Raw genomic sequence first — 72,089 nt, forward strand, 5'->3', positions numbered from 1 at the left:
AATCAGCATGACAGAGAGATCTCTGGCCTTGTCCTCGTCAACACTCACACCTGTGTTAATGAGAGAATCACTGACATGATGTCAGCTGGTCCTTTTGTGGCAGGGCTGAAATGCAGTGGAAATGTGGGGCATTCAGTTCATTTGCATGGCAAAGAGGGACTTTGCAATTCATTGCAATTCATCTAATCACTCTTCATAACATTCTGGAGTATATGCAAATTGCCATCATACAAACTGAGGCAGCAGACTTTGTCACGGCTGTCGAAAGTAGCGGACCAAAGTGCAGCGTGTGTTTCGTTCCACATATTTATTTAATCCGTGAAATGATGCAATGCATCAAATAACTGAAAATTACAAAACAACAAACCGTGACGCAGAGGAGAAACAAACACTACTCACAAATATTAATCACCCACAAAAACAGGTGGGACAAACATCAACTTAAATATGACCTCCAATTAGAGACAAAGACAACCGGCTGCCTCTAATTGGAGATCATACCAAACAAAACCAACATAGAAATACAAAACTAGAAACTGAACATAGAAAAACAAAACATAGACAAACACCCCCTGTCACGCCCTGACCTACTCTACCATAGAAAATAACAACTTACTATGGTCAGGACGTGACAGACTTTGTGAAAATTAATATTGGTGTCATTCTCAAAACTTTTGGCCACGACTGTACATGCTAAAACCGCCACTGGCAGAGCAAACTAAAACCCCCCTGTTCAATATTAGAAAAAAAAGAAAAACGGAAATTACAATAGCTTCAAACTGAATGATTTATTTTTGCGGGAAATGATTATATAATGAGATAATAAGCATTGAAAAGGATTCCCTCCATCTCTATGAATGACCGCTGAAGCACAGCAAAACCCATGTGGCTTGTGAGCAAGATCATTAAGATCAGTGAATACTATTGACAGAGATAAAGTACTGAAAAGTATAGTTAGAGTAGTAGGTTTTAGAATGAAGGATTCTTATGAACTAATGTTGAGCATTCACAAGCAGAAGGCTGTTCCAGAAAGAGAGATCAATGGGTTAGCAAGTGAACTTTAGACAATTCCCGAACAGCCATCAGATGCAGAGGAGAGGCTAACGTGTGCACACCATGGTGCCGCCAGACTTGGAGACGACCCAAAGACGGCTCAGGTCATAGGTCACATGGCCCATGCGCATGCCCAATTGGATATTGCTCCATCCAGTGCCCTCTGGTTTACTGGTGGTGATGCCATCTCTGTGATGAAGAAAGGGATGAGGTTCACATGTTTTAAAGCTTATGCATTTTTTAAGTACATCCAATTTTGGACTTTATTAATTGTATATAGCCATTGATTGTTGAACAATATAACTTATAAATGCTTATTGAGATTAATACAACTGCATCAGAAGCCAAAATGTAAGCTTTTACTCAATTGTTTGTTTGTTTGTTTATAATAACATTGTTTACAATGTATAGCTTTGATAAACATGTTCCCCAAAAAAACATGTGGGGTCTGTCTTTGCATTCATAGCTCTATGTATGAATTTGAGAGTGGTTACATTTGTCTCGCTACATACCTCAGCTGTTTACCAAAACAAGTGGTGGGATGTCTGTGTACTACAAACTGTAGCTTTAAAGGACATCCAACATTTACATATTTTACCTTACACTGTCTACACATTTCTTTATAAGTCTATTATATGTTTAGATCTGATTTCACTTTCCGGAATTGATTAATGTATCTATTTAAGTGTTTCTATAAAGAGCTTCACAAAGCATGTACAGTAAGGATAAGATTTATACATAAAGAATAATAAGTATAAGTTATTACTACAACTTGAGGGAAAAAAGGGTGGAACTATACACATAGTTCAGTAGCAACCTTACCTGGTATAAACACTACCCGCAGAGCTGACCCCAAAGACACTACCATCAGTTGCCACCTCAATCATGGAAAGCTTGCCTTCAATGTGACTCCACCCCTTGTTTTGGCAGTCTTGATTCAACTGGAAAAACAGATTCAATCAGGGTTTTAGGACAATTTCAACAGTTATAATATGAAACAGTTTTAAAATAACTGAGACTCTCCATCCTCTACTACTCTACTCCAGCTCTCACACTCTTTCCCAGATCTTACACTCATTAAGTAGATATCATCATTCTTGTTGACTGCCCAGCACCCAAACGGTCCACAGCTGTAGTACTTCACAGCTCCTGGCAATCCTGTCCATGGAAGGGGTGAGCCTGGACCCTTGTAACCAACTGTGGCACTACTTGTCAGACAGAATGGAGTATCGTCCATGTTAGCCCCCACAACAAACTGGTCACCTCCAGCATCCAACTGTTTCAGAAGGCCTGAAGACCACAAAGACAGACAGACACACAGACAATCAAACAAGTAGCACTTATGTGTGAGTACTAAAAAATGACTTGCAATAACAATGTTAAACTTGTGAAACATGAATAATTTTTCCAAGAACACCCTGATGGTATCAGGAAAACTAAGAAGCATGTGTCCTCCGGATAAATATTGAGTAATGCTCTCCACTTACCTGCAGCTTGCACTCAGTTACCGGCCACATACTTGTAGATTGAGTTGGCCTTGTTGATTAAACAACATCATCATTACACAGGTGCTGGGGAGAATAAAAGGTCAGTTTTGTCACACAACACAATGTCACAGATATCTCATGTTTTGAGGTAGCGTGCACTTGGCAAGCTGACTGACATTTTATGTTAATTTCTCTACCATAAGCCGCCTCCAAAGTCTTTTTAGAGAATTTGTCAGTATGTCAATCTGGCCTAATGCAGTCCATCTGTATGGCATTATGTGGGCGAGCGGTTTGCAGTGAAACGAGTGCAGGTAGGGTTATAGTATGCGCAGGCATAAGCTACAGACAGCGAACACAAGTACATTTTATCAATGGCAATTTCAATGTAAAGAAATACCATGATGACATCCTGAGGCCCATTGTGAGGCCCACTTTTTTTATGGCATCTGTGACCAACAGATTCATATCTGTATTCCCAGTCATGTGAAATTCATAGATTAGGACCTAATGATTTCCTAAAATGAACTGTAACTCAGTAAAATCTTTGAAATTGTTGCATGTTTTTGTTCAGTATAGATAGCTACAATAGTTGTCTTGGTAACCAAACAGAGACTTACCAGTTTAGCTAACCAAACCATCAGTCGTGGCCTGCTATTATGATAATCAAATTCAACAATGCCAATAATGTTTTGAATTGAACTTTTGTAGGTTCAAAAGCAGCTCAAATGTAGAACAAGTAAGAATGAACTTGCCATTGAATTGTAATGTTTTGATATACCGTTCGTTAGAGAGAAATAATGCACGCTCTAGAATGCCCTTCAAGACAATTAAAAACGAGTATTCGAAGATGCCATGTTAAAAGTGATTTTAAAGCTTCCGTTGTTTTCCTTTGTGACCCACCTACTGTACTTGGTAGGTGGTATATTTGTAGAGTTGTTTGATAAGGTTGCTAAGCACCAAAGTGTTATAGTCTGGCACATGAGGAATTGAAAAGTTGCATGGTTGAGAGGGATGAGGCAAAAGAGATGGCAAATAGGTCTGGCTGTACAACCGATTGGCAAACATACCATAAATAGAGAAATCATGTGACTAAACTGAATAGAAAGAAGAAGAAACTACACTATGAAACAAAGATAAATAGCATAAAGAATTATAGTAAAATGTTTTGGAGTACATTAAATGAAAGTTTGGGCAAAAAAGCAAACTCCTCTCCATCATTCATTGAATCAGATTGCTCGTTCATCACAAAACCCAATGGTATTGCCAACTACTTTAATGCATTTTTCATTGGCAAGAATAGCAAACTTAGGCATGACATGCCAGAAACAATTTTTTTTTTTTTTATTGTCTATCAACAATGACAAGTCACCGAGGTCTGACAACTTGGATAGAAAATTACTTAGGATAATAGCGGACGATATTGCTACTCCTATTTGCCGTATCTTCATTAGAAAGTGTGCGCCCTCAGGCTTGGAGGGAAGAAAAAGTTATTCCCCTAACTAAAAATAGTAAAGACAATTAGCTAACGTTAGACATTTAGCCAGAATGTGTAACATATTGTACGCCTTGCACATTTTTAACATATACTACCAATTGTAATTCGTAACATATCATACGAAATGGTAATGGACATCCACAAAGGAATACATCCCATATGAAATGTAACATGTCATACTAAATTGAGTGTCTCGGATTTACGTACAGAATAATACTAAATACTCTGAGACCAGGTTGCCAGGCTCCGCTGAAAGCTAGGTGTAGTGGTGGTAAGGATTCTCTCCATGGTGCTGAAAGGAAGCTCTGCTGTTGGGATAGCTTTATGTAGGGCCTAACAGTTTGTGGGCAGTTTGTGTTGTGCAGTGGCTTTGCTGGCATGTATCTAAAAAAAAAAATGGTTGAGTTTGCCCCACCAAGATTTCGATGCAAAATCACCACTGGCAGAGCAACCTAAAATCCCTCTGTTCAATATCATTAAAAAAAACAATAACACAGAAATTACAATAGTTTCAAAATGAATGCTTTATTTTTGCAGGAAATGATTATATAATGAGATAATAAACAATGACAAGGATTCCATCCAATCCTATTGATGACCTCTGAAGCACAGCAAAACCCATGTGGATTGTGAGCAACATGACCGTGCCCTAGTATACACTACACTTAAATAGCCTCCATGGCAAAGATCTATTGAAGAATTAATCAAGGAGTGGTCAAGAAAATATAAAATCTTCATTGATATTTTTTTTAAATGTCAATAAGATCATTGAAGAACTGAAAATAATAGGTAGAGCAATAGGTTTTAAAATGAAGGATTTTTATGAACTAATGAACTAAAGGCTTTTCCTGAAAGAGAGATCAATGAGTTAGCAAGTGAACTTTAGACAGATCCCGAACGGCCTTCAGCTGCAGAGAAGAGGCTAATGTGTGCACACCATGGTGATGGCAGACTTGGAGACGACCCAAAGACGGCCCAGGTCGTAGGTCACGTGGCCCATGAGCATGCCCATTGGGATATTGCTCCATCCGGTGCCCTCTGGTTTACTGGCTGTGATGCCGTCTCTGTGTTGAAGAAAGGGTTGGGGTTCATGTTTTAAAGCTTATCCATTTTTGTAAGTACATCAATTTTTGGACTTTAATAATTAAATATAGCCATAGATTTTTGAAGAATATAACTTCTGCCTCTTGAGCTTTATTCAACCACATTAGAAGCCAAAATATAAGCTTTTACTCAATTGTTTGTAAACAATGTTATTGTAAACAAACAATGTATTGCTTTAAAAAACATGTTAAAAATAAAAAATAGAAAAATTGTTGTGTCTTTGCATCCGTAGCTCCATGTATGAATGTGAGAGTGGTTACATTTCTCTAACTACATTCCTCAGCTGTTTACCAGAACAAGTGGTGGTGTGTCTGGGAAGTTGTTGTTTTTTATCCCAAACTGTAGCTTTACAGGACATCCAACTTTTACATATTTTATCATACACTGGCTACACATTTCTTAATAAGTCCTATAAGTTTAGATCTGATTATATTTAACTGATTTTATTTATGTACCTACAATATTTTTGTTTTTGTGTAAAGAGATTCACATGGCATGTACTGTAAGGATAAGAGTTATAATTAAAGGTATACCATCATTATTCTAAGTTATTATTACAAGTCATTTTCAAGTTAATACTGTTGGGGGGAGAGGTGGACCATACACATAGTTCAGTAGCAACCTTACCTGGTATAAACACTACCCGCAGAGTTGACCCCAAAGACACTACCATCAGTTGCCACCTCAATCATGGAAAGCTTGCCGTCAATGTGACTCCACCCCTTGTTTTGGCAGTCTTGATTCAGCTGGAAACAAACAGATACAATCAGGGTTTTAGGACAATTTCAACAGTTATAATATGAAACAGTTTTAAAATAACTGAGACTCTCCATCCTCTACTACTCTACTCCAGCTCTCACACTCTTTCCCAGATCTTACACTCATTAAGTAGATATCATCATTCTTGTTGACTGCCCAGCACCCAAAGGGTCCACAGCTGTAGTACTTCACAGCTCCTGGCAATCCTGTCCATGGAAGGGGTGAGCCTGGACCCTTGTAGCCAACTGTGGCACTACTTGTCAGACAGTATGGAGTATCGTCCATGTTAGCCCCCACAACAAACTGGTCACCTCCAGCATCCAACTGTTTCAGAAGGCCTGAAGACCACAAAGACAGACAGACGGACGGACAAGCAAACAAGGAGCACATATCTGTGAGTACTGCCAAATTACCTACAAGTTACAATTTAAAATATCAATCGTTTTTTCAACAGCCTGATGGTATCAGGAAAGCTAAGAAGCATGTGTCCTCTGGATAGATATTGAGTAATGCTCTCCACTTACCTGCAGCTTGCACCCAGTTACCGGCCACATACTTGTAGATTGCATAGTCCTTGTTGACACCCCAGATCCCTGCTGGTCCTACAGTGATATGCTTCAGGTAACCAGGCATGCGGATCCATTTATCACCTACGAGGTAGTAGGGGATTTGACTTGTGTCCGTTGCAACCACTTGCCCCAGTCCTGCATCGATCTGCATCAGATTCTTGATGTTTACTATCTCCCGACAGTCCCATGCTATGGAGACAAAAACATATGAGTAGAGTACACCAAGAAAAACTTCAACTCCAAGTTGATCAAGCATGTTTCAGATGATGGTAACTTACCATGACTGACGGCCAGGAGACAGAGGACCAATAGGACGGCTGCAGTGGCTCTCATGATGTCTCTGTAGATCTACAGTATAAGTTTGGTTGTACACCAGACTTCAATTGTCCCTTGGAAGACTTTGCGCTTTTATAGCCCTGCACACAGCTGTCAGCAATGATGACTCCTGTTCCACCTGTTTAGCGAAGACTTGATGGTGTCCAGTGTCTGGGAGAGAGGAGAGAGGAGAGTTCCTTTGTTCTTCTCACGTCTTCTCTGTTTACATTTTGAAATACAGTGCCTATAGAAAGTCCACACCCACCTTGGATTTCTTCAAATTGTATTCACAAAGTGGGATCAAAACGGATATAATAGCAATATAATAGCAATTTTATTGTCAACCATCTACACAAAATACTCTGTAGTGTCAAAGTGAAAGAAAACTGATATACTTTTAAATTAATGCAAAATAAAACACAAATGTACCTCGATTATATAAGTTTTCACCCCCCTGAGATGGAGATGGAAGTGTTATTTTTACTGTACTTTTTGGTACCTTTTTGAATAATGTATTGTATGGTTGTATTTTACATGTCTGCTGGACTTACCAACAAACAGGAGCAGAGCTTTCGTAAGCTTTTCAAATAAACTTTTGTCCAGGTTCTAAACGTGTCCAGGTTCTAAAACACTGGACCAGTGGGTATCTGGATGTCGTGGCGGTCCACAGTGGTTCTTCCTGTTCACCTTACAGTGAAATGCTTACTTACAAGCCCTTAACCAACAAACTAGTTGAAATAAATAAGTAATAAGTAAAAAATAGATAAGTAAAAAATAAAAATAACTAATAATTAAAGAGCAGCAGTAAAATAACAGTAGTGAGGCTATATAGAGGGGGGTACCGGTACATAGTCAATATGTAGCACAGGTTAGTCGAGGTAATTGAGGTGGCAGTCTGACGGATGAATCTGGGGTTGGCGGATGCCAGGAGAGCGCTACCTGCCCGAATGCATATTGCCAACTGTAAAGTTTGGTGGAGGAGAAATAATGGTCTGGGGGTGGTTTTCGTGGTTTGGGTTAGGCCCCACTAGGTCATATAATGTATGTAAAGGTGTTGTGGATCATGGCTAGACTGCAATTTGCAAGTGTTGCCATAGATTTTCAAGCAGACTTAACTCAAAACTGTAACTTGGCCACTCAGGAACATTCACTGTCTTCTTGGTAACCAACCAATGTAGATGTCTCTTAGTGTTGTCTTAGTGCCGCCCCCGGCAAGATGCCTCCCTGGGCGGCTGCCCATGTCGCCTATACCTAAATCCGCCACTGTATGTATGGGGGACAGAGGAAGGGTCAACCCCTATTATTTCACACAGAGTGAGTCCATATAACTTATGTGATTTGTTAAGCCACATTTTACTTTTGAACTACTTACGCAACAACTATATTTCAGTTCATTAATTGTTATTTTATTGTAAAACATTTCAGATTAGTCTTTTTTACTTTGACATTATGGAGTATTCATGGAGTATTTTGTGTAGATAAATGACAAAAACAATACAATTACATATTTTTCAATCCCACTTTGTAACACAACAAAATGGAGGTGTAGACTTTCTTTAGGCCTGTACGTTTGCTGTGTCAACCTACACAATTGAAGTGTAGAGTATTCACATGCATAAAGATGGCAGCCTCCTCTGCTGAGAAAAACAGCCTAGACCAGGACGAGACTGTTGACGATGCTGGTGACCAGCCTTCGCTGTGTTTCCGTGGTCTCTTTGCTGTGTTTTTGTGATGACCATACTTCAGTGTGTTTTTGATGGTGACCAAAATAAGCCAGTCACCAGAATCAAGTCACGTCATGCTAGCTTGAAAAGGGATGTTTAATTCCTATCAGAATCCAGCCAGAGTGGGGATATCAACAATTTGGAACTTTTCTTCTCACACAATATGCATCCAGAATGACTGCCAGGGTTAGAAATAATACTAAATACGACTACCCAAACTGTTGGACGTGGTCAGACCAGCTTGACCAGCTTCGTCACCAGTATAACAGCATCACCATTGTAAGCTTGTCTGTGTCCAAAATCCAGTGAAGGTTTGTCACCTGTGTCGAAAACACAGTGAATGAAGTCTTGTCACCATTGTCCAAAATACACTGAAGGCCTGTCACTAGCAAAACCAGCTACACCATGCTAGTCAGACCAGCTAGAATAAGAATAAACTGTCGCATGAATGTACAAAATCATCATCATTTTTAACTGCATGAAGGACTATTACTGAGTCGTCCACAAACAGGTTGAGTTGGTTCTCGTACACTCTTAGGGAAAAAAAAGGTGAGATCTAGATCCGAAAAGGGTTCTTCAGCTGTCCCCATAGGAAAATCCTTTGAAGAACCCTTTTTGGTTCCAGGAGAACCCTTTTGGGAGGTCCAACATGGAGCCCAAAAGAGTTCTATCTGCAACCAAAAAGGGTTCTACTTTGAATCAAAAATAGTTATTCTATGGGGACAGCCAAACAACCCTTTTGGAACCCTTTTTTCTAAGACTGTAGTGGCTACGACAGAATATACAGTATATATCGGAGTGGCGAGAGGAAGTCCCAGAGGTGAGCCTGTTGATGATGCCAGCTCCCCTGACAGGCACCCATTTACCCTCAACCTCTGGCTTCTGATGGTAAAAAAGTCAAGTATCCAGCCCACTAGATGAGTCCACACCTACAAGTGAAAGTCACCCAGTAAAATAGTCTTTGAGTAATAAACTAAATATACTATCAAACTTAAAAGTTCAAATCATTTTGCATTCCTTATATTATGCAAAGCAGATGGCACAAAACGACACAGGCACACACAATACCCCATAAAGAGAAAGCAAGATTTTTTTCTTCAAATTTGTTGAATATAAAAAATATAAATACCTTAATTACGCAAGTTTTCAGACCCTTTGATACGAGACTCGTTTTGAGCTCAGGTGCATCCTGTTTCCATTGATCATCCACCTGTTGTAAATTCAATTGATTGGACATGATTTGGAAAAGTACAAACCTGTCTATATCAGGTCCCACAGTTGACAGTGCATGTCAGAGCAAAAACCAATTCATGATATCAAAGGAATTGTCTGTAGAGCTCTGAGACAGGATTGTGGCGAGGCACAGATCTAGGGAAGGATACCAACACATTTCTGCAGCATTGAAGGTCCCAAAGAACACAGTGTGATTACATTTATTGGACATTGATTGGACTAAATCGTTTTTGGTATATTTTGGTATATTAGTTGTCACTGTATTAGACTAAGCATAGGGGATTGGATGTTAAAATGTTGAAGATTAAATGGTGCTGGAATAGTGAAGGCTGCTCCTGATTATTTTTTTATACTTGCGGGTAACGTGGTTCTAAATCAATAGTTGTTTAGAACCTGTTGGGGCTAGGGGGCAGTATTGAGAAATTTTGAAAAAAATATGTGCCCATTTTTAACTGCCTCCTACACCAACTCAGAAGCTAGGATATGCATATTATGAACACATTCGGATAGAAAACACTCTGAATTTTCTAAAACAGTTTGAATGGTGTCTGTAAGTATAACAAAACTCATATTGCAGGCAAAAACCTGTGAAAAATAGATTAAAAAAAATATGTGAATTTTGTGACTGTACTATTTAGTGTCATTGTTTTATAGATACCACAGTGAGAAAGGATTCATTTCACAACTCCTACGGCTTCCACTAGATGTCAACGATCTTTATAAAGTTGTTTGAAGCGTCTATGACTAACAGGGAGCAAATTAGAATGCAGGGAAGTTGACATGTCGTCACTTCATTTTTTCACGCCTGCGCATAAATCTGAGAAGAGTGATTTTGTCATAATCGTTTTTCTAGACAAAGGATAGGTCATGTGAAAATATTACTGATGTTTACTGATGTTTCACATTAAAAATGGACCAAAGATTGATGCTAAACAACGTTTGACATGTTTGAACGAACGTAAATAGATTATTTACTAGTTTTTTTAGCTTTTCGGCGTGATTTTACACCCCCCCACGTTTTGTGGGAGCCTACTGAACGCTAACTACTTGGTGTTATTTGGACATAAATTATGAACTTTGTCAAAAGAAACCACATTTGTTCTGGACCTGGGATTCCTGGCAGTGCCTTCTGATGGAGATAATCAAAGGTAAGGGGATATTTACAATGTTATTATGATATTAGATGCTGCTAACCTGTATAGCCTAGCCTATTGTTCTTAGCATAGTACCCCGTTTATTGCAAAATGTGATTTCCCAGTAAAGTTATTTTGAGATCTGGCCATTCGGTAGCAATTACGAGATGATAATATATTATTCTTTGAATGACAATATTATAATTTACCAATGTTTTCGAATAGTAATTCCGTGATTTGTAACGCTGGATTCACTGGGAGCATTCGAGCCGAAAAAAATTCTGAATTTCACCGCGACTGTAAATGCTGTTTTTGGATATAAATATGAACTTGATGGAACTAAAAATGCATGTATTGTATAACATAATGTCCTATGAGTGTCATCTGATGCAGATTGTCAAAGGTAAGTGCATAATTCTAGCTGGTTTTCTGTCTCAGTTGATGCCCTTCTTTATATTGGCTAAACATTACACACAGCTATTGTCAATGTACTCTCCTAACATAACATAACTTTATGCATTCTCCGTAAAGCCTCTTTGAAAATCGGACAACGTGGTTAGATTTAGGAGATGTGTATCTTTCAAATGGAGGAAAATAGTTGATTATTTGAGTATTTGAAATGATTAGACTCTTGCAGTTTTGAATTCCCCGCCATGGTCACATGACAATGAATCCCAATACCGGGATAAGATCCCCAACAGGCTTAGTGGTCTGAAAATGATGAAACAAAGGTGTGGTTGAATTTATTCTGTCACGGTGTATTCTTATTGCCTCGGCCTTAGACATACATGTCAAGGTGTCAAGGCATTAGAACTAACATGTAATAGAGCAAACAACTCAACTATCACAACACATAGGTTGTAATATGGCTAAATAAACTTCAGTTAGTGCTAAATACGGCTGCTAGATTCCTGACTAGAACCAAAAAATTTGATCATATTACTCCAGTGCTAGCCTCCCTACACTGGCTTCCTGTTAAGGCAAGGTCTGATTAAGGTTTTACTGCTAACCTACAAAGCATTACATGGGCTTGCTCCTACCTATCTTTCCGATTTGGTCCTGCCGTACATACCTACATGTACGCTACGGTCACAAGACGCAGGCCTCCTAATCGTTCCTAGAATTTCTAAGCAAACAGCTGGAGGCAGGGCTTTCTCCTATAGAGCTCCATTTTTATGGAATGGTCTGCCTACCCATGTGAGACGCAGACTCAGTCTCAACCTTTAAGTCTTTACTGAAGACTAATCTCTTCAGTAGGTCCTATGAATGAGTGTAGTCTGGCCCAGGAGTGTGAGGTGAACGGAAACGCTCTGGAGCAACGGACCGCCCTTGCTGTCTCTGCCTGGCCAGTTCCCCTCTCTCCACTGGGATTTTCTGCGTCTAACCCTATTACAGGGGCTGAGTCACTGGCTTATTGGTGTTCTTCCATGCCGTCCCTAGGAGGGGTGCGTCACTTGAGTGGGTTGAGTCACTAACGTGGTCTTCCTGTCTGGGTTGGCGCCCCCCTTTGGGTTGTGCCGTGCCAGAGATCTTTGTGGGCTATACTCGGCCTTTTCTCAAGATGGTACGTTGGTGGTTGAAGTTATCCCTCTAGTGGTGTGGGGGCTGTGCTTTGGCAAAGTGGGTAGGGTTATATCCTGCCTGTTTGGCCCTGTCCGGGGGTATCATCGGATGGGGCCACAGTGTCTCCTGACCCCTCCTGTCTCAGCCTCCAGTATTTATGCTGCAGTAGTTTGTGTGTCGCGGGGCTAGGGCCAGTCTGTTTTATCTGGAGTATTTCTCCTGTCTTATCCGGTGTCCTGTGTGAATTTAAGTATGCTCTCTCTAATTCTCTCTCTCGGAGGACCTGAGCCCTGGGACCATGCCTCAGGACTACCTGGCATGATGACTCCTTGCTGTCCCCGTCCACCTGGCCGTGCTGCTGCTCCAGTTTCAACTGTTCTGCCTGCGGCTATGGAACCCTGACCTGTTCACCGGACGTGCTACCTGTCCCAGACCTGATTTTTTTCAACTCTCTAGAGACAGCAGGAGCGGTAGAGATACTCTCAATGATCGGCTATGAAAAGCCAACTGACATTTACTCTTGAGGTGCTGACTTGTTGCACCCTCGACAACTACTGTGATTATTATTATTTGACCATGCTGGTCAATTATGAACATTTGAACATCTTGGCCTTGTTCTGTTATAATCTCCACCCGGCACAGCCAGAAGAGAACTGGCCACCCCTCATAGCCTGGTTCCTCTCTAGGTTTCTTCCTAGGTTTTGGCCTTTCTAGGGAGTTTTTCCTAGCCACCGTGCTTCTACACCTGCATTGCTTGCTGTTTGGGGTTTTAGGCTGGGTTTCTGTACAGCACTTTGAGATATCAGCTGATGTAAGAAGGGCTATATAAATACATTTGATTTTGATTTGATTTACAGCTAAAGGCTATCAAATCTGGTGGTCTAGTGCATTGGGGACAGAGAATAAAAGGAGCAGATTTCTGGGCGTGGTAGAAAAGATTCAGGGCATAATGTACAGACAGGGGTTTGGTAGGGTGCAGGTACAGTGGAGGTAAACCTAGGCATTGAGTATGTATAAGAGAGGATGCATCTCTAAAGGCGCTAGTTATGCTATTTGTGGGAGGTGGGGCAAAAGCAGTATCTGAGTCATGTTGAGTGGGGCTAGGGGCTCCGCAGTAAAATAAAACAATGATAACTACCCTAAACAGTATACATGGCATATTGACATTAGAGAGAGACATAAAGCAATCACAGGTGTTGATTGGGAGAGCTAGCTAAGACAACAACGAGTAAGACAGCAACAGCTAATCAGCAAAGACAACAACAACAGGTAAAATGGCGATGAATGGGCAGAGAGGGTCAGTTAACTACACACAGGGCCTGAGTTCGAAGTCTGGGGCCGACAGATAAACAAAATGGAGTACCGTAATTAATGAACAGTCCAGCAGGCATCAGCTATGAAGCCAGATATCATAGGGTCCAGTGAACAGCAATAAATGATACAGGGAAGTCGTTACTACGCTAACAGGCGGGAGACACAGCGTTCATAAAGATTAGCAGGCCGGTGCTAGCAGAAGCGTCTTCACCGACATCCGACAAAGGGCGGTTGAGGGAACATCGGACTGAATTACGTCGGCAGACCAGACGAGATGGATCGGCAGGGCTCCGTGTCGACAAAGGATCCAGGTCAATTGGCAAAAGAGGTATTGTAGCTGGAGTAATTTTGTTTACTAGCTGGGAGATGCGCATGGCTCGGGGCTAACTTGTGCTAGCTTCGGGACAAGGGCATTAGCCACAATAGCCACTCGGTAGCAGCTAGCTAGTTGCGATGATCCGATGCAAAGGTCCAGAGCTTACGGCAGGAATCCGGCAATGTAGTGGCTTCTAGTCGTGCTAGTGAAGAGTCCGGGGGGCATCAGCTGTGTAGCCGAGTGATCATAGGGTCCACTGAGCAGGCCGGGAGATGGGCCTGTGGTGATCTGGAGTAATGGTCCCGTAATGGAGTAATGGTGGAGAAAAGCAGTCCAATATTCTCAGGGTTGATATTGCACTGAGCAGACTGGCGGGTATTATCCAGGGTAAAAGCGGCTGGTCTCTGAGCTAGATGTAAAGGCCGCTAGCAGTGGCTAACAATGACTAAATAGCTAGTAGATAATTAGCTGGCTAGCATCTGATGGCTATCTTCTGATGGAGGTTCTAGCTGTAAGGTCTAACAAAAATTGCGGATCCGTATCACATTGGGTGAGGCGGGTTGCCGGAAGGTATATTTATTTAAAAATGGAAAAAGAGATTGAAATATATACAAAAGACGACGAAAAAAGACAATTTACACAGGACAAACACGTCTGCACTGCTACGCCATCTTGGATCACTATGTGATACTACTTTGAAGAATCTAAAATATATTTTGATTTGTTTAACACTTTTTGGTAACTACACGATACCATATGTTACTTCACAGTTTTGATGTCTTCACTATTATTCTACAATGTAGAAAATAGTAAAACTAAAGAAAAACCCTTGAATGAGTAGTTGTGTCCTAACTTTTGACTGGTACTGTAGGTGTATGGAAAATTGTTGACTGAGACATGGGAATGAAGAAAGTTTACATTCTGTCAAACATGTTATTGTTGAATCTCATGTATCCTAAGGGGGGAGGCACAGGGCAAATTTCTGGTTTCAGTCACAGATAAGGGAGGACAGGTGTGGATTAAGGAGGAGAGAGGAATTCGGCCCAGGTCACAGGTCAGATGGAGTGAGAAGGAACAGACCAAAGGTTTAGCGTCAGGCGGGGCCATGACTACACCAGTGAGTGGAACCAAACAAGTTCTTGATAAGCAACAGAGATGTATTGGCTGTCTAGATGTGCAAGGAGTTGATTCCGGCTAGTGGGAGGACAAAAATATATGTGTATGTGCAATCATGTTTTTGTATTTTGCAGTTGTTTAACCCAGTGGGTGAATGAACTTAGTTTGAGCTTTTCGTGAGTTTTTACTCTGTTTGTTCAGAACCTAACACAACCTTACTGGTATAAACATCAGCCAAAAAGTTGACCCCCCTACCATCAGTTGCCACCACAATCATATAAAGCTTGTCGTCAATGGGACTCCACCCGTTGTTTAGGCAGTCTTGATTCAGCTGGAAACAAACAGATTCAATCAGGGTTTTAGGACAATTTCAACAGTTATAATATGAAACAGTTTTAAAATAACTGAGACTCTCCATCCTCTACTACTCTACTCCAGCTCTCACACTCTTTCCCAGATCTTACACTCATTAAGTAGATATCATCATTCTTGTTGACTGCCCAGCACCCAAAGGGTCCACAACTGTAGTACTTCCTGGCACTCTTGTCCTTGGAAGGGGTGTCTGGTCCCTTGTGCGTGTCCGACAGTATGGAGTATCGTCCAACAACAAACTGAACACCTCCAGCATCCACCTGCTTCAGAAGGCCTGAAGACAACAAAGACAGACGGACAGACAAGCAAACGGGAGCACGTATCTGTGAATTCTGCCAAATGACTTACATGTTAAAATTGTAAAACATTCATCATTTTTTCAACACCCTGATGGTATCAGGAAAGCTAAGAAGCAGGTGTCCTCTGGATAAATATTGAGCAGTGCTCTCCACTTACCTGCATGCAGCTTGCACCCGGTTACCGGCCACACACTTGTGAATTGAGTCTGCCTTGTTGATACCCCAGATCCATGCTGGTACTACAGTGATATGATTCAGGGAACCAGACAGGCACACCCATTTATCACCTACCGGGTAGTAGGAAATTTTACTTGTGTCCGTTGCAACCACTTGCCCAGTCCTACATCAATCTGCATCAGATTCTTGATGTCCACTAGCTCCTGACAGTCCCATGCTATAGAGACAAAGACATATGAGTAGATTGCACCAATAAAATCTTGATCAATTCCAAGTTGATCAAGCATGTTTCAGATGATGGTAACTTACCGTGATTGATGGTCAGGAGACAGAGGACCAATAGGACGGCTGCAGTGGCTCTCATGATGTCTCTGTAGATCTACAGTATAAATTGAGATTTTACACCAGACTTCAATCGTCCCATTGCAGGGCTTTGCGCTTTAATCGCCCTGCTCATAGCTTTAACAGCAATGATGGCTTCCTGTTCCACCTGTATATCAAAGAGTTGATGGGAGGCTGGACCGAGACAGGCTTTTCTGGTTCTCTAATGGTTAGGGTAAATACAGACAATTTATGGATAAGTGAAAGACCCCGCTACATAACTGCTACTGCAGCCCCGCTACCTAACTGCTTCAGCCCCGCTACCTAACTGCTACTGCCCTGCTACCTAACTGATACTGTCCCGCTACCTAACTGCTACTGCCCTGCTACCTAACTGCTACTGCCCTGCTACCTAACTGCTACTGCTGCAACTTAAAGGGAAACACAACGCTGTTTTGTCAATCTCTCAGATCAGTATCATGTTGAAATGGAATGGAATGTTTGTAATGGAAATGATATGATTAAAGGTTTGACTAAATGATTTCACTCAGAAACCCTATAACCTGTTGAAATGTATTCGAAATAAGGCTATAATAATGGGTTAAAAACGATATTCCAAAACTGTGTGTGAATAAGTCACAGTTAAGAAACGCTCACATAAGCACAGGTAAACAGTGGGTACAATGCTTACCCATAGTGTTAATGACCATAAGGATTACCCCTGATAGAGATGGATTATCTCCATTTGAGAAGGTGTTTGGAAGGCCTTATAGAATGCCAGAACTAGGAGGACCGGAACAAGGGGATGTAGAAGCAGAAAATACTACAACAGAACACATGAGAAAGTTGTTTAGTAACCACACCCGTATGTCAAAGATTTTATGCCCAACAGGAGAACTACAAAAGGAGGTTACACACAAGATTTGGCCGGGAGACTGGGTCTGGGTCCAATCCCTAAAGAAAAAGGACTGGAAGCAGCCACGGTGGGAGGGGCCATACCAAGTACTTCTGGTGACAGCCTTCGCGGTGAGAATTGCGGAATGAGCTACCTGGGTGCATATCACACACTGTAAGAGGGTAAGACACACTGACACTGTCGAACAATCACAGAGTTAGGAGAAGAACCGAATACCAATAAGGTTCGGGGGTTACCTCTCTAACGAAGATTCCCTAACCCGCCTGATCCTCACTGTGTGCGTTCATAGAAGTGAAAGTGTGGGTTGGCCTCTAGCCAGTGATATGTTCTCCGGGAAAAGGGGGGGCTTTACAGGGGTGCTGGTTGGTCTGGGCTGTCTGATTGTGGGAGCCATATTCCTAATACGTCATGCACCACTCGAGAAGTCAGAAGGTGGTAACTTAACCCATTGTGTAGAAGATGAGGATTTTGTATTACCTAAGTATAAAAGGTCACTCGATCTGGATAAAAAGGAAGTGAGGGTAGAGTTAGGGAAGGATGTCTCAATAGAGTTCTATGTAGACCAAATTGGGTCCCTAACCTCCTGGCAGTCTAGGACTCTGACTTCATGGGGAAGATACCTATGTAAATCCCCGTGTAACTCATGGAATCAGGTCATAGCTCACACAGAAAGAGAGGGCTATGTCAATCCACACACCCAATATAGAAACAGATGGAGCATCGTAAATGTCAGGGTTTTGGACTGTAATCCGGAACGAGGGAAGAATTGGATAAAGGTACGAATAGCCATTAAGTGTGAAGAAAGAGGATTTAGGGTTATGGTATGTTGGATTTGACCAGACTTCGGTTGACACTGTGGTACCATTCAGAGTAGCAAGGCTCGAGGTAGGAGATGGTTCCAGGACTAGCCAGAATACAAGCACTACCCCTGAGGACATTGATGTCCCCCATGGTGCTGTCCAGAGTCAAGGACCAGTAAGGATAACTCAGACAAAAGATCTCAAGGAAGGGATTGAGGTAGAAACCGGGTTTGGGGATTCTAATCTATGGCTGGAATGGATTCAGTATACAGCTAGGTCAGTGGTCAAGGAAGAATGCTATGCCTGCGCAACAGCCAAACCTCAGTTGACAACCATTCCCTTTCCACTCGATGGAAGTAATTCACCCAGGGGTGTGGCGTGTATGGTAAAGCTGTTTATGAAGGCAGAGAAGCCAGACAACGACAGTTGTACTGATCTGCATTATTTGTATCCCCATGTACCCATCAGGTCCAGACTTCCACCTTTCACAGTCGCGGGAGGAGAATATTATTGTCTTGCCCGGTACAACACTCACAGACGGGATGTAGGGGAAGTAAGAACATGCAATAGGACAGAGAACGTAACGACGACGGAGACTATGAGGGATCTGACTGGGTGGTTGAGTCCTGAGGATTTTAGTGAGATAAGAGCCCTAGAATGGATGTCTGGTGGTTGTGTGGGGGTATGAAGCTGTGGCCTAGCCTGCCTACGAATTGGACCGGTACTTGTGCATTGGTACAGTTCGGCATGCCCTTCACCCTTATCAGACACAAAGACCTAGTGCCAGGTAGAAGAGAGAGAAGGAGTGCTCCGTCAGGGTCCTTCGACGATAGAATTTACATTGATAGCATTGGGGTTCCAAGGGGGGTTCCTGATGAGTTCAAAGCTAGGAATCAGATGTGGGCTGGATTGGAATCAAGTATTTTTTGGTGGTCAAATATCAATAAGAATGTGGACTGAATAAATTACATCTATTATAACCAGCAGCGTTTCATCAACTATACCAGAGATGCGATTCAAGGGTTAGCAGAACAGACAGCTGCGCCTACTTTGATGGTATTACAGAATAGAATAGCTTTAGATATGCTTCTGGCTGAGAAGGGTGGTGTGTGTGTGATATTTGGGCCTGAGTGCTGTACTTTCATCCCCGATAACACAGCTCCAGATGGATCAGTGACCAAGGCCCTGGCCGGTCTAAAAAATCACTGTGGTGTGGGCTGCTTTCACCTGTATGAGTGTGTTCGTATTGTGTGGTTGTTGTTTGGTCCCGTGTGCGAGAGGTCTCATTTCCAGGGTTCTGGAGAGATCGATAACGGAGCAGATGGTGAGATACGGACCGATTCCAAGTTCAGACCAGTGGGATGACAAAAACTTACCGCCGAGCCTGGTGGAGGATTCATTCAATTATGAGGAGCCCATGTTAGATGAGACTATCTTTAAAGCTTAGTAAGACTGTTTCTTTAAATGAAGATCATGACGAAAATCCTAATCCGAAGTGTTATGATTGGAGATAGGCTTAGAACAGTCATCGATGTGTTGACAGCATATGCATTTGTTTTCCTTGATATTCTGAATTACTTTGATTTTGTGACAGTATATGCATTTGTTTTCTATGATGTTCTGAATTAGCTTGATTTTGGGTGACATTTCTGAATTATTTAGATTTTGTGTAACATTACCAAATTAGTTAGATTTTGTGTGACATTTCTGAATCCAATAAAAATAGATGTGTTATAGTGTATGTGAAATATTTAGTCAATCGGGTGGATTGTAATGGAAATTATATGATTAAAGGTTTGACTAAATGATTTCCCTCAGAAACCCTATAACCTTTAAATCTGCGTATTCCTCCAAAGCTCCGTTGTCCTGAGTCTGCACAACCCTGCCAGGACCTAGGATCAAGGGAGACACTAAAGTGTTTTAGTACTATATCTCTTGACACAAAGATGAAAATAATCATGGCCTCTAAACCTTCAAGCTGCATACTGGACCCTACTCCAACTAAACTGCTGAAAGAGTTGCTTTCTGTGCTTGGCCCTCCTATGTTGAACATAATAAATGGCTCTCTATCCACCGGATGTGTACCAAACTCACTAAAAGTGGCAGTAATAAAGCCTCTCTTGAAAAAGCCAAATCTTGACCCAGAAATTATAAAAAACTATCGGCCTATATCGAATCTTCCATTCCTCTCAAACATTTTAGAAAAAGCTGTTGCGCAACAACTCACTGCCTTCCTGAAGACAAACAATGTACACGAAACGCTTCAGTCTGGTTTTAGACCCCATCATAGCACTGAGACTGCACTTGTGAAGGTGGTAAATTACCTTTTAATGACGTCAGACCGAGGTTCTGCGTCTGTCCTCGTGCTCCTAGATCTTAGTGCTGCTTTTGATACCATCAATCACCACATTCTTTTGGAGAGATTGGAAACCCAAATTGGTCTACATGGACAAGTTCTGGCCTGGTTTAGGTCTTATCTGTCGGAAAGATATTAGTTTGTCTCTGTGAATGGTTTGTCCTCTGACAAATCAACTGTAAATTTCAGTGTTCCTCAAGGTTCCGTTTTAGGACCACTATTGTTTTCACTATATATTTTACCTCTTGGGGATGTCATTCGAAAACATAATGTTAAATTTCACTGCTATGCGGATGACACACAGCTGTACATTTAAATCAAACATGGTGAAGCCCCAAAATTAACCTTGCTAGAAGCCTGTGTCTCAGACATAAGGAAGTGGATGGCTGCAAACTTTCTACTCTTAAACTCGGACAAAACAGAGATGCTTGTTCTAGGTCCCAAGAAACAAAGAGATCTTCTGTTGAATCTGACAATTAATAAGGATGGTTGTACAGTCGTCTCAATTAAAACTGTGAAGGACCTCGGCGTTACTCTGGACCCTGATCTCTCTTTTGAAGAACATATCAAGACTGTTTCAAGGACAGCTTTTTTCCATCTACGTAACATTGCAAAAATCAGAAACTTTTTGTCCAAAAATGACACAGAAAAATTCATCCATGCCTTTGTTACTTCTAGGTTGGACTACTGCAATGCTCTACTTTCCGGCTACCCGGATAAAGCACTAAATAAACTTCAGTTAGTGCGAAATACGGCTGCTAGAATCCTGACTAGAACAAAAGAATTTGATCATATTACTCCAGTGCTAGCCTCCCTACACTGGCTTACTGTTAAGGCAAGGGCTGATTTCAAGGTTTTACTGCTAACCTACAAAGCATTACATGGGCTTGCTCCTACCTATCTTTCCGATTTGGTCCTGCCGTACATACCTACACGTACGCTACGGTCACAAGACGCGGGCCTCCTAATCGTTCCTAGAGTTTCTAAGCAAACAGCTGGAGGCAGGGCTTTCTCCTATAGAGCTCCATTTTTATGGAATAGTCTGCCTACCCATGTGAGAGACGCAGACTCAGTATCAACCTTTAAGTCTTTGCTGAAGACACATCTCTTCAGTAGGTCCTATGATTAAGTGTAGTCTGGCCCAGGGGTGTGAAGGTGAACGGAAAGGTTGGAGCAACGAACCGCCCTTGCTGTCTCTGCCTGGCCGGTTTCCCCTCTTTCCACTGGGATTCTCTGCCTCTACCCCTATTACGGGGGCTGAGTCACTGGCTTACTGGTGTTCTTCCATGCCGTCCCTGGGAGGGGTGCGTCACTTGAGTGGGTTGAGTCACTGACGTGGTCTTCCTGTCTGGGTTGGCGCCCCCCCCTTGGGCTGTGCCGTGGCGGAGATCTTTGTGGGCTATACTCAGCCTTGTCCCGGGATGGTATGTTGGTGGTTGGAGATATCCCTCCAGTGGTGTGGAGGCTGTATTTTGGCAAAGTGGGTGAGGTTATATCCTACCTGTTTGGCCCTGTCCGGGGGTTTCATCGGATGGGGCCACAGTGTCTCCTGACCCCCTCCTGTCTCAGCCTCCAGTATTTATTCTGCAGTAGTTTATGTGTCGGGGGGCTAGGGTCAGTCTGTCACATCTGGATCATTTCTCTTGTCTTTCGGGTGTCCTGTGTGAATTTAAATATGCTCCCTCTAATTCTCTTTCTCTCTTTCTCTCTCTCGGAGGACCTGAGCCCTAGGACCATACCTCAGGACTACCTGGCTTGATGACTCCTTGCTGTCCCCAGTTCACCTGGCCGTGCTGCTGCTCCAGTTCCAACTGTTCTGCCTGCAACTATGGAACCCTGACCTGTTCACCGGACGTGCTACCTGTCCCAGACCTGTTGTCCCAGACCTGCTGGAACCCTGACCTGTTCACCGGACGTGCTACCTGTCCCAGACCTGCTGTTTTCAACTCTCTAGAGACAGCAGGAGCGGTAGAGATACTCTCAAAGATCGGCTTTGAAAAAGCCAGCTGACACTTACTCTTGTGTTACAGACTTGTTGCACCTCCGACAACTACTATGATTATTATTATTTGACAATGCTGGTCATTTATGAACATTTGAACATCTAGGCCATGTGCTGTTATAATCTCCACCCGGCACAGCCAGAAGAGGACTGGCCACCCCTCATAGCCTGGTTCCTCTCTAGGTTTCTTCCTAGGTTTTGGCATTTCTAGGGAGTTTTTCCTAGCCACCGTGCTTCTACACCTGCATTGCTTGCTGTTTGGGGTTTTAGGCTGGGTTTCTGTACAGCACTTTGAGATATCAGCTGATGTAAGAAGGGCTATATAAATACATTTGATTTGATATTAATTCAAAATAAGGCTATAATAATGGGTTAAAAACTATATTCCAATGATGTGTGTGAATAAGACACTTAAATGAGCAGGGCAGAGTTGATAAGACGACCTTGGGAAAGAAACAGGAGAAGAGGCCTCCCTAAGTTAGGGGGAGTAACAACGGCCTGGGAACGGCTAGTGGGCAGGAGATTAGAAGACAGGTACCAAGGTTGATAAGGAATGTATGTGTACTGTGGAAAAAAATACAGCCTCCTAAAGTGGGGTGGAGTTCTCTACTGGTGTGTGTGTGTGTTAATATAAAAGGCTTTGTACATTGTAAGGATTTTCAGAGGTCTCATAAATAAATGTTTTGACCCTTGTAGGCTGGCTATCCGTCTGCTTCATTCAAAGAGAATCTTACACACTCTGGGGGCAGACTGAGTAGTTTAATTGAAGTTCGGTTTAAGAACATTGATACCTTAATTCACGAAACAATGTTATAACTATTTCTCCACGCACGACAAGACTGTGGCTTCTATGAAACCTGGCCTGAGTAACCACAGACCAGATACAACAATCTCACTAGTGTAGACAGGGCAAACCCGTTTTCACGATTTCTGTTAGTTCCATTTATAGTACAAAAAATTTAAAAATCAACAATCAATATGCACAAACAGTTTGTGATCCATTGAAAAGCTAATGTACTCAAATTACTTGTATTTTTTTTACACATTATCAACTGCATATGCGCCAAGAACCCTGTTGTTTTGACAAGTGGCATTTGATCAGATCAAACACAACTGACAAACCTAGTGAATCATTTGTTTAACAATTTGCTAAAGACAGTCATCTACATTTTAGTGTCGGATGGAGATTCAGGGAGGCTGCCGAAACAGGGAAGGAAACCAAATCTGTTGCTTTTTATTTAACCACAATGAATCACATGTCACGATCTCTATCTTCGAACTCCAGATCATAAATAAACCAAGGCGCAGTGTGCATGGAATTCCACACCTTTTTAATGAAAATGAAACTCACCAAAACAACAAACAGGCGCAAACCGAAAACGTGACGTTCTGGGGCTGCTCAAAGGCAGCTACACAAAAACAAGATCCCACAACTGAAGGTGGAAAAAAAAAGGGCTGCCTAAGTATGATTCCTAATCAGAGACAAAAATAGCCAGCTGCCTCTGATTAGGAACCATACTCAGCTCAACACAAAGAAATAGACAAACTAGATTGCCCACCCCACATCACACCCTGACCTAACCAAACTAGAGGAAAATAAACATCTCTCTAAGGTCAGGGCTTGACATCACAACCATACAGGGTATATCAACATTGACAAGACTTGGCTGGTATTTCAGTGGTAGCACACTGCGAAATATGTTAATGAGACATGCATTTTCAGCCAACAGAGTATTCTAAAGTTGTCAGTCTCAGCAAATTATACTCCCTTGTTTGATCAACTCAGCTATCTGTGTTGCAAAGGCAAACTTCAATATTTAACTTGAAAATTGTTTTACACTGAGCAGAAATCATTGGGTTGATGGAGTATTCCATGTCAGCTGAACAATTACCCAATTTTAAGTACAGCCATATCGAAGCTCACTGGACTTTTTCCAAGTGAAATGTTTTAAAGTGTACATTTAGGTAAGGTGTTTATGTTGTGTCAACGACCTAACTATTTGAGCATTGATTGATGACTAGTTATGGGATGCCTATTATGCTGCGTAGTTATGAGATGCTGATTGCTCATCTAGCATTGAACTATGAACATTTGAACCTTGACTGAGTGCCTAGTAATTGCACACGAATAGTAGATTGGGCTATGATCATGATGTAATATGAGAGATGATGAGCTATGACAAGGATTGCATTCTCAAATGCCTTGCTCATACAGAATGATGGATGTTTTTGCCCACTACTAATTATTCTCAATGTGTGCACTGCATGGTGAAGCCAGACGGGGAGACGACCCAAAGACGACACAGGTCGTAGGTCACGTGCTTCATGCACATCAGGGATTTACATTAAAGTCTGAAAGGCACCTGCCCATTGGGCAAGTCAGGAGTATTTTTTTGTTTACTGAAGATTGGATCACTTGCCTGAAAATGTAAATGAGCTGTTTACACTCAGAAGTGCCTTTAACTACACATAGGGGTGGACGTATGTATTTTGGTTGTTATGTCAAAGAAATCTCAGAACAGGCTCAAATAGCCTGACTGCCATACATTGTCTGTCTTTCACTACACTTAAATGTAGAGGAACCAGAAAGATTAGTTTTAGGTTAGGACTACTGGAGTTAGTTTCAGTTGGCTTGAATTCACTTTTTATATCACCGGCTCAATGATGCTACCTCAGAGCAGTGGGGCTACCTCAGAGCAGGCTTAACTTGCGTGACTGGTCAGTTCACTTTCCCAGGAGGCAATAGGACAATCCTTACCGTCAATCCCTGCACATTTAGACATTGCTCCATCCAGTGCCCTCTGGTTTACTGGCTGTGATGCTGACTCTGTGTTGAAGAAGGAGGTGGGGTTCAAGTGTTCAAAATGCCTTAAATCCCACAATATCATTTCCGTGATTTAGTGCTTCCAACCCCTTTGAAAATTTAGTGTTTGAGCTGCATTGCATGAGTCTATTTATTCTGCATCCATTGAGACCAACCATTAGCCTGTGTGACTAATGGGGGCTGAGCTAGAGCAGTGCTTGTGAGACCAGGGCAGATCCTGAAAACGGTTCTTCTCACAAAACGTCTATAAAGTCTGAAGGGTTTGAGCTACAAATGATTACTGCTTTATTTTTATGAAATAGACTCCATTCTGAGTTGTGTGCTTGTCTTAATTGTGTATAGCTTTATTTTACTGCAGTCGTACCCTGTACCTACCCTCTAAGCAGGGCCGGCCCCGCTCATTAGGAAGGATTATTTTTTAATTTTTAATTTCACCTATATTTAACCAGGTAGGCTAGTTGAGAACAAGTTCTCAACAGCAACTGCGACCTGTTAAAGATAAAGCATAGCAATTCGACACATACAACAACACAGAGTTACACATGGAATAAACAAAACATACAGTCAATAATACAGTAGAAAATAAGAAAACAAAAAGTCTATATACAGTGAGTTCAAATGAGGTAAGATAAGGGAGATAAGGCAATAAATAGGCCATGGTGGCGAAGTAATTACAATATAGCAATTAAACACTGGAATGGCAGATGTGCAGAAGATGAATGTGCAAGTAGAGATACTGGGGTACAAAGGAGCAAGATAATATAATAAATACAGTAAGGGGATGAGGTTGATACAGTGGGGCAAAAAGTATTTAGTCAGCCACCAATTGTGCAGGTTCTCCCACTTAAAAAGATGAGAGAGGCCTGTAATCATAGGTACACTTCAACTATGACAGACAAAATGAGAAAAAAAATAATTGTAGGATTTTTAATGAATTTATTTGCAATTATGGTGGAAAATAAGTATTTGGTCAATAGCAAAAGTTTATCTCAATACTTTGTTATATATCCTTTGTTGGCAATGACACAGGTCAAAACGTTTTTCTGTAAGTCTTCACAAGGTTTTCACACATGTTGCTGGTATTTTGGCCCATTCCTCCATGCAGATCTCCTCTAGAGCAGTGATGTTTTGGGGCTGTCGCTGGGCACACGGACTTTCAACTCCTCCAAAGATTTTCTATGGGGTTGAGATCTGGAGACTGGCTAGGCCACTCCAGGACCTTGAAATGCTTCTTATGAAGCCCCTCCTTCGTTGCCCGGGCGGGTGTGGTTTGGGATCATTGTCATGCTGAAAGACCCAGCCACGTTTCATCTTCAATGCCCTTGCTGATGGAAGGAGGTTTTCACTCAAAATCTCACGATACATGGCCCCATTCATTCTTTCCTTTACATGGATCAGTCGTCCTGGTCACTTTGCAGAAAAACAGCCCCAAAGCATGATGTTTCCACCCCCATGCTTCACAGTAGGTATGGTGTTCTTTGGATGCAACTCAGCATTCTTTGTCCTCCAAACACGACGAGTTGAGTTTGTACAAAAAGTTCTATTTTGGTTTCATCTGACATATGACATTCTCCCAATCCTCTCTGAATCATCCAAATGCTCACTAGCAAACTTCAGACGGGCCTGGACATGTAATGGTTTAAGCAGGGGGACAGGTCTGGCACTGCAGGGTTTGAGTCCCTGGCGGCGTAGTGTGTTACTGATGGTATGCTTTGTTACTTTGGTCCCAGCTCTCTGCAGGTCATTCCCTAGGTCCCCCCGTGTGGTCTGGGATTTTTGCTCACCGTTCTTGTGATCATTTTGACCCCCACCGGGTGAGATCTGCGTGGAGCCCCAGATCGAGGGAGATTATCAGTGGTCCTTGTATGTCTTCCATTACTAATAATTGCTCCCACAGTTGATTTTTCAAACCAAGCTGCTTAAATATTGCAGATTCAGTCTTCCCAGCCTGGTGCAGGTCTACAATTTGTTTTTGGTGTCCTTTGACAGCTCTTTGGTCTTACAGGTCTGTGAGAGCCAGAAATCTTGCTTGCTTGTAGGTGACCAAATACTTATTTTCCACCATAATTTGCAAATAAATTCATAAAAATCCTACAATGGTGGTTTTCTGGATATTTTTTCTCATTTTGTCTGTCATAGTTGACGTTGTACCTATGATGAAAATTACAGGCCTCTCTCATCTTTTTAAGTGGGAGAACTTGCACAATTGGTGGCTGACTAAATACTTTTTGCCCCACTGTAGATGGGCTCTTTACAGATTGGGCTATGTACAGGTGCAGTGATCTGTGAGCTGCTCTGACAGCTGGTGCTTAAAGCTAGTGAGGGAGATATGAGTCTCCAGCTCAGTGATTTTTGCAGTTCGTTCCAGTCACTGGCAGCAGAGAACTGGAAGGAAAGGCGACCCAAAGGAGGAATTGGCTTTGGGGGGTGACCAGTGAGATATACCTGATGGAGTGCGTGCTACGACGTGGGTTGCTGCTATGGTGACCAGTGAGCTGAGATAGGGCGGGGCTTTACCTAGCAGAGACTAGATTACCTGTAGCCAGTGGGTTGCCGACGAGTATGAAGCGAGGGCCAACCAACGAGAGCGTACAGGTCGCAGTGGTGGGTCGTGTATGGGGCTTTTGGTGACAAAATGGATGGCACTGTGATAGACTGCATCCAATTTGTTGAGTAGAGTGTTGGAGGCTATTTTATAGATGACATCGCCGAAGTCGAGGATCGGTAGGATGGTCAATTTTACGAGGGTAAGTTGGCAGATGAGTGAAGGATGCTTTGTGTGATATAGGAAGCCGGTTCTAGATTTCATTTGGATTGGAGCTGCTTAATGTGAGTCTGGAAGGAGAGTTTACAGTCTCACCAGACACCCAGGTCTTTGTAGTTGTCCACGTATTCTAAGTCAGAGCCGTCCAGAGTAGTGATGCTGGACGGGCGGGTAGGTGCGGGCAGTGGATCGATGAATAGCATGCATTTAGTTTTACTTGCATTTAAGAGCAGTTGGAGGCCACAGAAGGAGAGTTGCTGTCATTGAAGCTCGTCTGGAGGTTAGTTAACACAGGTGTCCAAAGAGGGGCCAGAAGTATACAGAATAGTGTCGTCTGCGTAGAGGTGGATCAGAGCATCACCAGCAGCAAGAGCGAAATCATTGATGTATACAGAGAAGAGAGTCGGCCCGAGAATTGCACCCTGTGGCACCCCCATAGAGATTGCCAGAGGTCCAGACAACAGGCCCTCCAATTTGACACACTGAACTCTATCAGAAAAGTTGTTTGTTTAAACCAGCGAGGACAAATCATTTGAGAAACTAAGCTGTCGAGTCTGCCAATAAGAATGTGATGATGACAGGGTCGAAAGCCTTGGCCAGGCGATGAATACGGCTGCACAGTAATGTCTCTTATCGATGGCGGTTATGATGTCGTTAGGACCTTGAGCATGGCTGAGGTGCTCCCATGACCAGCTCTCGAAACCAGATTACATAGCGGAGAAGGTACAGTGGGATTCGAAATGGTCAGAATCTGTTTGTTAACTTGGCTTTCGAAGACCTTAGAAAGACAGGGTAGGATAGATATAGGTCTGTAGCAGTTTGGGTCTAGAGTGTCACCACTTTGAAGAGGGGGATGACCGTGGCAGCTTTCCAATCTTTGGGAATCTCAGACGATACGAAAGAGAGGTTGAACCAGGCTAGTAATAGGGGTTGCAACAATTTCGGCAGATAATTTTAGAAAGAGAGGGTCCCAGATTGTCTAGCCTTGTCACGGGTGTCGTAGGGTTTAGACCAAAACGCAGCGGGAAAATGTATACCTCACTTCTTTATTAAGGATAAAGAAGGAAAACCCAAAACAAACACATGTACAAAAAAATACACGACGACAAAGAACAGGCCGGTAAGGCACAAAGCTATACACAGCAACAATCTCCCACAAAATCCCATGTCAAAACACATACCTAATTTATATGACCTTCATTCAGAGGCAACGATAGACAGCTGCCTCCAACTGAAGGCCCCAACACCAATTAACTAAACATAGAAATACAAATGACTAGACTGAACATAGAACTAACTAACATAGAACAATAACCAAACCCTGGACTAATAAATCAAATACCCCTCTACATAAACAACCACCCCAAACCTTATAAACCAAATACCCCTCTACATGAACACATATACAAACACACCCTGAACCACATAAAACAAATACTGCCCCTGCCACGTCCTGACCAAACTACAAGAACAAATAACCCCTTTACTGGTCAGGACGTGACAAGCCTGGCAGATTTGTAGGGGTCCAGATTTTGCAGCTCTTTCAGAAAATCAGCTATCTGGATTTGGGGTGAAGGAGAAATGGTGGGGGCTTTGGTGGGTTGCTGTGGAGGGGTACCGGGCAGTTGACCGGGGTAGCGGTAGCCAGGTGGAAAGCATGGCCAGCCGTAGAGAAATGCTTGATGAAATTCTCAATTATTGTTGATTTATCTGTGGTAACAGTGTTTCCTAGCCTCAGAGCAGTGAGCAGCTGGGAGGAGGTGCTCTATTCTCAATGGACTTTACAGTGTCACAGAACATTTTTGAGTTTGTACTACAGGATGCAAATTTCTGTTTGAAAAGCTAGTCTAGCATTCCTAACTGCCTGTGTATATTTGTTCCTAACTTCCCTTAAAGATGCATTTCACGGGGGCTATTCGATGCTAATGCAGAACGCCACAGGATGCTTTTGTGCTGGTCAAGGGCAGACAGGTCTGGAGTGAACCAAGGACTATATCTATTCCTAGTTCTACATTTTTTGAATGGGGAATGCTTATTTAAGATGGTGAGGAAGGCACTTTTAAAGAATAACCAGGCATCCTCTACTGACGGGATGAGGTCAATGTCATTCCAGGATACCCCGGCCAGGCCGATTGGAAAGGCCTGCTCGCAGAAGTGTTTTAGGGAGCGTTTGACAGTGATGAGGGGTGGTCGTTTGGTTGCAGACCCATTACGGATGCAGGCAATGAGGCAGTGATCGCTGAGATAGAAAACAGCAGAGGTGTATTTGGAGGGCGAGTTAGTTAGAATGATATCTATGAGGGTGCCCGTGTTTACGGATTTGGCGTTGTACCTGGTAGGTACGTTGATCATTTTTGTGAGATTGAGGGCATCAAGCTTAGATTGTAGGATGGCCGGGGTGTTAAGCATGTCCCAGTTTAGGTCACCTAGTAGCACGAGCTCAGAAGATAGATGGGGGGCAATCAATTCACATATGGTGTTGAGGGCACAGCTGGGGGCAGAGGGTGGTCTATAGCAAGCGGCAACAGTGAGAGACTTGTTTCTGGAAAGAGGCATTTTTAGAAGTAGAAGCTCAAAATGTTTGGGTACAGACTTGGATAGTAATACAGAACTCTTATGCGGCCGTCTATGGAAGCACATGGACGAGGGCGGCATTTTCTGAGCTAAACTGACCAAGACCCACCTTCAACAACAACCCATAAAACCTCACGTAATTCTGCACAAAAACCATTACAATTTCTCTCAACCAGCGGCATATGGGCTTTTTAGATGAGCGCTGATGCCGCCCTGTGATAAGGCAGGGGTGCAAAATATTTTGCTTGTTCATTCCCAGCGGCACCTCTGTTGGCTAAAAGCTTCGCTGTGACGCTCCACAAACATAGATCATGTAGGAGATAGAGCCAAGGTGAAACATGAGCCATTCACAAAAAACTGTAGGCTATTACACACCTTTTTCTGATTACTGCATGTCAGAGGCATGACAAATGAGCGAATGGACTTGAAAAACAATGGTATAGCCTACACTCAAATGCGATGTGGTTCAACGAGAACACTGATATTTTAACAAGGCAGAGATGAGTGGCCGGCACCGAAATGCGCGGGAACAGCAGTGGACGCATACAATCTACACTACTGACAATAGCCAAGTTTGACATTAACTTTTTGGTGTTTTGTGTAACAGATGTCTCTTTCCACTCAACACTATTTGGAAGCTGGAAATATCTTGCAAGTGGATAAATATGTGTGGGTGGCCTATGAAGGAGCCCTTTGAAATTATAGTTTGACAATCAGATGAAAACATCTTGATTGGTTGTGTTTATGCCACAATAGAAGGTAACATATTTGAAAAGTTAAAAAATCTTTATGACTAGGCCCACAGAGATCCTTAGGGACTGTATATGTAATTCTATGATTAAACCCATAAAAAATGTTGGTGCATGTGCTTGATCCCGTACGTGGATATAGCATATGGTAGAATAGTATGTAACCTTTTCTGTAGCCTACAGGCAGGAGATATAATGTATGACACAACAGCCTGTTTTACAAATGGTGGGCCAAACACAATATTTATCAAATTCATTTGATGGCCCACATGGTACGCTACACCCCAGTAAGCACAGGCCGACGCCATTGTCCCCTGGACGTCTTTTTTTGGTCCTGTTGGACCTGACATTCTTTTTTGGGTGTTTCACAATGGTAGGCCTACCATATAGATGGCCATTCATAAAATGCAGTTTCAGGCGACACTGTAGGCTACACCCCAATAAGCACGGATCGATGCCGACACCTTTTGGACGCCTTTTATTTTGTCCTGTCTGGACTGGTCTTGATTTCCATGTCCACGGACATTGGTTTTTAGTCCGGTCCAAACCAAAATCTGAACCACTCATAGATGTCTATCTTTGGTTCAGATAAAATGACGTCAAAACACGTTATACCGTAGCTTTGATTGGACTGATCATGTCAACATCATACCTTCCAAATCTTAGCAAGCATGCTAGCTAGCTAGACAAGCATTCATCATCATGAATCACATTGACAATCTACTGGGAAATACTTTACAATCCTTGTCATATGAAGATAAATTATAAATAAAACATCTCTGTGCTCATCGGCCGCTGGACATAAACATTACACGACAAGTCGGAAATCACAAATTCAACAATGAGTGGTTTGGAAGGAATCAGTGGCTAACTGCAAGTGCCGCAAAGCAATCACTATTTTGCCTGCTATTCGGTGGAGAGGGTGTGTGGTCCAAGTCTGGGTTTAAGGCTTGAAACATCTGTCTGAAAGGGTCTCATTATCAAGCTTAAAAGGATAAACATTCACACGCAACACTATGGGCCAGAAAAGGTTGAAATCATTGGCCATGCATCAATCCAGCATGACTTCATCCAGAGAATGCCAGACTTTGATGACAAAGTTTCATGATGACAAAGTTTGCCCACAAGAGGGACTGCCATGCCACCTTCCTGTTCAAGTGAGCACAGCACAACAATGGTGAGTCCAAAAATATTTATTGTAAACGGCTGCATAAATTATGTAGTATGCCAGGGAGATATGTAAACTGTAGCTGAGAAAGTAACACTAAATGTATGTTGTGTAGTAAGCCGGTAGCCCATGTGTCTCACAATAACAATTTGGTCCCTCTCCCCCTCAAAACGTAGCTGAATGTTCTGACGGGTGGTGCACCTGTAGCCAATAGCCAGTTTTAGAGAACTGTCATCATTGAATATTGTAGGAGCTTTTATTGTCTGCTTATATGCCCCTGTTATTTATCCTACGGTTCTGACTTGGTGTATAGGGAGAATACTGTAAGAACGGCCCATTCTGTTACTGTCCATTTCAAAAGTGCTGAAACAAATAGGCATTTAAACTTGCTCATTAATGTCTTAATCAAAATGATGGCTTCCCTCTTATCCGCTCATTGTTCCCTTATGCCGTATTTTGTACATCTCAATTGTTATATTGCTTATATAGGTCTTTCTCATTAGTATCTTGTTCATAATTTTAAGTAATTTTTGACTTATGCATTTAATTGTTTTGCTTACTTTGTGTATTATAATTAGCTCAGGTGTTTTTCCTCCATGAGGAGGGGACACTATACAATGTTGTTGGGTCTGTAACCATGTTTGCCAGTGACAGTCTCTTTCCATTCAAATATTTATTTTCAACAAAGAGTTTGTTTATAGACCCATGTAATTCCAGTTGATTTAGCAAGGGTTGTTTGTTTGCTCAATGCGCTGTCTGAGAGTCAATATATTGCCTATAAAAGTGCATCCTCGTGATTGTATTTTCCTTCCTTTTTAGACCACAAAGGCCTAATAAAATACTTCAAATGGTAGGCTAACCGTCTCTCTCTCTCTCTCTGTGTGTGTGGTGATTAAAAGAAGAGTAAAGGTATTAAGGCCTCAACACATTGCTGAATTTATCTGAACTAACATCTGAATTTCTGTCGGTGTCCATTTTGAAAGTACTGAAGGAATAGACCTACCTCGTCGTAGCTCGTTTGCTAATGATAAGAACAAACCTTAATTTACTGAACATAAATGTAATAATGTTCGTGTATGGTTCAAAGTCTAAACTCATGTCGGCATTCACTATTATTGAAGCAGATAGTGATTCTTATCAAGTTACACAAATCCACAAAGAATCCATGGAAACCATATTTATTTAAGCAAATCAGCCATATCAGCCAAGATTTAAAAATGCAGTAAATTAGGCCGAATGAACTGTATTGCTGCCAGACGAGGCTCAGCCTGGTCTCATAAACGTAAGTCTGGGACACTCAAATTAGTATGATATTTTAGGTTTGGTATGACATATGATTACTTAAGTCTGGGTGGATGGGTGGGCGTATAACGTGTTTGAATCTCATCACAGCTAGCTTTAGCAATTTAGCTAATTAGCAACTTCAACTACTTACTATTTATTAGGTACTTTACAACTACTTAACATGTTAGCTAACCCTTCCCCTAACCTTAAACCTTTTAGCTAACCGTTCCCCTAACCTTAACCCTTTAACCTAACTCCTAAACTTAATCCCTAACCTAGCCTAGCTACATTAGCCAGCTAGCTAACGTTAGCCACCTTACCAGAATATGTAACATATTGTACGCTTTGCAAGTTCGTAACATATAATACAAATTATAATTAATAACATATTGTGTGAAAATGGTAATGGACATCCACAAATGAATACATCCCATACGAAATGTAACATATCATACTAAATAGTGGTCTCGGATTTACGTACAGAATAATACGAATTACTCTGAGAACCAGGTTGCCAGGCTCCGCTGATAGCCAAGTGTATTGGTGGTAAGGATTCACTCCACGGTGCTGAAAGGAAAGCTCTGCTGTCGGGATAGCTGTATGTAGGCCCTAGTTTGTGGGCAGCGTCTGTCACCCTTATACTGCAATTAATGGATTGTTGAATGCAGTGGTGTAAAGTACTTAAGTAAAAATACTTTAAATTACTACTTAAGTATTTTTGGGGGTATCTGTACTTTACTTCACTATTTATATTTTTGCCAACTTGTACTTTTACTTCACTACATTCCTAAAGAAAATAATGTGCTTTTACTCCATACATTTTCCCTGACACCCAAAAGCAAATGTCCGATTCACACCCTTATCAGAGAACATCCCTGGTCATCCCTACTGCCTCTGAACTGGTGGACTCACTAAACACAAATGCATCGTTGTAAATGTTGTCTCAGTGTTAAAGTGTGACCCTAACGATCCGTCAATTTTTTATTGTGCCGTCTGGTTTGCTTAAAATAAGGAATCTTTACTTGTACTTTGTACTTTGATACTTATGTACATTTTTAGTAATTCCATTTACTTTTAATACTTAGACTTTACCTTTAATACTTAGACTTTTAATCAAGTAGTATTTTACTTGGTGACTTTCACTTTTACTTGAGTCATTTTCTATTAAGGTATCTTTACTTTTACTCAAGTATGACAATTGAGTACTTTTTACACCACTGGTTTAATATTGTGTTGTGTGGTGGTTTTGCTGGAATGTATCTAAAACAATTTGTTCAGTTTGCCCACCAACATGTACAGTCGTGGCCAAACATTTTGAGAATGACAAAAAAATATACATTTTCACAAAGTGTGCTGCCTCAGTGTCTTTAGATATTTTTGTCAGATCTTACTATGGAACACTGAAGTATAAAAAAAATCATTTCATAAGTGTCAAAGGCTTTTATTGACAATTACATGAAGTTGATGCAAAGAGTCAATATTTGCAGTGTTGACCCTTATTTTTCAAGACCTCTGCAATCCACCCTGGCATGCTGTCAATTAACTTCTGGGCCACATCCTGACTGATGGCAGCCCATTCTTGCATAATCAATGCTTGGAGTTTGTCAGAATTTGTGGGTTTTTATTTGTCCACCCGCCTCTTGAGGATTGACCACAAGTTCTCAATGGGATTAAGGTCTGGGGAGTTTCCTGACAATGGTCCCAAAATATCGATGTTTTGTTCCCCGAGCCACTTAGTTACCACTTTTGCCTTATGGCAAGGTGCTCCATCATGCTGGAAAAGTCATTGTTCGTCACCAAACTGTTCCTGGATGGTTGGGAGAAGTTGCTCTCGGAGGATGTGGTTGGTACCATTTTTTTTATTCATGGCTGTGTTCTTAGGCAAAATTGTGAGTGAGCCCACTCCCTTGGCTGAGAAGACACCCCAAACATGAATGTCTCAGTATGCTTTACTGTTGGCATGACACAGGACTGATGGTAGCGCTCACCTTGTCTTCTCCAGACAAGCTTTTTCCGGATGCCCCAAACAATCGGAAAGGGGATTCATCAGAGAAAATGACTTTACCCCAGTCCTCAGCAGTCCAATCCCTGAACCTTTTGCAGAATGTTAGTCTATCCCTGATGTTTTTCCTGGAGAGAAGTGGTTTCTTTGCTGCCCTTCTTGACACCAGGCCATCCTCCAAAAGTCTTCACCTCACTGTGCGTGCAGATGCACTCACACCTGCCTGCTGCCATTCCTGAGCAAGCTCTGTACTGGTGGTGCCCAGATCCCGCAGCTTAATCAACTGTAAGAGATGGTCCTGGCGCTTGCTGGACTTTCTTGGGCGCCCTGAAGCCTTCTTCACAACAATTGAACCGCTCTCCTTGAAGTCTTGATGATCCGATAAATGGTTGATTTAGGTGCAATCTTACTGGCAGCAATATCCTTGCCTGTGTCATGATGTTGGCCTGTGGGTAAGGTTTATGACCCCCCCATAAATACCTTTCTCCCTTCCTCCTCTCTCTCTGACCCTACTGAAGGACTTGAATAGCCTGTGTTAGATATAGAGAGTCTGGGAACATCAAACAAATGGGGAAAAGGAACCATATTTTGGTAATAAAACCAGTTGGAAAAAATGCTTGATAACGTAATGAGTATGGAGGTCAGTTCATTTTATCTGGGACATTATGATTGATGACAGGACGACATAACTGTACCTGAGAAAGTATACACCCTCTAGTTATCAGAGTCACATGGAATTGTTATGCAATTGAAATGTTTGATATTGAAATTGTTTGTTAGGAGATTAAATGTAATTTTAGCTTCCAAATGAGAGAATTGGGTTTTCATAAGGAAAGTGCCCTGCTCGATCAGTGGCCCAACCCTGTGAAGAGACAGGGGTTATAAACGATGAAACACCTCCTTCCCCCCTCTCCACTATATAAGCCTTTGACGAAAAGACATTCAGGAGTTCCAGTGCGGGAGGTCTGCAGCCTCTACGTTAGAAGGACACACATGTCAACTAAACCATATCAAGGACAGAACTAAGCCAACCTCGGCGTGAGCTTTGATGGCGAATGGTATGAACTTTGAGCTTATTCACTACAGAAGTGATACTTCCTAGCCGCTGTCGACGGGGGCTAGGAAAGGACGGACGACGGATTCAGTCTAACAAACAGACGAAGATACCACCATGTATCCAATTTACCACCATGACATTCTTCCACTACAGGAAGATCTGTTGGCCAACCCGGCCAGCATCTACGACCAATCTACCGAAGCGCAGCTCAGAGTAAATATTTATTGCATTTTCCTTTTCCAAATGGGCGGTAATTTAGAATGCATAAGATAATGTATTTACGATAGCATAGCTGCTGTTTCTTTGTTCCTAAATCTTCCCGCTCCTTCATTCAAGCCCAACCCCCTTTCCTTTGTGTAACCAGGTTCCGTCCACCGGGACGTTTTCTGTATGACATCATTGGTGTTCTGTGTATTTGTAATTCTGTGTGATTAGTTAGGTATTTAGTAAATAAATAATTAAACCCAATTTTGTATTGCTGATTCAACTTGTTAGCCAGGGTTCGTGAAGATAACCAAGAATTTACAACTTTCATTATGAGACTGAACATAAGATAAGGGTTAATATTGACTGCTATCGATGTAAAATATTACTAAGTATTTTAAGAGGTTATTCGGAAGATAACGGCTCTATAAACGTTCTTCCGTGGTGCCCCGACTTTCTAGTTAATTACATTTACATGATTAGCTTAATCAGGTAATATTAATTACAGAGAAATCATTTTATAAGTTAGCATGTCATATCACTTAATCCGGCATAGCCAAAGACACGACACCTGTGAAGCCCTTTTTGTGCAAAGCAATGATGCCAGCATGTGTTTCCTTGCAGGTAACCATGATTTACAGAGAAAAGAACAATGATTCCAAGCACCCACCCTCCTTTTGAAGCTTCCAGTCTGTTATTCGAACTCAATCAGCATGACAGAGAGATCTCTGGCCTTGTCCTCGTCAACACTCACCCCTGTGTTAATGAGAGAATCCACTGACATGATGTCAGCTGGTCCTTTTGTGGCAGGGCTGAAAATGCAGTGAAATGTGGGGCATTCAGTTCATTTGCATGGCAAAGAGGGACTTTGCAATTCATTGCAATTCATCTAATCACTCTTCATAACATTCTGGAGTATATGCAAATTGCCATCATACAAACTGAGCAGCAGACTTTGTCACGGCTGTCGAAAGTAGCGGACCAAAGTGCAGCGTGTGTTTCGTTCCACATATTTATTTAATCCGTGAAATGATGCAATGCATCAAATAACTGAAAATTACAAAACAACAAACCGTGACGCAGAGGAGAAACAACACTACTCACAAATATTAATCACCCACAAAAACAGGTGGGACAAACATCAACTTAAATATGACCTCCAATTAGAGACAAAGACAACCGCTGCCTCTAATTGGAGATCATACCAAACAAACCAACATAGAAATACAAACTAGAAACTGAACATAGAAAAACAAAACCATAGACAAACACCCCCTGTCACGCCCTGACCTACTCTACCATAGAAAATAACAACTTACTATGGTCAGGACGTGACAGACTTTGTGAAAATTAATATTGGTGTCATTCTCAAACTTTGGCCACGACTGTACATGCTAAAAACCGCCACTGGCAGAGCAAACTAAACCCCCCTGTTCAATATTAGAAAAAAAAGAAAAACGGAAATTACAATAGCTTCAAACTGAATGATTTATTTTTGCGGGAAATGATTATATAATGAGATAATAAGCATTGAAAAGGATTCCCTCCATCTCTTATGAATGACCGCTGAAGCACAGCAAACCCATGTGGCTTGTGAGCAAGATCATTAAGATCAGTGAATACTATTGACAGAGATAAAGTACTGAAAAGTATAGTTAGAGTAGTAGGTTTTAGAATGAAGGATTCTTATGAACTAATGTGAGCATTCACAAGCAGAAGGCTGTTCCAGAAAGAGAGATCAATGGGTTAGCAAGTGAACTTTAGACAATTCCCGAACAGCCATCAGATGCAGAGGAGAGGCTAACGTGTGCACACCATGGTGCCCGCCAGACCTGGAGACGACCCAAAGACGGCTCAGGTCATAGGTCACATGGCCCATGCGCATGCCAATTGGATATTGCTCCATCCAGTGCCCTCTGGTTTACTGGTGGTGATGCCATCTCTGTGATGAAGAAAGGGATGAGGTCACATGTTTTAAAGCTTATGCATTTTTTAAGTACATCCAATTTTGGACTTTATTAATTGTAATAGCCATTGATTGTTGAACAATATACTTATAAATGCTTATTGAGATTAATACAACTGCATCAGAAGCCAAAATGTAAGCTTTTACTCAATTGTTTGTTGTTGTTTATAATAACATTGTTTACAATGTATAGCTTTGATAACATGTTCCCCAAAAAAACATGTGGGGTCTGTCTTTGCATTCATAGCTCTATGTATGAATTTGAGAGTGGTTACATTTGTCTCGCTACATACCTCAGCTGTTTACCAAAACAAGTGGTGGATGTCTGTGTACTACAAACTGTAGCTTTAAAGGACATCCAACATTTACATATTTTACCTTACACTGTCTACACATTTCTTTATAAGTCTATTATATGTTTAGATCTGATTTCACTTTCCGGAATTGATTAATGTATCTATTTAAGTGTTTCTATAAAGAGCTTCACAAAGCATGTACAGTAAGGATAAGATTTATACATAAAGAATAATAAGTATAAGTTATTACTACAACTTGAGGGAAAAAAGGGTGGAACTATACACATAGTTCAGTAGCAACCTTACCTGGTATAAACACTACCCGCAGAGCTGACCCCAAAGACACTACCATCAGTTGCCACCTCAATCATGGAAAGCTTGCCTTCAATGTGACTCCACCCCTTGTTTTGGCAGTCTTGATTCACTGGAAAAACAGATTCAATCAGGGTTTTAGGACAATTTCAACAGTTATAATATGAAACAGTTTTAAAATAACTGAGACTCTCCATCCTCTACTACTCACTCCAGCTCTCACACTCTTTCCCAGATCTTACACTCATTAAGTAGATATCATCATTCTTGTTGACTGCCCAGCACCCAAACGGTCCACAGCTGTAGTACTTCACAGCTCCTGGCAATCCTGTCCATGGAAGGGGTGAGCCTGGACCCTTGTAACCAACTGTGGCACTACTTGTCAGACAGAATGGAGTATCGTCCATGTTAGCCCCCACAACAAACTGGTCCACCTCCAGCATCCAACTGTTTCAGAAGGCCTGAAGACCACAAAGACAGACAGACACACAGACAATAAACAAGTAGCACTTATGTGTGAGTACTAAAAAATGACTTGCAATAACAATGTTAAACTTGTGAAACATGAATAATTTTTCCAAGAACACCCTGATGGTATCAGGAAAACTAAGAAGCATGTGTCCTCCGGATAAATATTGAGTAATGCTCTCCACTTACCTGCAGCTTGCACTCAGTTACCGGCCACATACTTGTAGATTGAGTTGGCCTTGTTGATTAAACAACATCATCATTACACAGGTGCTGGGGAGAATAAAAGGTCAGTTTTGTCACACAACACAATGTCACAGATATCTCATGTTTTGAGGTAGCGTGCACTTGGCAAGCTGACTGACATTTTATGTTAATTTCTCTACCATAAGCCGCCTCCAAAGTCTTTTTAGAGAATTTGTCAGTATGTCAATCTGGCCTAATGCAGTCCATCTGTATGGCATTATGTGGGCGAGCGGTTTGCAGTGAAACGAGTGCAGGTAGGGTTATAGTATGCGCAGGCATAAGCTACAGACAGCGAACACAAGTACATTTTATCAATGGCAATTTCAATGTAAAGAAATACCATGATGACATCCTGAGGCCATTGTGAGGCCCACTTTTTTTATGGCATCTGTGACCAACAGATTCATATCTGTATTCCCAGTCATGTGAAATTCATAGATTAGGACCTAATGATTTCTAAAATGAACTGTAACTCAGTAAAATCTTTGAAATTGTTGCATGTTTTTGTTCAGTATAGATAGCTACAATAGTTGTCTTGGTAACCAAACAGAGACTTACCAGTTAGCTAACCAAACCATCAGTCGTGGCCTGCTATTATGATAATCAAATTCAACAATGCCAATAATGTTTTGAATTGAACTTTTGTAGGTTCAAAAGCAGCTCAAATGTAGAACAAGTAAGAATGAACTTGCCATTGATTGTAATGTTTTGATATACCGTTCGTTAGAGAGAAATAATCACGCTCTAGAATGCCCTTCAAGACAATTAAAAAACGAGTATTCGAAGATGCCATGTTAAAAGTGATTTTAAAGCTTCCGTTGTTTTCCTTTGTGACCCACCTACTGTACTTGGTAGGTGGTATATTTGTAGAGTTGTTTGATAAGGTTGCTAAGCACCAAAGTGTTATAGTCTGGCACATGAGGAATTGAAAAGTTGCATGGTTGAGAGGGATGAGGCAAAAGAGATGGCAAATAGGTCTGGCTGTACAACCGATTGGCAAACATACCATAAATAGAGAAATCATGTGACTAAACTGAATAGAAAGAAGAAGAAACTACACTATGAAACAAAGATAAATAGCATAAGAATTATAGTAAAATGTTTTGGAGTACATTAAATGAAAGTTGGGCAAAAAAGCAACTCCTCTCCATCATTCATTGAATCAGATTGCTCGTTCATCACAAAACCCAATGGTATTGCCAACTACTTTAATGCATTTTTCATTGGCAAGAATAGCAAACTTAGGCATGACATGCCAGAAACAATTTTTTTTTTTTTATTGTCTATCAACAATGACAAGTCACCGAGGTCTGACAACTTGGATAGAAAATTACTTAGGATAATAGCGGACGATATTGCTACTCCTATTTGCCGTATCTTCATTAGAAAGTGTGCGCCCTCAGGCTTGGAGGAAGAAAAAGTTATTCCCCTAACTAAAAATAGTAAGACAATTAGCTAACGTTAGACATTTAGCCAGAATGTGTAACATATTGTACGCCTTGCACATTTTAACATATACTACAATTGTAATTCGTAACATATCATACGAAATGGTAATGGACATCCACAAAGGAATACATCCCATATGAAATGTAACATGTCATACTAAATTGAGTGTCTCGGATTTACGTACAGAATAATACTAAATACTCTGAGACCAGGTTGCCAGGCTCCGCTGAAAGCTAGGTGTAGTGGTGGTAAGGATTCTCTCCATGGTGCTGAAAGGAAGCTCTGCTGTTGGGATAGCTTTATGTAGGGCCTAACAGTTTGTGGGCAGTTTGTGTTGTGCAGTGGCTTTGCTGGCATGTATCTAAAAAAAAAAATGGTTGAGTTTGCCCCACCAAGATTTCGATGCAAAATCACCACTGGCAGAGCAACCTAAAATCCCTCTGTTCAATATCATTAAAAAAAACAATAACACAGAAATTACAATAGTTTCAAAATGAATGCTTTATTTTTGCAGGAAATGATTATATAATGAGATAATAAACAATGACAAGGATTCCATCCAATCCTATTGATGACCTCTGAAGCACAGCAAAACCCATGTGGATTGTGAGCAACATGACCGTGCCCTAGTATACACTACACTTAAATAGCCTCCATGGCAAAGATCTATTGAAGAATTAATCAAGGAGTGGTCAAGAAAATATAAAATCTTCATTGATATTTTTTTTAAATGTCAATAAGATCATTGAAGAACTGAAAATAATAGGTAGAGCAATAGGTTTTAAAATGAAGGATTTTTATGAACTAATGAACTAAAGGCTTTTCCTGAAAGAGAGATCAATGAGTTAGCAAGTGAACTTTAGACAGATCCCGAACGGCCTTCAGCTGCAGAGAAGAGGCTAATGTGTGCACACCATGGTGATGGCAGACTTGGAGACGACCCAAAGACGGCCCAGGTCGTAGGTCACGTGGCCCATGAGCATGCCCATTGGGATATTGCTCCATCCGGTGCCCTCTGGTTTACTGGCTGTGATGCCGTCTCTGTGTTGAAGAAAGGGTTGGGGTTCATGTTTTTAAAGCTTATCCATTTTTGTAAGTACATCAATTTTGGGACTTTAATAATTAAATATAGCCATAGATTTTTGAAGAATATAACTTCTGCCTCTTGAGCTTTATTCAACCACATTAGAAGCCAAATATAAGCTTTTACTCAATTGTTTGTAAACAATGTTATTGTAAACAAACAATGTATTGCTTTAAAAAACATGTTAAAAATAAAAAATAGAAAAATTGTTGTGTCTTTGCATCCGTAGCTCCATGTATGAATGTGAGAGTGGTTACATTTCTCTAACTACATTCCTCAGCTGTTTACCAGAACAAGTGGTGGTGTGTCTGGGAAGTTGTTGTTTTTTATCCCAAACTGTAGCTTTACAGGACATCCAACTTTTACATATTTTATCATACACTGGCTACACATTTCTTAATAAGTCCTATAAGTTTAGATCTGATTATATTTAACTGATTTTATTTATGTACCTACAATATTTTTGTTTTTGTGTAAAGAGATTCACATGGCATGTACTGTAAGGATAAGAGTTATAATTAAAGGTATACCATCATTATTCTAAGTTATTATTACAAGTCATTTTCAAGTTAATACTGTTGGGGGGAGAGGTGGACCATACACATAGTTCAGTAGCAACCTTACCTGGTATAAACACTACCCGCAGAGTTGACCCCAAAGACACTACCATCAGTTGCCACCTCAATCATGGAAAGCTTGCCGTCAATGTGACTCCACCCCTTGTTTTGGCAGTCTTGATTCAGCTGGAAACAAACAGATACAATCAGGGTTTTAGGACAATTTCAACAGTTATAATATGAAACAGTTTTAAAATAACTGAGACTCTCCATCCTCTACTACTCTACTCCAGCTCTCACACTCTTTCCCAGATCTTACACTCATTAAGTAGATATCATCATTCTTGTTGACTGCCCAGCACCCAAAGGGTCCACAGCTGTAGTACTTCACAGCTCCTGGCAATCCTGTCCATGGAAGGGGTGAGCCTGGACCCTTGTAGCCAACTGTGGCACTACTTGTCAGACAGTATGGAGTATCGTCCATGTTAGCCCCCACAACAAACTGGTCACCTCCAGCATCCAACTGTTTCAGAAGGCCTGAAGACCACAAAGACAGACAGACGGACGGACAAGCAAACAAGGAGCACATATCTGTGAGTACTGCCAAATTACCTACAAGTTACAATTTAAAATATCAATCGTTTTTCAACAGCCTGATGGTATCAGGAAAGCTAAGAAGCATGTGTCCTCTGGATAGATATTGAGTAATGCTCTCCACTTACCTGCAGCTTGCACCCAGTTACCGGCCACATACTTGTAGATTGCATAGTCCTTGTTGACACCCCAGATCCCTGCTGGTCCTACAGTGATATGCTTCAGGTAACCAGGCATGCGGATCCATTTATCACCTACGAGGTAGTAGGGGATTTGACTTGTGTCCGTTGCAACCACTTGCCCCAGTCCTGCATCGATCTGCATCAGATTCTTGATGTTTACTATCTCCCGACAGTCCCATGCTATGGAGACAAAAACATATGAGTAGAGTACACCAAGAAAAACTTCAACTCCAAGTTGATCAAGCATGTTTCAGATGATGGTAACTTACCATGACTGACGGCCAGGAGACAGAGGACCAATAGGACGGCTGCAGTGGCTCTCATGATGTCTCTGTAGATCTACAGTATAAGTTTGGTTGTACACCAGACTTCAATTGTCCCTTGGAAGACTTTGCGCTTTTATAGCCCTGCACACAGCTGTCAGCAATGATGACTCCTGTTCCACCTGTTTAGCGAAGACTTGATGGTGTCCAGTGTCTGGGAGAGAGGAGAGAGGAGAGTTCCTTTGTTCTTCTCACGTCTTCTCTGTTTACATTTTGAAATACAGTGCCTATAGAAAGTCCACACCCACCTTGGATTTCTTCAAATTGTATTCACAAAGTGGGATCAAAACGGATATAATAGCAATATAATAGCAATTTTATTGTCAACCATCTACACAAAATACTCTGTAGTGTCAAAGTGAAAGAAAACTGATATACTTTTAAATTAATGCAAAATAAAACACAAATGTACCTCGATTATATAAGTTTTCACCCCCCTGAGATGGAGATGGAAGTGTTATTTTTACTGTACTTTTTGGTACCTTTTTGAATAATGTATTGTATGGTTGTATTTTACATGTCTGCTGGACTTACCAACAAACAGGAGCAGAGCTTTCGTAAGCTTTTCAAATAAACTTTTGTCCAGGTTCTAACGTGTCCAGGTTCTAAAACACTGGACCAGTGGGTATCTGGATGTCGTGGCGGTCCACAGTGGTTCTTCCTGTTCACCTTACAGTGAAATGCTTACTTACAAGCCCTTAACCAACAAACTAGTTGAAATAAATAAGTAATAAGTAAAAAATAGATAAGTAAAAAATAAAAATAACTAATAATTAAAGAGCAGCAGTAAAATAACAGTAGTGAGGCTATATAGAGGGGGTACCGGTACATAGTCAATATGTAGCACAGGTTAGTCGAGGTAATTGAGGTGGCAGTCTGACGGATGAATCTGGGGTTGGCGGATGCCAGGAGAGCGCTACCTGCCCGAATGCATATTGCCAACTGTAAAGTTTGGTGGAGGAGAAATAATGGTCTGGGGGTGGTTTTCGTGGTTTGGGTTAGGCCCCACTAGGTCATATAATGTATGTAAAGGTGTTGTGGATCATGGCTAGACTGCAATTTGCAAGTGTTGCCATAGATTTTCAAGCAGACTTAACTCAAAACTGTAACTTGGCCACTCAGGAACATTCACTGTCTTCTTGGTAACCAACCAATGTAGATGTCTCTTAGTGTTGTCTTAGTGCCGCCCCCGGCAAGATGCCTCCCTGGGCGGCTGCCCATGTCGCCTATACCTAAATCCGCCACTGTATGTATGGGGGACAGAGGAAGGGTCAACCCCTATTATTTCACACAGAGTGAGTCCATATAACTTATGTGATTTGTTAAGCCACATTTTACTTTTGAACTACTTACGCAACAACTATATTTCAGTTCATTAATTGTTATTTTATTGTAAAACATTTCAGATTAGTCTTTTTTACTTTGACATTATGGAGTATTCATGGAGTATTTTGTGTAGATAAATGACAAAAACAATACAATTACATATTTTTCAATCCCACTTTGTAACACAACAAAATGGAGGTGTAGACTTTCTTTAGGCCTGTACGTTTGCTGTGTCAACCTACACAATTGAAGTGTAGAGTATTCACATGCATAAAGATGGCAGCCTCCTCTGCTGAGAAAAACAGCCTAGACCAGGACGAGACTGTTGACGATGCTGGTGACCAGCCTTCGCTGTGTTTCCGTGGTCTCTTTGCTGTGTTTTTGTGATGACCATACTTCAGTGTGTTTTTGATGGTGACCAAAATAAGCCAGTCACCAGAATCAAGTCACGTCATGCTAGCTTGAAAAGGGATGTTTAATTCCTATCAGAATCCAGCCAGAGTGGGGATATCAACAATTTGGAACTTTTCTTCTCACACAATATGCATCCAGAATGACTGCCAGGGTTAGAAATAATACTAAATACGACTACCCAAACTGTTGGACGTGGTCAGACCAGCTTGACCAGCTTCGTCACCAGTATAACAGCATCACCATTGTAAGCTTGTCTGTGTCCAAAATCCAGTGAAGGTTTGTCACCTGTGTCGAAAACACAGTGAATGAAGTCTTGTCACCATTGTCCAAAATACACTGAAGGCCTGTCACTAGCAAAACCAGCTACACCATGCTAGTCAGACCAGCTAGAATAAGAATAAACTGTCGCATGAATGTACAAAATCATCATCATTTTTAACTGCATGAAGGACTATTACTGAGTCGTCCACAAACAGGTTGAGTTGGTTCTCGTACACTCTTAGGGAAAAAAAAGGTGAGATCTAGATCCGAAAAGGGTTCTTCAGCTGTCCCCATAGGAAAATCCTTTGAAGAACCCTTTTTGGTTCCAGGAGAACCCTTTTGGGAGGTCCAACATGGAGCCCAAAAGAGTTCTATCTGCAACCAAAAAGGGTTCTACTTTGAATCAAAAATAGTTATTCTATGGGGACAGCCAAACAACCCTTTTGGAACCCTTTTTTCTAAGACTGTAGTGGCTACGACAGAATATACAGTATATATCGGAGTGGCGAGAGGAAGTCCCAGAGGTGAGCCTGTTGATGATGCCAGCTCCCCTGACAGGCACCCATTTACCCTCAACCTCTGGCTTCTGATGGTAAAAAAGTCAAGTATCCAGCCCACTAGATGAGTCCACACCTACAAGTGAAAGTCACCCAGTAAAATAGTCTTTGAGTAATAAACTAAATATACTATCAAACTTAAAAGTTCAAATCATTTTGCATTCCTTATATTATGCAAAGCAGATGGCACAAAACGACACAGGCACACACAATACCCCATAAAGAGAAAGCAAGATTTTTTTCTTCAAATTTGTTGAATATAAAAATATAAATACCTTAATTACGCAAGTTTTCAGACCCTTTGATACGAGACTCGTTTTGAGCTCAGGTGCATCCTGTTTCCATTGATCATCCACCTGTTGTAAATTCAATTGATTGGACATGATTTGGAAAAGTACAAACCTGTCTATATCAGGTCCCACAGTTGACAGTGCATGTCAGAGCAAAAACCAATTCATGATATCAAAGGAATTGTCTGTAGAGCTCTGAGACAGGATTGTGGCGAGGCACAGATCTAGGGAAGGATACCAACACATTTCTGCAGCATTGAAGGTCCCAAAGAACACAGTGTGATTACATTTATTGGACATTGATTGGACTAAATCGTTTTTGGTATATTTTGGTATATTAGTTGTCACTGTATTAGACTAAGCATAGGGGATTGGATGTTAAAATGTTGAAGATTAAATGGTGCTGGAATAGTGAAGGCTGCTCCTGATTATTTTTTTATACTTGCGGGTAACGTGGTTCTAAATCAATAGTTGTTTAGAACCTGTTGGGGCTAGGGGGCAGTATTGAGAAATTTTGAAAAAAATATGTGCCCATTTTTAACTGCCTCCTACACCAACTCAGAAGCTAGGATATGCATATTATGAACACATTCGGATAGAAAACACTCTGAATTTTCTAAACAGTTTGAATGGTGTCTGTAAGTATAACAAAACTCATATTGCAGGCAAAAACCTGTGAAAAATAGATTAAAAAAAATATGTGAATTTTGTGACTGTACTATTTAGTGTCATTGTTTTATAGATACCACAGTGAGAAAGGATTCATTTCACAACTCCTACGGCTTCCACTAGATGTCAACGATCTTTATAAAGTTGTTTGAAGCGTCTATGACTAACAGGGAGCAAATTAGAATGCAGGGAAGTTGACATGTCGTCACTTCATTTTTTCACGCCTGCGCATAAATCTGAGAAGAGTGATTTTGTCATAATCGTTTTTCTAGACAAAGGATAGGTCATGTGAAAATATTACTGATGTTTACTGATGTTTCACATTAAAAATGGACCAAAAGATTGATGCTAAACAACGTTTGACATGTTTGAACGAACGTAAATAGATTATTTACTAGTTTTTTTAGCTTTTCGGCGTGATTTTACACCCCCCCACGTTTTGTGGGAGCCTACTGAACGCTAACTACTTGGTGTTATTTGGACATAAATTATGAACTTTGTCAAAAGAAACCACATTTGTTCTGGACCTGGGATTCCTGGCAGTGCCTTCTGATGGAGATAATCAAAGGTAAGGGGATATTTACAATGTTATTATGATATTAGATGCTGCTAACCTGTATAGCCTAGCCTATTGTTCTTAGCATAGTACCCCGTTTATTGCAAAATGTGATTTCCCAGTAAAGTTATTTTGAGATCTGGCCATTCGGTAGCAATTACGAGATGATAATATATTATTCTTTGAATGACAATATTATAATTTACCAATGTTTTCGAATAGTAATTCCGTGATTTGTAACGCTGGATTCACTGGGAGCATTCGAGCCGAAAAAAATTCTGAATTTCACCGCGACTGTAAATGCTGTTTTTGGATATAAATATGAACTTGATGGAACTAAAAATGCATGTATTGTATAACATAATGTCCTATGAGTGTCATCTGATGCAGATTGTCAAAGGTAAGTGCATAATTCTAGCTGGTTTTCTGTCTCAGTTGATGCCCTTCTTTATATTGGCTAAACATTACACACAGCTATTGTCAATGTACTCTCCTAACATAACATAACTTTATGCATTCTCCGTAAAGCCTCTTTGAAAATCGGACAACGTGGTTAGATTTAGGAGATGTGTATCTTTCAAATGGAGGAAAATAGTTGATTATTTGAGTATTTGAAATGATTAGACTCTTGCAGTTTTGAATTCCCCGCCATGGTCACATGACAATGAATCCCAATACCGGGATAAGATCCCCAACAGGCTTAGTGGTCTGAAAATGATGAAACAAAGGTGTGGTTGAATTTATTCTGTCACGGTGTATTCTTATTGCCTCGGCCTTAGACATACATGTCAAGGTGTCAAGGCATTAGAACTAACATGTAATAGAGCAAACAACTCAACTATCACAACACATAGGTTGTAATATGGCTAAATAAACTTCAGTTAGTGCTAAATACGGCTGCTAGATTCCTGACTAGAACCAAAAAATTTGATCATATTACTCCAGTGCTAGCCTCCCTACACTGGCTTCCTGTTAAGGCAAGGTCTGATTAAGGTTTTACTGCTAACCTACAAAGCATTACATGGGCTTGCTCCTACCTATCTTTCCGATTTGGTCCTGCCGTACATACCTACATGTACGCTACGGTCACAAGACGCAGGCCTCCTAATCGTTCCTAGAATTTCTAAGCAAACAGCTGGAGGCAGGGCTTTCTCCTATAGAGCTCCATTTTTATGGAATGGTCTGCCTACCCATGTGAGACGCAGACTCAGTCTCAACCTTTAAGTCTTTACTGAAGACTAATCTCTTCAGTAGGTCCTATGAATGAGTGTAGTCTGGCCCAGGAGTGTGAGGTGAACGGAAACGCTCTGGAGCAACGGACCGCCCTTGCTGTCTCTGCCTGGCCAGTTCCCCTCTCTCCACTGGGATTTTCTGCGTCTAACCCTATTACAGGGGCTGAGTCACTGGCTTATTGGTGTTCTTCCATGCCGTCCCTAGGAGGGGTGCGTCACTTGAGTGGGTTGAGTCACTAACGTGGTCTTCCTGTCTGGGTTGGCGCCCCCCTTTGGGTTGTGCCGTGCCAGAGATCTTTGTGGGCTATACTCGGCCTTTTCTCAAGATGGTACGTTGGTGGTTGAAGTTATCCCTCTAGTGGTGTGGGGGCTGTGCTTTGGCAAAGTGGGTAGGGTTATATCCTGCCTGTTTGGCCCTGTCCGGGGGTATCATCGGATGGGGCCACAGTGTCTCCTGACCCCTCCTGTCTCAGCCTCCAGTATTTATGCTGCAGTAGTTTGTGTGTCGCGGGGCTAGGGCCAGTCTGTTTTATCTGGAGTATTTCTCCTGTCTTATCCGGTGTCCTGTGTGAATTTAAGTATGCTCTCTCTAATTCTCTCTCTCGGAGGACCTGAGCCCTGGGACCATGCCTCAGGACTACCTGGCATGATGACTCCTTGCTGTCCCCGTCCACCTGGCCGTGCTGCTGCTCCAGTTTCAACTGTTCTGCCTGCGGCTATGGAACCCTGACCTGTTCACCGGACGTGCTACCTGTCCCAGACCTGATTTTTTTCAACTCTCTAGAGACAGCAGGAGCGGTAGAGATACTCTCAATGATCGGCTATGAAAAGCCAACTGACATTTACTCTTGAGGTGCTGACTTGTTGCACCCTCGACAACTACTGTGATTATTATTATTTGACCATGCTGGTCAATTATGAACATTTGAACATCTTGGCCTTGTTCTGTTATAATCTCCACCCGGCACAGCCAGAAGAGAACTGGCCACCCCTCATAGCCTGGTTCCTCTCTAGGTTTCTTCCTAGGTTTTGGCCTTTCTAGGGAGTTTTTCCTAGCCACCGTGCTTCTACACCTGCATTGCTTGCTGTTTGGGGTTTTAGGCTGGGTTTCTGTACAGCACTTTGAGATATCAGCTGATGTAAGAAGGGCTATATAAATACATTTGATTTTGATTTGATTTACAGCTAAAGGCTATCAAATCTGGTGGTCTAGTGCATTGGGGACAGAGAATAAAAGGAGCAGATTTCTGGGCGTGGTAGAAAAGATTCAGGGCATAATGTACAGACAGGGGTTTGGTAGGGTGCAGGTACAGTGGAGGTAAACCTAGGCATTGAGTATGTATAAGAGAGGATGCATCTCTAAAGGCGCTAGTTATGCTATTTGTGGGAGGTGGGGCAAAAGCAGTATCTGAGTCATGTTGAGTGGGGCTAGGGGCTCCGCAGTAAAATAAAACAATGATAACTACCCTAAACAGTATACATGGCATATTGACATTAGAGAGAGACATAAAGCAATCACAGGTGTTGATTGGGAGAGCTAGCTAAGACAACAACGAGTAAGACAGCAACAGCTAATCAGCAAAGACAACAACAACAGGTAAAATGGCGATGAATGGGCAGAGAGGGTCAGTTAACTACACACAGGGCCTGAGTTCGAAGTCTGGGGCCGACAGATAAACAAAATGGAGTACCGTAATTAATGAACAGTCCAGCAGGCATCAGCTATGAAGCCAGATATCATAGGGTCCAGTGAACAGCAATAAATGATACAGGGAAGTCGTTACTACGCTAACAGGCGGGAGACACAGCGTTCATAAAGATTAGCAGGCCGGTGCTAGCAGAAGCGTCTTCACCGACATCCGACAAAGGGCGGTTGAGGGAACATCGGACTGAATTACGTCGGCAGACCAGACGAGATGGATCGGCAGGGCTCCGTGTCGACAAAGGATCCAGGTCAATTGGCAAAAGAGGTATTGTAGCTGGAGTAATTTTGTTTACTAGCTGGGAGATGCGCATGGCTCGGGGCTAACTTGTGCTAGCTTCGGGACAAGGGCATTAGCCACAATAGCCACTCGGTAGCAGCTAGCTAGTTGCGATGATCCGATGCAAAGGTCCAGAGCTTACGGCAGGAATCCGGCAATGTAGTGGCTTCTAGTCGTGCTAGTGAAGAGTCCGGGGGGCATCAGCTGTGTAGCCGAGTGATCATAGGGTCCACTGAGCAGGCCGGGAGATGGGCCTGTGGTGATCTGGAGTAATGGTCCCGTAATGGAGTAATGGTGGAGAAAAGCAGTCCAATATTCTCAGGGTTGATATTGCACTGAGCAGACTGGCGGGTATTATCCAGGGTAAAAGCGGCTGGTCTCTGAGCTAGATGTAAAGGCCGCTAGCAGTGGCTAACAATGACTAAATAGCTAGTAGATAATTAGCTGGCTAGCATCTGATGGCTATCTTCTGATGGAGGTTCTAGCTGTAAGGTCTAACAAAAATTGCGGATCCGTATCACATTGGGTGAGGCGGGTTGCCGGAAGGTATATTTATTTAAAAATGGAAAAAGAGATTGAAATATATACAAAAGACGACGAAAAAAGACAATTTACACAGGACAAACACGTCTGCACTGCTACGCCATCTTGGATCACTATGTGATACTACTTTGAAGAATCTAAAATATATTTTGATTTGTTTAACACTTTTTTGGTAACTACACGATACCATATGTTACTTCACAGTTTTGATGTCTTCACTATTATTCTACAATGTAGAAAATAGTAAAACTAAAGAAAAACCCTTGAATGAGTAGTTGTGTCCTAACTTTTGACTGGTACTGTAGGTGTATGGAAAATTGTTGACTGAGACATGGGAATGAAGAAAGTTTACATTCTGTCAAACATGTTATTGTTGAATCTCATGTATCCTAAGGGGGGAGGCACAGGGCAAATTTCTGGTTTCAGTCACAGATAAGGGAGGACAGGTGTGGATTAAGGAGGAGAGAGGAATTCGGCCCAGGTCACAGGTCAGATGGAGTGAGAAGGAACAGACCAAAGGTTTAGCGTCAGGCGGGGCCATGACTACACCAGTGAGTGGAACCAAACAAGTTCTTGATAAGCAACAGAGATGTATTGGCTGTCTAGATGTGCAAGGAGTTGATTCCGGCTAGTGGGAGGACAAAAATATATGTGTATGTGCAATCATGTTTTTGTATTTTGCAGTTGTTTAACCCAGTGGGTGAATGAACTTAGTTTGAGCTTTTCGTGAGTTTTTACTCTGTTTGTTCAGAACCTAACACAACCTTACTGGTATAAACATCAGCCAAAAAGTTGACCCCCCTACCATCAGTTGCCACCACAATCATATAAAGCTTGTCGTCAATGGGACTCCACCCGTTGTTTAGGCAGTCTTGATTCAGCTGGAAACAAACAGATTCAATCAGGGTTTTAGGACAATTTCAACAGTTATAATATGAAACAGTTTTAAAATAACTGAGACTCTCCATCCTCTACTACTCTACTCCAGCTCTCACACTCTTTCCCAGATCTTACACTCATTAAGTAGATATCATCATTCTTGTTGACTGCCCAGCACCCAAAGGGTCCACAACTGTAGTACTTCCTGGCACTCTTGTCCTTGGAAGGGGTGTCTGGTCCCTTGTGCGTGTCCGACAGTATGGAGTATCGTCCAACAACAAACTGAACACCTCCAGCATCCACCTGCTTCAGAAGGCCTGAAGACAACAAAGACAGACGGACAGACAAGCAAACGGGAGCACGTATCTGTGAATTCTGCCAAATGACTTACATGTTAAAATTGTAAAACATTCATCATTTTTTCAACACCCTGATGGTATCAGGAAAGCTAAGAAGCAGGTGTCCTCTGGATAAATATTGAGCAGTGCTCTCCACTTACCTGCATGCAGCTTGCACCCGGTTACCGGCCACACACTTGTGAATTGAGTCTGCCTTGTTGATACCCCAGATCCATGCTGGTACTACAGTGATATGATTCAGGGAACCAGACAGGCACACCCATTTATCACCTACCGGGTAGTAGGAAATTTTACTTGTGTCCGTTGCAACCACTTGCCCAGTCCTACATCAATCTGCATCAGATTCTTGATGTCCACTAGCTCCTGACAGTCCCATGCTATAGAGACAAAGACATATGAGTAGATTGCACCAATAAAATCTTGATCAATTCCAAGTTGATCAAGCATGTTTCAGATGATGGTAACTTACCGTGATTGATGGTCAGGAGACAGAGGACCAATAGGACGGCTGCAGTGGCTCTCATGATGTCTCTGTAGATCTACAGTATAAATTGAGATTTTACACCAGACTTCAATCGTCCCATTGCAGGGCTTTGCGCTTTAATCGCCCTGCTCATAGCTTTAACAGCAATGATGGCTTCCTGTTCCACCTGTATATCAAAGAGTTGATGGGAGGCTGGACCGAGACAGGCTTTTCTGGTTCTCTAATGGTTAGGGTAAATACAGACAATTTATGGATAAGTGAAAGACCCCGCTACATAACTGCTACTGCAGCCCCGCTACCTAACTGCTTCAGCCCCGCTACCTAACTGCTACTGCCCTGCTACCTAACTGATACTGTCCCGCTACCTAACTGCTACTGCCCTGCTACCTAACTGCTACTGCCCTGCTACCTAACTGCTACTGCTGCAACTTAAAGGGAAACACAACGCTGTTTTGTCAATCTCTCAGATCAGTATCATGTTGAAATGGAATGGAATGTTTGTAATGGAAATGATATGATTAAAGGTTTGACTAAATGATTTCACTCAGAAACCCTATAACCTGTTGAAATGTATTCGAAATAAGGCTATAATAATGGGTTAAAAACGATATTCCAAAACTGTGTGTGAATAAGTCACAGTTAAGAAACGCTCACATAAGCACAGGTAAACAGTGGGTACAATGCTTACCCATAGTGTTAATGACCATAAGGATTACCCCTGATAGAGATGGATTATCTCCATTTGAGAAGGTGTTTGGAAGGCCTTATAGAATGCCAGAACTAGGAGGACCGGAACAAGGGGATGTAGAAGCAGAAAATACTACAACAGAACACATGAGAAAGTTGTTTAGTAACCACACCCGTATGTCAAAGATTTTATGCCCAACAGGAGAACTACAAAAGGAGGTTACACACAAGATTTGGCCGGGAGACTGGGTCTGGGTCCAATCCCTAAAGAAAAAGGACTGGAAGCAGCCACGGTGGGAGGGGCCATACCAAGTACTTCTGGTGACAGCCTTCGCGGTGAGAATTGCGGAATGAGCTACCTGGGTGCATATCACACACTGTAAGAGGGTAAGACACACTGACACTGTCGAACAATCACAGAGTTAGGAGAAGAACCGAATACCAATAAGGTTCGGGGGTTACCTCTCTAACGAAGATTCCCTAACCCGCCTGATCCTCACTGTGTGCGTTCATAGAAGTGAAAGTGTGGGTTGGCCTCTAGCCAGTGATATGTTCTCCGGGAAAAGGGGGGGCTTTACAGGGGTGCTGGTTGGTCTGGGCTGTCTGATTGTGGGAGCCATATTCCTAATACGTCATGCACCACTCGAGAAGTCAGAAGGTGGTAACTTAACCCATTGTGTAGAAGATGAGGATTTTGTATTACCTAAGTATAAAAGGTCACTCGATCTGGATAAAAAGGAAGTGAGGGTAGAGTTAGGGAAGGATGTCTCAATAGAGTTCTATGTAGACCAAATTGGGTCCCTAACCTCCTGGCAGTCTAGGACTCTGACTTCATGGGGAAGATACCTATGTAAATCCCCGTGTAACTCATGGAATCAGGTCATAGCTCACACAGAAAGAGAGGGCTATGTCAATCCACACACCCAATATAGAAACAGATGGAGCATCGTAAATGTCAGGGTTTTGGACTGTAATCCGGAACGAGGGAAGAATTGGATAAAGGTACGAATAGCCATTAAGTGTGAAGAAAGAGGATTTAGGGTTATGGTATGTTGGATTTGACCAGACTTCGGTTGACACTGTGGTACCATTCAGAGTAGCAAGGCTCGAGGTAGGAGATGGTTCCAGGACTAGCCAGAATACAAGCACTACCCCTGAGGACATTGATGTCCCCCATGGTGCTGTCCAGAGTCAAGGACCAGTAAGGATAACTCAGACAAAAGATCTCAAGGAAGGGATTGAGGTAGAAACCGGGTTTGGGGATTCTAATCTATGGCTGGAATGGATTCAGTATACAGCTAGGTCAGTGGTCAAGGAAGAATGCTATGCCTGCGCAACAGCCAAACCTCAGTTGACAACCATTCCCTTTCCACTCGATGGAAGTAATTCACCCAGGGGTGTGGCGTGTATGGTAAAGCTGTTTATGAAGGCAGAGAAGCCAGACAACGACAGTTGTACTGATCTGCATTATTTGTATCCCCATGTACCCATCAGGTCCAGACTTCCACCTTTCACAGTCGCGGGAGGAGAATATTATTGTCTTGCCCGGTACAACACTCACAGACGGGATGTAGGGGAAGTAAGAACATGCAATAGGACAGAGAACGTAACGACGACGGAGACTATGAGGGATCTGACTGGGTGGTTGAGTCCTGAGGATTTTAGTGAGATAAGAGCCCTAGAATGGATGTCTGGTGGTTGTGTGGGGGTATGAAGCTGTGGCCTAGCCTGCCTACGAATTGGACCGGTACTTGTGCATTGGTACAGTTCGGCATGCCCTTCACCCTTATCAGACACAAAGACCTAGTGCCAGGTAGAAGAGAGAGAAGGAGTGCTCCGTCAGGGTCCTTCGACGATAGAATTTACATTGATAGCATTGGGGTTCCAAGGGGGGTTCCTGATGAGTTCAAAGCTAGGAATCAGATGTGGGCTGGATTGGAATCAAGTATTTTTTGGTGGTCAAATATCAATAAGAATGTGGACTGAATAAATTACATCTATTATAACCAGCAGCGTTTCATCAACTATACCAGAGATGCGATTCAAGGGTTAGCAGAACAGACAGCTGCGCCTACTTTGATGGTATTACAGAATAGAATAGCTTTAGATATGCTTCTGGCTGAGAAGGGTGGTGTGTGTGTGATATTTGGGCCTGAGTGCTGTACTTTCATCCCCGATAACACAGCTCCAGATGGATCAGTGACCAAGGCCCTGGCCGGTCTAAAAAATCACTGTGGTGTGGGCTGCTTTCACCTGTATGAGTGTGTTCGTATTGTGTGGTTGTTGTTTGGTCCCGTGTGCGAGAGGTCTCATTTCCAGGGTTCTGGAGAGATCGATAACGGAGCAGATGGTGAGATACGGACCGATTCCAAGTTCAGACCAGTGGGATGACAAAAACTTACCGCCGAGCCTGGTGGAGGATTCATTCAATTATGAGGAGCCCATGTTAGATGAGACTATCTTTAAAGCTTAGTAAGACTGTTTCTTTAAATGAAGATCATGACGAAAATCCTAATCCGAAGTGTTATGATTGGAGATAGGCTTAGAACAGTCATCGATGTGTTGACAGCATATGCATTTGTTTTCCTTGATATTCTGAATTACTTTGATTTTGTGACAGTATATGCATTTGTTTTCTATGATGTTCTGAATTAGCTTGATTTTGGGTGACATTTCTGAATTATTTAGATTTTGTGTAACATTACCAAATTAGTTAGATTTTGTGTGACATTTCTGAATCCAATAAAAATAGATGTGTTATAGTGTATGTGAAATATTTAGTCAATCGGGTGGATTGTAATGGAAATTATATGATTAAAGGTTTGACTAAATGATTTCCCTCAGAAACCCTATAACCTTTAAATCTGCGTATTCCTCCAAAGCTCCGTTGTCCTGAGTCTGCACAACCCTGCCAGGACCTAGGATCAAGGGAGACACTAAAGTGTTTTAGTACTATATCTCTTGACACAAAGATGAAAATAATCATGGCCTCTAAACCTTCAAGCTGCATACTGGACCCTACTCCAACTAAACTGCTGAAAGAGTTGCTTTCTGTGCTTGGCCCTCCTATGTTGAACATAATAAATGGCTCTCTATCCACCGGATGTGTACCAAACTCACTAAAAGTGGCAGTAATAAAGCCTCTCTTGAAAAAGCCAAATCTTGACCCAGAAATTATAAAAAACTATCGGCCTATATCGAATCTTCCATTCCTCTCAAACATTTTAGAAAAAGCTGTTGCGCAACAACTCACTGCCTTCCTGAAGACAAACAATGTACACGAAACGCTTCAGTCTGGTTTTAGACCCCATCATAGCACTGAGACTGCACTTGTGAAGGTGGTAAATTACCTTTTAATGACGTCAGACCGAGGTTCTGCGTCTGTCCTCGTGCTCCTAGATCTTAGTGCTGCTTTTGATACCATCAATCACCACATTCTTTTGGAGAGATTGGAAACCCAAATTGGTCTACATGGACAAGTTCTGGCCTGGTTTAGGTCTTATCTGTCGGAAAGATATTAGTTTGTCTCTGTGAATGGTTTGTCCTCTGACAAATCAACTGTAAATTTCAGTGTTCCTCAAGGTTCCGTTTTAGGACCACTATTGTTTTCACTATATATTTTACCTCTTGGGGATGTCATTCGAAAACATAATGTTAAATTTCACTGCTATGCGGATGACACACAGCTGTACATTTAAATCAAACATGGTGAAGCCCCAAAATTAACCTTGCTAGAAGCCTGTGTCTCAGACATAAGGAAGTGGATGGCTGCAAACTTTCTACTCTTAAACTCGGACAAAACAGAGATGCTTGTTCTAGGTCCCAAGAAACAAAGAGATCTTCTGTTGAATCTGACAATTAATAAGGATGGTTGTACAGTCGTCTCAATTAAAACTGTGAAGGACCTCGGCGTTACTCTGGACCCTGATCTCTCTTTTGAAGAACATATCAAGACTGTTTCAAGGACAGCTTTTTTCCATCTACGTAACATTGCAAAAATCAGAAACTTTTTGTCCAAAAATGACACAGAAAAATTCATCCATGCCTTTGTTACTTCTAGGTTGGACTACTGCAATGCTCTACTTTCCGGCTACCCGGATAAAGCACTAAATAAACTTCAGTTAGTGCGAAATACGGCTGCTAGAATCCTGACTAGAACAAAAGAATTTGATCATATTACTCCAGTGCTAGCCTCCCTACACTGGCTTACTGTTAAGGCAAGGGCTGATTTCAAGGTTTTACTGCTAACCTACAAAGCATTACATGGGCTTGCTCCTACCTATCTTTCCGATTTGGTCCTGCCGTACATACCTACACGTACGCTACGGTCACAAGACGCGGGCCTCCTAATCGTTCCTAGAGTTTCTAAGCAAACAGCTGGAGGCAGGGCTTTCTCCTATAGAGCTCCATTTTTATGGAATAGTCTGCCTACCCATGTGAGAGACGCAGACTCAGTATCAACCTTTAAGTCTTTGCTGAAGACACATCTCTTCAGTAGGTCCTATGATTAAGTGTAGTCTGGCCCAGGGGTGTGAAGGTGAACGGAAAGGTTGGAGCAACGAACCGCCCTTGCTGTCTCTGCCTGGCCGGTTTCCCCTCTTTCCACTGGGATTCTCTGCCTCTACCCCTATTACGGGGGCTGAGTCACTGGCTTACTGGTGTTCTTCCATGCCGTCCCTGGGAGGGGTGCGTCACTTGAGTGGGTTGAGTCACTGACGTGGTCTTCCTGTCTGGGTTGGCGCCCCCCCCTTGGGCTGTGCCGTGGCGGAGATCTTTGTGGGCTATACTCAGCCTTGTCCCGGGATGGTATGTTGGTGGTTGGAGATATCCCTCCAGTGGTGTGGAGGCTGTATTTTGGCAAAGTGGGTGAGGTTATATCCTACCTGTTTGGCCCTGTCCGGGGGTTTCATCGGATGGGGCCACAGTGTCTCCTGACCCCTCCTGTCTCAGCCTCCAGTATTTATTCTGCAGTAGTTTATGTGTCGGGGGGCTAGGGTCAGTCTGTCACATCTGGATCATTTCTCTTGTCTTTTCGGGTGTCCTGTGTGAATTTAAATATGCTCCCTCTAATTCTCTTTCTCTCTTTCTCTCTCTCGGAGGACCTGAGCCCTAGGACCATACCTCAGGACTACCTGGCTTGATGACTCCTTGCTGTCCCCAGTTCACCTGGCCGTGCTGCTGCTCCAGTTCCAACTGTTCTGCCTGCAACTATGGAACCCTGACCTGTTCACCGGACGTGCTACCTGTCCCAGACCTGTTGTCCCAGACCTGCTGGAACCCTGACCTGTTCACCGGACGTGCTACCTGTCCCAGACCTGCTGTTTTCAACTCTCTAGAGACAGCAGGAGCGGTAGAGATACTCTCAAAGATCGGCTTTGAAAAAGCCAGCTGACACTTACTCTTGTGTTACAGACTTGTTGCACCTCCGACAACTACTATGATTATTATTATTTGACAATGCTGGTCATTTATGAACATTTGAACATCTAGGCCATGTGCTGTTATAATCTCCACCCGGCACAGCCAGAAGAGGACTGGCCACCCCTCATAGCCTGGTTCCTCTCTAGGTTTCTTCCTAGGTTTTGGCATTTCTAGGGAGTTTTTCCTAGCCACCGTGCTTCTACACCTGCATTGCTTGCTGTTTGGGGTTTTAGGCTGGGTTTCTGTACAGCACTTTGAGATATCAGCTGATGTAAGAAGGGCTATATAAATACATTTGATTTGATATTAATTCAAAATAAGGCTATAATAATGGGTTAAAAACTATATTCCAATGATGTGTGTGAATAAGACACTTAAAATGAGCAGGGCAGAGTTGATAAGACGACCTTGGGAAAGAAACAGGAGAAGAGGCCTCCCTAAGTTAGGGGGAGTAACAACGGCCTGGGAACGGCTAGTGGGCAGGAGATTAGAAGACAGGTACCAAGGTTGATAAGGAATGTATGTGTACTGTGGAAAAAAATACAGCCTCCTAAAGTGGGGTGGAGTTCTCTACTGGTGTGTGTGTGTGTTAATATAAAAGGCTTTGTACATTGTAAGGATTTTCAGAGGTCTCATAAATAAATGTTTTGACCCTTGTAGGCTGGCTATCCGTCTGCTTCATTCAAAGAGAATCTTACACACTCTGGGGGGCAGACTGAGTAGTTTAATTGAAGTTCGGTTTAAGAACATTGATACCTTAATTCACGAAACAATGTTATAACTATTTCTCCACGCACGACAAGACTGTGGCTTCTATGAAACCTGGCCTGAGTAACCACAGACCAGATACAACAATCTCACTAGTGTAGACAGGGCAAACCCGTTTTCACGATTTCTGTTAGTTCCATTTATAGTACAAAAAAATTTAAAAAATCAACAATCAATATGCACAAACAGTTTGTGATCCATTGAAAAGCTAATGTACTCAAATTACTTGTATTTTTTTTTACACATTATCAACTGCATATGCGCCAAGAACCCTGTTGTTTTGACAAGTGGCATTTGATCAGATCAAACACAACTGACAAACCTAGTGAATCATTTGTTTAACAATTTGCTAAAGACAGTCATCTACATTTTAGTGTCGGATGGAGATTCAGGGAGGCTGCCGAAACAGGGAAGGAAACCAAATCTGTTGCTTTTTATTTAACCACAATGAATCACATGTCACGATCTCTATCTTCGAACTCCCGATCATAAATAAACCAAGGCGCAGTGTGCATGGAATTCCACACCTTTTTAATGAAAATGAAACTCACCAAAACAACAAACAGGCGCAAACCGAAAACGTGACGTTCTGGGGCTGCTCAAAGGCAGCTACACAAAAACAAGATCCCACAACTGAAGGTGGAAAAAAAAGGGCTGCCTAAGTATGATTCCTAATCAGAGACAAAAATAGCCAGCTGCCTCTGATTAGGAACCATACTCAGCTCAACACAAAGAAATAGACAAACTAGATTGCCCACCCCACATCACACCCTGACCTAACCAAACTAGAGGAAAATAAACATCTCTCTAAGGTCAGGGCTTGACATCACAACCATACAGGGTATATCAACATTGACAAGACTTGGCTGGTATTTCAGTGGTAGCACACTGCGAAATATGTTAATGAGACATGCATTTTCAGCCAACAGAGTATTCTAAAGTTGTCAGTCTCAGCAAATTATACTCCCTTGTTTGATCAACTCAGCTATCTGTGTTGCAAAGGCAAACTTCAATATTTAACTTGAAAATTGTTTTACACTGAGCAGAAATCATTGGGTTGATGGAGTATTCCATGTCAGCTGAACAATTACCCAATTTTAAGTACAGCCATATCGAAGCTCACTGGACTTTTTCCAAGTGAAATGTTTTAAAGTGTACATTTAGGTAAGGTGTTTATGTTGTGTCAACGACCTAACTATTTGAGCATTGATTGATGACTAGTTATGGGATGCCTATTATGCTGCGTAGTTATGAGATGCTGATTGCTCATCTAGCATTGAACTATGAACATTTGAACCTTGACTGAGTGCCTAGTAATTGCACACGAATAGTAGATTGGGCTATGATCATGATGTAATATGAGAGATGATGAGCTATGACAAGGATTGCATTCTCAAATGCCTTGCTCATACAGAATGATGGATGTTTTTGCCCACTACTAATTATTCTCAATGTGTGCACTGCATGGTGAAGCCAGACGGGGAGACGACCCAAAGACGACACAGGTCGTAGGTCACGTGCTTCATGCACATCAGGGATTTACATTAAAGTCTGAAAGGCACCTGCCCATTGGGCAAGTCAGGAGTATTTTTTTGTTTACCTGAAGATTGGATCACTTGCCTGAAAATGTAAATGAGCTGTTTACACTCAGAAGTGCCTTTAACTACACATAGGGGTGGACGTATGTATTTTGGTTGTTATGTCAAAGAAATCTCAGAACAGGCTCAAATAGCCTGACTGCCATACATTGTCTGTCTTTCACTACACTTAAATGTAGAGGAACCAGAAAGATTAGTTTTAGGTTAGGACTACTGGAGTTAGTTTCAGTTGACTTGAATTCACTTTTTTATATCACCGGCTCAATGATGCTACCTCAGAGCAGTGGGGCTACCTCAGAGCAGGCTTAACTTGCGTGACTGGTCAGTTCACTTTCCCCAGGAGGCAATAGGACAATCCTTACCGTCAATCCCTGCACATTTAGACATTGCTCCATCCAGTGCCCTCTGGTTTACTGGCTGTGATGCTGACTCTGTGTTGAAGAAGGAGGTGGGGTTCAAGTGTTCAAAATGCCTTAAATCCCACAATATCATTTCCGTGATTTAGTGCTTCCAACCCCTTTGAAAAATTTAGTGTTTGAGCTGCATTGCATGAGTCTATTTATTCTGCATCCATTGAGACCAACCATTAGCCTGTGTGACTAATGGGGGCTGAGCTAGAGCAGTGCTTGTGAGACCAGGGCAGATCCTGAAAACGGTTCTTCTCACAAAAACGTCTATAAAGTCTGAAGGGTTTGAGCTACAAATGATTACTGCTTTATTTTTATGAAATAGACTCCATTCTGAGTTGTGTGCTTGTCTTAATTGTGTATAGCTTTATTTTACTGCAGTCGTACCCTGTACCTACCCTCTAAGCAGGGCCGGCCCGCTCATTAGGAAGGATTATTTTTTAATTTTTAATTTCACCTATATTTAACCAGGTAGGCTAGTTGAGAACAAGTTCTCAACAGCAACTGCGACCTGTTAAAGATAAAGCATAGCAATTCGACACATACAACAACACAGAGTTACACATGGAATAAACAAAACATACAGTCAATAATACAGTAGAAAATAAGAAAACAAAAAGTCTATATACAGTGAGTTCAAATGAGGTAAGATAAGGGAGATAAGGCAATAAATAGGCCATGGTGGCGAAGTAATTACAATATAGCAATTAAACACTGGAATGGCAGATGTGCAGAAGATGAATGTGCAAGTAGAGATACTGGGGTACAAAGGAGCAAGATAAATATAATAAATACAGTAAGGGGATGAGGTTGATACAGTGGGGCAAAAAAGTATTTAGTCAGCCACCAATTGTGCAGGTTCTCCCACTTAAAAAGATGAGAGAGGCCTGTAATCATAGGTACACTTCAACTATGACAGACAAAATGAGGAAAAAAAATAATTGTAGGATTTTTAATGAATTTATTTGCAAATTATGGTGGAAAATAAGTATTTGGTCAATAGCAAAAGTTTATCTCAATACTTTGTTATATATCCTTTGTTGGCAATGACACAGGTCAAACGTTTTCTGTAAGTCTTCACAAGGTTTTCACACACTGTTGCTGGTATTTTGGCCCATTCCTCCATGCAGATCTCCTCTAGAGCAGTGATGTTTTGGGGCTGTCGCTGGGCAACACGGACTTTCAACTCCCTCCAAAGATTTTCTATGGGGTTGAGATCTGGAGACTGGCTAGGCCACTCCAGGACCTTGAAATGCTTCTTATGAAGCCCCTCCTTCGTTGCCCGGGCGGTGTGTTTGGGATCATTGTCATGCTGAAAGACCCAGCCACGTTTCATCTTCAATGCCCTTGCTGATGGAAGGAGGTTTTCACTCAAAATCTCACGATACATGGCCCCATTCATTCTTTCCTTTACATGGATCAGTCGTCCTGGTCACTTTGCAGAAAAACAGCCCCAAAGCATGATGTTTCCACCCCCATGCTTCACAGTAGGTATGGTGTTCTTTGGATGCAACTCAGCATTCTTTGTCCTCCAAACACGACGAGTTGAGTTTTTACCAAAAAGTTCTATTTTGGTTTCATCTGACCATATGACATTCTCCCAATCCTCTTCTGAATCATCCAAATGCTCACTAGCAAACTTCAGACGGGCCTGGACATGTACTGGTTTAAGCAGGGGGACAGGTCTGGCACTGCAGGGTTTGAGTCCCTGGCGGCGTAGTGTGTTACTGATGGTATGCTTTGTTACTTTGGTCCCAGCTCTCTGCAGGTCATTCCCTAGGTCCCCCCGTGTGGTTCTGGGATTTTTGCTCACCGTTCTTGTGATCATTTTGACCCCACAGGGTGAGATCTTGCGTGGAGCCCCAGATCGAGGGAGATTATCAGTGGTCTTGTATGTCTTCCATTTACTAATAATTGCTCCCACAGTTGATTTTTTCAAACCAAGCTGCTTAAATATTGCAGATTCAGTCTTCCCAGCCTGGTGCAGGTCTACAATTTTGTTTTTGGTGTCCTTTGACAGCTCTTTGGTCTTACAGGTCTGTGAGAGCCAGAAATCTTGCTTGCTTGTAGGTGACCAAATACTTATTTTCCACCATAATTTGCAAATAAATTCATAAAAAATCCTACAATGTGGTTTTCTGGATATTTTTTCTCATTTTGTCTGTCATAGTTGACGTGTACCTATGATGAAAATTACAGGCCTCTCTCATCTTTTTAAGTGGGAGAACTTGCACAATTGGTGGCTGACTAAATACTTTTTTGCCCCACTGTAGATGGGCTCTTTACAGATGGGCTATGTACAGGTGCAGTGATCTGTGAGCTGCTCTGACAGCTGGTGCTTAAAGCTAGTGAGGGAGATATGAGTCTCCAGCTTCAGTGATTTTTGCAGTTCGTTCCAGTCACTGGCAGCAGAGAACTGGAAGGAAAGGCGACCAAAGGAGGAATTGGCTTTGGGGGTGACCAGTGAGATATACCTGCTGGAGTGCGTGCTACGAGTGGGTGCTGCTATGGTGACCAGTGAGCTGAGATAGGGCGGGGCTTTACCTAGCAGAGACTAGATTACCTGTAGCCAGTGGGTTTGCCGACGAGTATGAAGCGAGGGCCAACCAACGAGAGCGTACAGGTCGCAGTGGTGGGTAGTGTATGGGGCTTTGGTGACAAAATGGATGGCACTGTGATAGACTGCATCCAATTTGTTGAGTAGAGTGTTGGAGGCTATTTTATAGATGACATCGCCGAAGTCGAGGATCGGTAGGATGGTCAATTTTACGAGGGTAAGTTTGGCAGCATGAGTGAAGGATGCTTTGTTGTGATATAGGAAGCCGGTTCTAGATTTAATTTTGGATTGGAGCTGCTTAATGTGAGTCTGGAAGGAGAGTTTACAGTCTCACCAGACACCCAGGTATTTGTAGTTGTCCACGTATTCTAAGTCAGAGCCGTCCAGAGTAGTGATGCTGGACGGGCGGGTAGGTGCGGGCAGTGATCGATTGAATAGCATGCATTTAGTTTTACTTGCATTTAAGAGCAGTTGGAGGCCACGGAAGGAGAGTTGCATGTCATTGAAGCTCGTCTGGAGGTTAGTTAACACAGTGTCCAAAGAGGGGCCAGAAGTATACAGAATAGTGTCGTCTGCGTAGAGGTGGATCAGAGCATCACCAGCAGCAAGAGCGAAATCATTGATGTATACAGAGAAGAGAGTCGGCCCGAGAATTGAACCCTGTGGCACCCCCATAGAGATTGCCAGAGGTCCAGACATCAGGCCCTCCAATTTGACACACTGAACTCTATCAGAAAAGTGTTTGTTAAACCAGGCGAGGCAATCATTTGAGAAACTAAGGCTGTCGAGTCTGCCAATAAGAATGTGATGATTGACAGGGTCGAAAGCCTTGGCCAGGTCGATGAATACGGCTGCACAGTAATGTCTCTTATCGATGGCGGTTATGATGTCGGTTAGGACCTTGAGCATGGCTGAGGTGCTCCCATGACCAGCTCTGAAACCAGATTACATAGCGGAGAAGGTACAGTGGGATTCGAAATGGTCAGAAATCTGTTTGTTAACTTGGCTTTCGAAGACCTTAGAAAGACAGGGTAGGATAGATATAGGTCTGTAGCAGTTTGGGTCTAGAGTGTCACCCACTTTGAAGAGGGGGATGACCGTGGCAGCTTTCCAATCTTTGGGAATCTCAGACGATACGAAAGAGAGGTTCAACAGGCTAGTAATAGGGGTTGCAACAATTTCGGCAGATAATTTTAGAAAGAGAGGGTCCAGATTGTCTAGCCTTGTCACGGGTGTCGTAGGGTTTAGACCAAAACGCAGCGGGAAAATGTATACTCATCTTCTTTTATTAAAGGATAAAGAGGGAAAACCAAAACAAACACATGTACAAAAAAATACACGACGACAAAGAACAGGCCGGTAAGGCACAAAGCTATACACAGCAACAATCTCCCACAAAATCCCATGTCAAAACACATACCTATTTATAGGACCTTCATTCAGAGGCAACGATAGACAGCTGCCTCCAACTGAAGGCCCCAACACCAATTAACTAAACATAGAAATACAAATGACTAGACTGAACATAGAACTAAACTAACATAGAACAATAACCAAAACCCTGGACTAATAAATCAAATACCCCTCTACATAAACAACCACCCCAAACCTTATAAACCAAATACCCCCTCTACATGAACACATTTACAAACACACCCTGAACCACATAAAACAAATACCCCCTGCCACGTCCTGACCAAACTACAAGAACAAATAACCCCTTTACTGGTCAGGACGTGACAAGCCTGGCTGATTTGTAGGGGTCCAGATTTTGCAGCTCTTTCAGAAAATCAGCTATCTGGATTTGGGTGAAGGAGAAATGGTGGGGGCTTTGGTGGGTTGCTGTGGAGGGTACCGGGCAGTTGACCGGGGTAGCGGTAGCCAGGTGGAAAGCATGGCCAGCCGTAGAGAAATGCTTGATGAAATTCTCAATTATAGTTGATTTATCTGTGGTAACAGTGTTTCCTAGCCTCAGAGCAGTGAGCAGCTGGGAGGAGGTGCTCATATTCTCAATGGACTTTACAGTGTCACAGAACATTTTTGAGTTTGTACTACAGGATGCAAATTTCTGTTTTAAAAAGCTAGTCTTAGCATTCCTAACTGCCTGTGTATATTTGTTCCTAACTTCCCTTAAAAGTTGCATTTCACGGGGGCTATTCGATGCTAATGCAGAACGCCACAGGATGCTTTTGTGCTGGTCAAGGGCAGACAGGTCTGGAGTGAACCAAGGACTATATCTATTCCTAGTTCTACATTTTTTGAATGGGGAATGCTTATTTAAGATGGTGAGGAAGGCACTTTTAAAGAATAACCAGGCATCCTCTACTGACGGGATGAGGTCAATGTCATTCCAGGATACCCCGGCCAGGCCGATTGGAAAGGCCTGCTCGCAGAAGTGTTTTAGGGAGCGTTTGACAGTGATGAGGGGTGGTCGTTTGGTTGCAGACCCATTACGGATGCAGGCAATGAGGCAGTGATCGCTGAGATAGAAAACAGCAGAGGTGTATTTGGAGGGCGAGTTAGTTAGAATGATATCTATGAGGGTGCCCGTGTTTACGGATTTGGCGTTGTACCTGGTAGGTACGTTGATAATTTTTGTGAGATTGAGGGCATCAAGCTTAGATTGTAAGATGGCCGGGGTGTTAAGCATGTCCCAGTTTAGGTCACCTAGTAGCACGAGCTCAGAAGATAGATGGGGGGCAATCAATTCGCATATGGTGTCGAGGGCACAGCTGGGGGCAGAGGGTGGTCTATAGCAAGCGGCAACAGTGAGAGACTTGTTTCTGGAAAGAGGCATTTTTAGAAGTAGAAGCTCAAAATGTTTGGGTACAGACTTGGATAGTAATACAGAACTCTTATACGGCCGTCAATGGAAGCACATGGACGAGGGCGGCATTTTCTGAGCTAAACTGACCAAGACCCACCTTCAACAACAACCCATAAAACCTCACGTAATTCTGCACAAAAACCATTACAATTTCTCTCAACCAGCGGCATATGGGCTTTTTAGATGAGCGCTGATGCCGCCTTGTGATAAGGCAGGGGTGCAAAATATTTTGCTTGTTCATTCCCAGCGGCACCTCTGTTGGCTAAAAGCTTCGCTGTGACGCTCCACAAACATAGATCATGTAGGAGATAGAGCCAAGGTGAAACATGAGCCATTCACAAAAAACTGTAGGCTATTACACACCTTTTTCTGATTACTGCATGTCAGAGGCATGACAAATGAGCGAATGGACTTGAAAAACAATGGTATAGCCTACACTCAAATGCGATGTGGTTCAACGAGAACACTGATATTTTGCCAAGGCAGAGATGAGTGGCCGGCACCGAAATGCGCGGGAACAGCAGTGGACGCATACAATCTACCCTACTGACAATAGCCAAGTTTGACATTAAACTTTTTGGTGTTTTGTGTAACAGATGTCTCTTTCCACTCAACACTATTTGGAAGCTGGAAATATCTTGCAAGTGGATAAATATGTGTGGGTGGCCTATGAAGGAGCCCTTTGAAATTATAGTTTGACAATCAGATGAAAACATCTTGATTGGTTGTGTTTATGCCACAATAGAAGGTAACATATTTGAAAAGTTAAAAAATCTTTATGACTAGGCCCACAGAGATCCTTAGGGACTGTATATGTAATTCTATGATTAAACCCATAAAAAATGTTGGTGCATGTGCTTGATCCCGTACGTGGATATAGCATATGGTAGAAATAGTATGTAACCTTTTCTGTAGCCTACAGGCAGGAGATATAATGTATGACACAACAGCCTGTTTTACAAATGGTGGGCCAAACACAATATTTATAAAATTCATTTGATGGCCCACATGGTACGCTACACCCCAGTAAGCACAGGCCGACGCCATTGTCCACTGGATGTCTTTTTTTGGTCCTGTTGGACCTGACATTCTTTCTTGGGTGTTTCACAATGGTAGGCCTACCATATAGATGGCCATTCATAAAATGCAGTTTCAGGCGACACTGTAGGCTACACCCCAATAAGCACGGATCGATGCCGACACATTTTGGACGTCTTTTATTTTGTCCTGTCTGGACCGGTCTTGATTTCCATGTCCACGGACATTGGTTTTTAGTCCGGTCCAAACCAAAATCTGAACCACTCATAGATGTCTATCTTTGGTTCAGATAAAATGACGTCAAAACACGTTATACCGTAGCTTTGATTGGACTGATCATGTCAACATCATACCTTCCAAATCTTAGCAAGCATGCTAGCTAGCTAGACAAGCATTCATCATCATGAATCACATTGACAATCTACTGGGAAATACTTTACAATCCTTGTCATATGAAGATAAATTATAAATAAAACATCTCTGTGCTCATCGGCCGCTGGACATAAACATTACACGACAAGTCGGAAATCACAAATTCAACAATGAGTGGTTTGGAAGGAATCAGTGGCTAACTGCAAGTGCCGCAAAGCAATCACTATTTTGCCTGCTATTCGGTGGAGAGGGTGTGTGGTCCAAGTCTGGGTTTAAGGCTTGAAAACATCAAGCTTAAAAGGATAAACATTCACACGCAACACTATGGGCCAGAAAAGGTTGAAATCATTGGCCATGCATCAATACAGCATGACTTCATCCAGAGAATGCCAGACTTTGATGACAAAGTTTCATGATGACAAAGTTTGCCCACAAGAGGGACTGCCATGCCACCTTCCTGTTCAAGTGAGCACAGCACAACAATGGTGAGTCCAAAAATATTTATTGTAAACTGCTGCATAAATTATGTAGTATGCCAGGGAGATATGTAAACTGTAGCTGAGAAAGTAACACTAAATGTATGTTGTGTAGTAAGCCGGTAGCCCATGTGTCTCACCATAACAATTTGGTCCCTCTCCCCCTCAAAACGTAGCTGAATGTTCTGACGGGTGGTGCACCTGTAGCCAATAGCCAGTTTTAGAGAACTGTCATCATTGAATATTGTAGGAGCTTTTATTGTCTGCTTATATGCCCCTGTTATTTATCCTACGGTTCTGACTTGGTGTATAGGGAGAATACTGTAAGAACGGCCCATTCTGTTGCTGTCCATTTCAAAAGTGCTGAAACAAATAGGCATTTAAACTCGCTCATTAATGTCTTAATCAAAATGATGGCTTCCCTCTTATCCGCTCATTGTTCCCTTATGCCGTATTTTGTACATCTCAATTGTTATATTGCTTATATAGGTCTTTCTCATTAGTATCTTGTTCATAATTTTAAGTAATTTTTGACTTATGCATTTAATTGTTTTGCTTACTTTGTGTATTATAATTAGCTCAGGTGTTTTTCTCCATGAGGAGGGGACACTATACAATGTTGTTGGGTCTGTAACCATGTTTGCCAGTGACAGTCTCTTTCCATTCAAATATTTATTTTCAACAAAGAGTTTGTTTGTAGACCCATGTAATTGCAGTTGATTTTGCAAGGGTTGTTTTGTTTGCTCAATGCGCTGTCTGAGAGTCAATATATTGCCTATAAAAGTGCATCCTCGTGATTGTATTTTCCATCCTTTTTAGACCACAAAGGCCTAATAAAATACTTCAAATGGTAGGCTAACCGTCTCTCTCTCTCTCTCTCTGTGTGTGTGTGGTGATTAAAAGAAGAGTAAAGGTATTAAGGCCTCAACACATTGCTGAATTTATCTGAACTAACATCTGAATTTCTGTCGGTGTCCATTTTGAAAGTACTGAAGGAATAGACCTACCTCGTCGTAGCTCGTTTGCTAATGATCAGAACAACCCTTAATTTACTGAACATAAATGTAATAATGTTCGTGTATGGTACAAAATCTAAACTCATGTCGGCATTCACTATTATAGAAGCAGATAGTGATTCTTATCAAATTACACAAATGCACAAGGAATCCATGGAAACCATATATATTTAAGCAAGTCAGCCATATCATATATTTCCAAGATGGCGTAGCAGTTCAGACGTCCTGTCGTGTCTCGTGTATATATATATTCACATATTTTTTCTTCACTTATCTTTTTACATTTTTTTATTCAAATACTCAACCTCAAAGCACTCTCCTGCAACCCGCCTCACCAATTAAAAAAAAAAGAAAGTATTATTTACCTCATCTGAATTCCACAACAGAAGCTAGCCAGAGGTTAGCCATTTTCACTGGCTAACGTTGAAGTTCAGCTAGCCACGGTTAGCCGTCCTCAGCTGTCCATTAGCTCGAAAAGCTATCGCCAGTTTTTGTACAGCGCGACTCAGACCAGAGCATATCGGACCTATTCTCTCTCCTTTCCCCGATTTCTACCGCAGGCTCTGGACATTTACACCTGGATCTTGCAGCTAACTAGCTGCTACCTGAGTGACTATTGGCAACGTCGGTCACGGAATTAACACACATTATTACGGAGCTAACCAGCTAGCCAGCTGAAGAGTTCAGTCAGCCACTCGTGGGCTATTCCTGAGCTAGCCAGCTGAAGTGTCTCCTGGGCTACAACTCACCTATCCTGACCCGTTTTACTGCCGATGCGGAGCCCCATCGGGTCTTCACGACTGGACCACCGACGTTATCTGCCCGAGGGAGTTGTCCAACTGG

General features: G+C 42.1%; 2 protein-coding genes and 4 pseudogenes across 2 annotated transcripts; all 6 read right to left on the reverse strand.

Moving 5' to 3' along the window:
- Positions 1–1,856: 1,856 nt before the first annotated feature.
- LOC115180106 (fish-egg lectin-like) lies at positions 1,857–2,598 on the reverse strand (annotated as a pseudogene).
- Positions 2,599–4,535: 1,937 nt separating this feature from the next.
- On the reverse strand, positions 4,536–6,885 carry LOC115180269 (fish-egg lectin-like). Its single transcript, XM_029742220.1, has 5 exons — positions 6,746–6,885; positions 6,423–6,656; positions 6,019–6,236; positions 5,767–5,885; positions 4,536–5,099 (listed from the first exon to the last, which is right to left on the reverse strand). Exons 1-5 carry the CDS (start codon positions 6,798–6,800, stop codon positions 4,958–4,960), a joined length of 768 nt encoding a protein of 255 aa, XP_029598080.1. The 5' UTR covers positions 6,801–6,885; the 3' UTR covers positions 4,536–4,957.
- An 8,348-nt stretch (positions 6,886–15,233) lies between these two features.
- On the reverse strand, positions 15,234–16,487 carry LOC115180107 (fish-egg lectin-like; annotated as a pseudogene).
- An 8,096-nt stretch (positions 16,488–24,583) lies between these two features.
- Positions 24,584–40,339, reverse strand: LOC115180108 (fish-egg lectin-like; annotated as a pseudogene).
- A 1,925-nt stretch (positions 40,340–42,264) lies between these two features.
- Positions 42,265–44,613, reverse strand: LOC115180460 (fish-egg lectin-like). Its single transcript, XM_029742562.1, has 5 exons — positions 44,474–44,613; positions 44,151–44,384; positions 43,748–43,965; positions 43,496–43,614; positions 42,265–42,828 (listed from the first exon to the last, which is right to left on the reverse strand). Exons 1-5 carry the CDS (start codon positions 44,526–44,528, stop codon positions 42,687–42,689), a joined length of 768 nt encoding a protein of 255 aa, XP_029598422.1. The 5' UTR covers positions 44,529–44,613; the 3' UTR covers positions 42,265–42,686.
- Positions 44,614–52,959: 8,346 nt separating this feature from the next.
- LOC115180109 (fish-egg lectin-like) lies at positions 52,960–54,213 on the reverse strand (annotated as a pseudogene).
- Positions 54,214–72,089: the final 17,876 nt, after the last annotated feature.

This window comes from Salmo trutta, chromosome 40 (assembly GCF_901001165.1).
Source record: "Salmo trutta chromosome 40, fSalTru1.1, whole genome shotgun sequence".
NCBI classification, from domain to species: Eukaryota; Metazoa; Chordata; class Actinopteri; order Salmoniformes; family Salmonidae; genus Salmo; species Salmo trutta.

Excerpts from the sequence above, each read along its gene's own strand:
- LOC115180460 (XM_029742562.1), bottom strand. The coding sequence starts at position 44,528 with ATGAGAGCCACTGCAGCCGTCCTATTGGTCCTCTGTCTCCTGGCCGTC. Across the intron at positions 43,966-44,150 it reads TAACTGGGTGCAAGCTGCAG|GCCTTCTGAAACAGTTGGAT; the intron begins GTAAGTGGAGAG and ends TGTGGTCTTCAG. Across the intron at positions 42,829-43,495 it reads GCGGGTAGTGTTTATACCAG|AGACGGCATCACAGCCAGTA; the intron begins GTAAGGTTGCTA and ends TCTTCAACACAG.
- LOC115180269 (XM_029742220.1), bottom strand. The coding sequence starts at position 6,800 with ATGAGAGCCACTGCAGCCGTCCTATTGGTCCTCTGTCTCCTGGCCGTC. Across the intron at positions 6,657-6,745 it reads TCTCCTGGCCGTCAGTCATG|CATGGGACTGTCGGGAGATA; the intron begins GTAAGTTACCAT and ends TTGTCTCCATAG. Across the intron at positions 5,100-5,766 it reads GCGGGTAGTGTTTATACCAG|AGACGGCATCACAGCCAGTA; the intron begins GTAAGGTTGCTA and ends TCTTCAACACAG.